The sequence below is a fragment of the Siphateles boraxobius genome, unplaced genomic scaffold (genome assembly GCF_051911475.1).
Source record: "Siphateles boraxobius isolate OS27281-9 unplaced genomic scaffold, OSU_SipBor_1 99, whole genome shotgun sequence".
Taxonomy (NCBI): domain Eukaryota; kingdom Metazoa; phylum Chordata; class Actinopteri; order Cypriniformes; family Leuciscidae; genus Siphateles; species Siphateles boraxobius.
Window position 1 is genome coordinate 3,283,479 of NW_027509229.1, and position 72,089 is coordinate 3,355,567.

The 72,089-nt window shown below is 41.4% G+C and overlaps 3 long non-coding RNA genes across 3 annotated transcripts; all 3 read left to right on the forward strand.

Moving 5' to 3' along the window:
• Nucleotides 1–5,426: 5,426 nt before the first annotated feature.
• Nucleotides 5,427–14,761, forward strand: LOC143733374 (uncharacterized). Its single transcript, XR_013201333.1, has 5 exons — nucleotides 5,427–5,481; nucleotides 7,105–7,273; nucleotides 13,039–13,146; nucleotides 14,402–14,609; nucleotides 14,727–14,761. It is a non-coding gene; the product is annotated as an uncharacterized LOC143733374 (long non-coding RNA).
• Nucleotides 14,762–30,345: 15,584 nt separating this feature from the next.
• Nucleotides 30,346–36,301, forward strand: LOC143733359 (uncharacterized). The gene is made up of 4 exons (XR_013201328.1): nucleotides 30,346–30,409; nucleotides 35,278–35,480; nucleotides 35,636–35,732; nucleotides 36,171–36,301. It is a non-coding gene; the product is annotated as an uncharacterized LOC143733359 (long non-coding RNA).
• A 1,001-nt stretch (nucleotides 36,302–37,302) lies between these two features.
• LOC143733399 (uncharacterized) lies at nucleotides 37,303–39,017 on the forward strand. The gene is made up of 3 exons (XR_013201344.1): nucleotides 37,303–37,526; nucleotides 38,242–38,394; nucleotides 38,916–39,017. It is a non-coding gene; the product is annotated as an uncharacterized LOC143733399 (long non-coding RNA).
• Nucleotides 39,018–72,089: the final 33,072 nt, after the last annotated feature.

The window sequence follows — 72,089 nt, forward strand, 5'->3', positions numbered from 1 at the left end:
TCTAAGCCGTTTCTTTTTAGAAGGGGCTGAATAACCGCATGCTTAAAACTAACCGGAACAACACCAGATGACAAACTTGTATTCATAATAGACAGAATACTTGGGGAAATTGAATCAAGTACCTTCTTAAACAGAGAAGAAGGGAGCACATCACCAGGAGACCTGGTGGGCTTCATATGAGCAGTTATATCATTAAGCTGCTGCAAAGAAACAGGCATAAAACAGGTTAATTGGTTCGTAGGGTGAACATGAGCAATACAATCATTGACAACAGATGAAATCTGAGATCTAATTCCATCAACTTTACCAATAAAAAAGTTTAAGAACTCTTCACACATCTTAGCAGAAGGAGTGAATGAAGGAGTAGCGGTAGGATGAAGAACAGCATTTATAGTCGAGAAAAGTACTCTAGAATTATTACAGTTTCTGGAGATGATATCAAAAAAATAATTTGACCTAGCCAATTTAACAGCTCTTTGATATTCGTTCAAATGGTTCTTCAAAATCTCATAAGAGACTTGTAATTTATCTTTGACCCATTTGCGTTCAGCCCTCCTACACTCCTGCCTAAGAGCGCGGGTAGTACTGTTCAACCAGGGCTGTGATTTGACTTTTTTTCCCCTGACTTTGACAGGAGCCACCACATCTAAAATCTCTAAACAAGAAGAATTAAACTGATCGACCAACTCTTCCAAACCCATACAGGGAGAGTGTGACTCGATCAAGGAAAAAAAAGAAGAGACATTAAAAGCAGCTGAAAAACTACTAGCTGTGCATGGATTGAGTATGCGAGATGAAACCGCGGCAGAAGCAATATTACTCGGCGCGCCACAAGGAAAGTTAGAACTTAAAATTACAGTCTTATGGTCCGAAAAAACAGTATCGACAATCTTCACGCTATCAACAGAGAATCCCTTAGATAATACAAGGTCAAGCGTATGACCACGTTCATGAGTTGGACCCAAAACGCATTGCAAAAAATCAAATGACTCTGTTAAATTTAAAAATTCTTTGACCAGGGGCTTTGAAGGGCAGCACACATGTATATTAAAATCCCCTAAAATTAGAATATTGTCAAAAGAAGGGACAATACCAGATAAAAGTTCAGAGAACTCTTGTATAAAATCCCCATGAAAATTTGGGGGTCTATAAATCAAAACACATAACAAAGATTTAAAAGAATTCAGTGTAATTAGCTGAGATTCAAAAGTGCAAAAGGATGCAGAAGGTGAAAGTCTACACTTAAACTTCTCTTTAAAAACAACTGCAAGACCCCCGCCCCGGCCAACAGACCTAGGGGTACTAAAAAAACTGCAACCAGGAGGAGAAAGTTCAGAGAGGGAAGTCATCTCACCAGCCTTCAGCCAAGTCTCAGTGACAAATAAAAAATCAATTTCGTGAGAAAGAAAAAGATCGTTCAAAATAAAGGTCTTATTTGCCAGAGATCTCGCGTTAATCAACGCCATTGTCACTGGAGTGGGAGTGGTATCGGAAGAGGATTGCAGAGAGGAATCATAAAATGTTACCGGACTCCCGTCATGTAGTAGAGAGCGAAGATTCCGATGATTAACTCCTCGATCTGCAGACTGTCGCCTTACGTACACCATCCGTGCGAGTGCAGATGCCAATCATCTCTGGGATCGCAAAATAAACAATCAGACACAGCCGATCGAATATTAAATAGCGTCATGCGATCATATAGCAGAGGGGAGCAAACAGAGCGCGTGATAAAACAAACAAGAAACATTACAAATAAAAGAGACAAGGACAGACTGTGGCAAGCTGGCAAACATCCTGGCGCCATCTTGAACTTGAACTCACTTGAACATGTTTTAAACCATAGAAGAAAGAAATTGCATTACAAATTATTGCATTACAAATTAATGTTGGAATGATAATATACATAGTAAATATGAAGTTGTGGCTACATAGCATCATAGACTTCATAAAAATAAACATTGCACGTCTATCCACCTTATTTTCGAACGCGTAAGTGATGTGACGTATATTTCCCTTGACGTCTGTTTCAATATTCATGGGAGCATGCATAAAACATGATTTAAACAGTTATGATAAAAATGTACTACACCTGCCATGTATTAACCTATGGGAGGATGAAATTAATAAGTGGCCTAATATATCATAAGAAGATTTATAAAACGGTTAGTTCCAATCCTTGATTCTGATTGGTCAATAGCTGTGCTTTATTCACGATAAAACACGGCTATAACCGCTTCACCCAACGGTTCTATGAATCACTACACAACATCCCTAGCAACCACTCTTAGCAACTTAAACACTTTTTTGATGTCATTGATATTGTTCATTGAAGCTAGAGTTGAGTATTGTGAGGGATTGAGTACCTGCATTTACAGTAGTCATAGCATTTTCCTTCAGGTCAGTCCTATATTCATAATGGTTGAGGAGAGAACCCCTGATATGAATGTAAAGCGCTTTGGGTGTACAGTAGTACATATGAAAGAGCTATATAATAAATGCCTCATTCATTAATTCATAATAAAATTTAGTTTGAATGTCTTTTGAAAATCTTGTCCTTTTAACAGTTAAGGGGTTTTCGTTCCTATAGTCATCCGTTAGTTGTGTCTTCCTTCTCCGTGATCACAAGTTTGAGTCCTTTCAATATAAGTCTTTTCTACTGACTGACTCACTCATAAAGACAGTCTTTGCCGCCATCTATTGGCGAAATAATGTAACTTCTGTTGCTGTTTACGGTCAGGGACAGGGACTATTTTTTCCAGCGGAAGGAAGGTTTTTAGTGATTTTACTTCATGAAAGTTGCATAGATACATATTATTCGGCTTTAATATTTGTATTGTGTGGTAACCGTTTTACAAAAGCAATAAAGTACTCGAGGCTAGTGCTGTATCGTGAATAAGTCACGGCTGAAGGGGTTGCAGGCACTCCGCCTAACGACCGTTTCACACATACTCCGTTTGCAGTGCGTATGCGGTGCGTATTTTTTTCCGTACCCATGTTAACAGGTGAGAGCTTTCACACTGCACGCGGGTGCGGTCCGGCGATCCGTTCCAGTTGCGGTGCGTATACAGCACAGCATCGTTTACGCACCGAGTTGCGCTGTATTAAAGTGACAGCGCATAGTTCGTGGTGAAAATGAACACAAATTGACATGAAAATGTAATTTCATCATAAATGCATTTAAATTAAAGATGACTGTAGAAAAGAACAGTAGGCTATTTAATTAAATCCATTTATGCTTAGATTACTACATTTTATTTAATTAAATAAAATGTAGTAGCTTAATCATCTCACCATGCATTTAAAAATAATAAGCTACTATTCTTTTCTACAGTCATCTTTTTACTGTAAGACCGGAGTAAAGCAAGGAAATTACAATTTACTTAAACAAGGCGACAAATAATGAACGACACTCGTCTCATTCGTGGAGGTGAAAAAGAAGTTATTTGTGACATGCAAGATTAAATGTGAAAAGGTTATGAGTCTGCTGGGTTTTTTTTTCAACGTTAAGTTTTAATTTAAAATATTTGCAATTTTAATAAGTATAGCCTACATTTAATTGTGTTACCACTTGCTTGAGCAACTTAATATATAATCTATATAGAAGTAATGCATTAAATATGATGTTTAAAGTGTGTTTTAACGTGAATACATATATTAAAGAGTGTATAGCCTATGTGTACAAAGAGAATCGCACTGGTGACACAACTTTATTTTAAATAAAAGTTGCTGATAACGTCTGAATTTGAAATACAAATAGTGAGTAAATGTGTTTGTGGTACAGCCGCGGATAAGTTGCGCACTGCAAACGCACGCAGCATATGTGAAAGCATGCACTATCGCGTGCTGCTCCTGTACCGCATACACAATGCAACACGCACTGCACACGGAGTCTTCACGATACAGCACAGCCTCTCGAACCTTATTGCTTAAATATTTAATCATTTTGTGTTGTTGCTCGGGGGTTACGGGTATTCAATGCGCAATTATAATAGCATACCAATATCTTTACTATTGGAAAGTCAGTCGAGTGTTTTTAAATTAAATATACCAAGACTTTTAATTAGTTTTCAGGCTTATTGTTAAAATATCACAAAAATATTCAGTATTTTTTTTTTTATGAAATCATTTGCTTATTAAAAAGATAAAACATATTTAAAAACATATGTTATATTTAAAACATAGCAAAAGTACACGTAAACACATTAAGAACTGTTGTAAAGATTAACTAATAAGCAGTTTATGTCGTATATATTCTGTAATGTAATCGCATTTTTTAAATAATATATAGTAGAAAAATAAACCAGCCAAATCAGCATAATTTTAGTTGTTTTTGAACAATTATTGTATTTATTGTTTACTAGCAGTGTCTATGAAAAGTTTTACTGGTTGGATGGGTGGGTAGGCTACAGATCATGGGTGCAAGTGCGCCACATACACATTTAGCTTGTGTGCGTGTATTATGGTTAAAACAAATGTTTTGTTGAGATTTAATGCATTGTACCAGCTATTATGGCAACCCCTAACTGCACAAATTATGCCTGTCTTCCTGGATTTCATTATAAACATTAAAAAGCCAGTCAAAACAGCACACACGTCCCTCGCAATACAACTACCATTAGCTTTAGTGGCTCACCGTAAGTCTATACACAAAGGAGCTCAAAGTTGGCAGTGTTATGGATCATGGGGACATGCGTGTGCACGCACGTACATTTACCTGACATGTTACTAGCAGGCAGCAGTTAAGACATTTACGTCAAAAAATAAGGTGGATAGTTTCACTAAAGAACTGAAGGAGATCTAAAAGTTAGCCATTGCAGGTAACTAGTTTAGAATATGTGCTGAACATATTCAATTTGGAAAGATTGTGATGCTGCAATTTTGTGAAAGGTAACGTTACTCCCCAATCTTACACTTAAATGCGTCGTCATGTTTTCCCGACACAGTGGTGGTCATGCTGCTCCCACACGCGACTTCAGTGGATGTGGCGTTTTCACCCCCCGTCCTGTACTTCGACGGTTTCATAATGTTTCTTTTGGGCCGCTTCATCTTTGATTAAAGAGGAAAAATGAACATCTGATATTACCTGAAGGGCGGACAATCACTATCTCTCTCTCTCTTGGTATTTGGCGGGTCGCAAGCAAGGTGCATACCGCCACCTACTGTACCGGAATATGCAACCTCATGGCTTCACGTACTTATAAAAGGTAAATAAATTAATTTAATTAAAAAACAAAAAAACAAAACGTTATTCTATTATATATCCTACCTGACTGTCTGCGAATCGAGTCCAAAAATAAACAGACCTTCTGCGTGTTTGCAAACAGAGGTGATGTATTTTGTGGGCGGAGCCCAACGAGTGGCAGTGTGAAGTGTTAGCGTTAAACTGTTATGGTCCCGGTTCCTGCGTTTTCATCACGTTACGTTTATTTTTTTTTAGATAGATTAAAAGTTTAAATGGATTGGCTACTGAGATGTGTGCATGTATGTAATATATGTACTGTTCTTTATTAGTAAATCAATTATTTTTGCAATAATGAATCTCTATAGTACATATAGTATTCTAACTAATACCATTTATTAAATATTTCATAATCTTCCTGTTTTATATTATTTCTTACTAATATTTATAGCCTACCTGTTTGTTCTAAAACTATTATAAAACTATTATGTTTACATACAAATTAATATGCAGAGAGAGGCCTGTTTATATATTAATAACAATTTACAACATGTGTGCGTGTGTGTGCGCGCTATTTTTCTATATTTATTAAGTATGTAAACATAATAATTTTAGAACAAAAAGTAGGGACAAAAAGGAAGACGACACATGCTATACGATATAAGGTAAAAATAGAAAGGAAATAATAGAAAACGGAAAAATTATGAAACAAGTTTAGGGAAACGTTATAGATTATTTCAAACTGACAATGGAAATGACTTGAAAGAAGCATGTGTGCACCATGGTGTGCACACAGAGGTGACATGAGGTGGACAGTTAGTGAAGTACACTTTTTGGGTATCTTTATTTATAAGAGTAAAATTGCTCGCTCTCTCTCTCTCTCTCTCTCTCTCTCTCTCTCTCTCTCACACACACACACACACTCACACACACGCGTGGAACAGATCGTGCAGTGTCGTAAATCAAAATCATAGTCGCAAAAGAAAATTATAATTTGCGCATGTGCGTTTTCTACTGCGTCTACTACGCATGCGTAGAACGGATCGAATACCGACAGGCGACAGGTTCCCTATGCCTTTGAATTGCTCTCGCGGTACTTACCACCTCAAGCCGATTCAGACATCCAAAAACCTATCTAAAGATCGAAGTCAAATTTAACTTTGGATTCATCCATCCCCATACTAAATCTGTGGGTAAGTGTTTTTTTTTGTTTATCTGTAAGAAATGCAGGCTACTGTAACGATTAAAAATGTAAACAATATAACATCTATTTGTTTATTTATTCGCTAACATGTTTTGATTTTTTTAACAAACTTCCTGTCTAATTCTATTACATCTTTTAATTGTATTAACTTACGTATCTTTCATCTTCGGATTTTAGGCCAAGTAACGTTAACGTTACAGCATGTAACTTACGAAATCTTCGTAATTTACTGTAGGCCTACTTTACACTCGTGGACACATTATCAGGTAAGTTTCGTTCGCCTTTTGATTGTTTGCCTTTCGATTCAGGTTTCACCACTAAATTAGTTTTTATGTATTTATAATTAATCCTAAAAAAATACATTTGAGTAAGAAATCAATCGTTTTTTTGGTAATGCTTTTAGTTGTGTGCTGTACTTCCCTGCTGGAAAAACCAGCAAGACCAGCATATGTTGTGTTATGGCGCTGGTTTGCTGGTGACCACCAGCTAAACCAGCACCAAACCAGCATGGGAATTATGCTAGTCTATTTATTTATTTATTTATTTAGCAGGGTAATGCTTCACAGACATTAATGTAAAGGTATATTAAATTTACAAGGAGGAAAATGTCATGTGAATTCGAAATAACTTGACCGCGTATCTGGTCTGAATGGGTTGTGGTGTTTAATTATAAAAATGAAGTTAACCATTATTTGCCTTTGTTTGTCTTCATCTTCCACAGTCATGGGCAAGTTCATGAGAGAACTACAATACATGACATGGAAAGGGGGAAGAAAGTTGATTAAGTGGTTGCAGAAACATAGGCTGCTTGCACCAAAGATGAAGTGCCCTGTTTGTAGGACCCATATGAAAATGTCAAAAACAGGCTCTACAAAAATTGGTTATAGGTGGTAAGTGTAAATGTATCTGTGTAAATATTTTACTTAGTTGTTACTTATTGTTAGTCCTTTTTCGTGTTTGTTTTTGAATGGTTCATTCTGTGGCAAGTCTGCATTAAGATGAAAGCCAAAATAAGCAACTCATTATAGAAACCCAGTGTTTTTGAAAAGTATACAGATCAGACATAACAAGGATGAATTGGTTACACTGGGTAAAGTATGAGCAGTGTGAAGCATAAAATAAGAGATAGCCCTGTAACGTAAGAACTACGGAAGCAATTGCAAGTAACAATATTTATTGGAAAGCTCAGAACACAGTCCACAGACAGGCAAGGTTGAAAACTCAGTACACGATTCACAGACAGGCAGGTAAGTGGCGCAGGGACTCGATGGTCAGATGGATACAGTGCAGGTGAAGTGAGGTGACGATCAACAAGACGAATCCAGAACATCCACAGGGAACAGACAGGAACAACGAAGGATACTGGAACGTAGAGGGATAAAACACCGGACATCACAAACAACGATCTGACAATGGAGATGAGAAATGGGTGAGATTAAATAGACCGGGATGACAGACTGCAGCTGGTGATGAGTGATTACTGAATGAGCTCTGATGAGCAGCCACGCCCCTCTAATCAGCACACACACATATGTAAAACAGAAACATGAGACATGAATGAGACATAGGATTTACCCACCGTGACAGTACCCCCTTCCCTAGGAACGCCTCCTGGCGTTCCCAGACTCCCTTACCTGTCGATTGTAATCATCGATAAGGGAGTGATCCAGAATGTCTCTAGCTGGCACCCAACTTCTCTCCTCCGGACCGTAACCTTCCCAGTCCACCAAGTACTGTAATCCGCGTCCCCTCCGTCTCGAGTCCAGAATACGATTAACCGAATATGTGGATTCCCCATCTACGAGGCGCGGCGGGGGGGGGGGGGGGGGGGGGGGGAAACGGGACTGGCGGATTAATGCGAGCATAAAAGACGGGTTTAATTTTGGAAACATGAAAGACGGGATGGATTCTCCTGTACACTGGAGAAAGATTCAGGCGGACTGTCACCGGGCTAATGATTTTGGTGACAGCAAACGGGCCAATGAATTTAGGTGCAAGTTTATTCGAAACGGAACGGAGAGGAATATCCTTGGTAGAAAGCCACACTTTAGAACCGACGACGTATACGGGAGGCTTCCGCCGGTGGCGATCGGCTTTGGCCTTGGTGCGCGCCCCCACTTGGAGTAGAGTCTCACGGGCTCTTGTCCAAGTGCGATGACACCTCTGGACGAAGGCGTGGGCGGAGGGGACCGCGACTTCGGATTCCAGACTAGGAAAAATTGGTGGCTGGTAACCTACGCTACACTCAAATGGTGATAGGCCCGTGGATGACCACTGGCAACGTATTGTGGGCGTACTCCACCATAGAAAGTTGCTGACTCCACGAGGAAGGATTCTTGGACACTAAACATCGCAACGTTCGTTCCAAATCCTGGTTGGCTCGCTCAGTTTGACCATTGCTCTGGGGATGGAACCCAGAGGACAGACTCACAGTCGCCCCCAGAAGTTTACAAAACTCTCTCCAAAATTTGGATACAAATTGGGGTCCTCTGTCAGAAACCACGTCTGTCGGGAGGCCATGAATCCGAAAGACGTGGCCAACGACAATGACCGCTGTCTCCTTGGCTGAGGGTAATTTGGGCAAGGGAATGAAATGGGCCGCCTTCGAGAACCGGTCCACCACGGTCAAAACTACCGTGTGACCCTGGGAGGGTGGTAATAAAATCTAGTGCGATATGGGACCAGGGTCTCGAAGGCACTGGCAGCGGTTGGAGTAACCCGTCCGGAGATCGATTGGAAGTTTTACCTGTGGCACAAACTGAGCAAGCCAATACAAAACTGCGAACATCACAAGCCATGAGAGGCCACCAGAATCGTTGCTTGACTAAAAACATAGTACGATTGACTCCTGGGTGACAAGCCACATTGGAACAGTGACCCCACTGAATAACGCTGGACCGTAAACTCTCCGGCACAAACAACCGGTTCGGTGGGCAACGAGTCGGAGGCGTTACCCCTTCTAAGGCCTTCTTGACCTTCGATTCAACCTCCCATGTGAGTGTAGAGATGAATAGATTCTCAGGTAAAATGCACTCGGGAGTAGACGGGCGATCGGAACGGTCAAAAATGCGCAATAAAGAATCGGGTTTGATGTTTTTAGAACCCGGGCGGTACGAGAGAGTAAAGTCAAAACGTCCGAAAAAAAGACTCTCTGTTGCCAATGTCATAATTGCTTTCGGCAGGGGACAAACGATGGGAAAAAAACGCGCAAGGGTGCATCTTGTCGTCTGAACGAGAGCGCTGGGATAACACTGCACCTACCCCCACCTCTGACGCATCGACCTCCACCACGAACTGACGTGATGGATCAGGGGTTATCAGGATGGGAGCTGAAACGAAGCAGCTCTTCAGTTTGGCAAACGCAGCTTCTGCTGCGTCTGACCACCTGAACGTCGTTCTGGGGGAGGTCAAGGCAGTCAGAGGCGCGGCTAGTCGGCTGAAATTGCGAATAAAACGCCGGTAAAAATTGGCGAACCCCAGAAACCTCAGTAGGGCCTTACGGGAATCAGGACTTGGCCAATTTACCACAGCCTTAACCTTGTCAGGATCCATGCGCATTCCCTCAACCGAGATGATGTGACCTAGGAAAGGAACAGACTGTGCATGAAACACGCATTTCTCCGCCTTGACAAAAAGCCCATTCTCTAACAACCTCTGAAGCACCTGTCGTACGTGTTGCACGTGTTCCTGGAGAGACGATGAAAAAATCAATATATCATCCAGGTAGTGATATATGAATTGATCGATCATGTCTCGCAACACGTCATTGACAAGTGCTTGGAAGACCGCTGGGCTATTGGACAAGCCGAAAGGCATGACCAAATATTCAAAGTGCCCCCTAGGGGTGTTAAATGCGGTCTTCCATTCATCCCCCTCCCTAATGCGGACCAAATGATAAGCATTTCTTAAATCCAATTTCGTGAAGACGGATGCTCCTTGCAACCTCTCGAAAGCTGAAGACATCAATGGCAAAGGATATGTATTCTTTACCGTGATGTTGTTCAGCCCCCGGTAATCAATACAAGGTCGCAACGATCCATCCTTTTTCCCCACAAAAAAGAACCCCGCCCCCGCAGGAGAAGAGGAAGGGCGGATGAACCCTGTTGCTAGAGAATCAGAAATGTATTTCTCCATGACCTCTCTCTCTGGGACAGAGAGTGAATATAATTTGCCCTTAGGCGGAGACGTACCTGGCAATAATTCTATAGCACAGTCATAGGGACGATGTGGAGGGAGAGAATCAGCCCGAGACTTACTGAACACCTCCTTCAGATCCCGATACTCCGTGGGCACGTTAGATAAATCCACTGTCTCCTCCTGTAACACATGAACAGAAACAGACGGACAAGCAGAGACAAGACAGGACTTATGACAAAAACTGCTCCAAGCCGCTACGGATTTGAGTTGCCAGTCTATTTTGGGATTGTGACGAGTGAGCCATGGGTGACCAAGAACTATGGGTGCAAGCTGAGTGTCCAGGATGTAGAATGAGATGGTTTCTGAGTGATTGCCTGATGTGGTGAGGATGATATCTTCAGTAACCAGAGATATGGTGGGGAGTTTCTGACCGTTGAGGGCGTACACTGCAATCTGATTGGTGAGTGGTTTGAGGGGAACTTGGTGCTTGAGTGCAAAGTTGTGATCCATGAAGTTACCTTCGGCGCCCGAGTCCAGAAGTGCATGACAATCGTGACGGTGGTTGGACCATCGGAGTCTAACCGGAAGGAGAGTCGATGTCGATGAGGTCTTCTCGGCGGAGATCCCACCCGATAGTAGCCTCACACTTACTACCGGGCTGGGCCTTTTAACGGGCAGTTGTAGGCAAAGTGTCCCGCTCCTCCACAGTAAAGGCAAAGGCCCTGGGATCTCCGCCTCTCCCTCTCCTCCCGGGAAAGCCGGGCTCGACCTACCTGCATGGGCTCGGGATCGTAGACGGGGCTGACCGCGTCCCCACCTCCAGCACGGTGACCCTCCGATTCCGCCGAAGAACGGTAGTTGGGTCCTCTTCGCTCCACACGAGACAGTCTGGCGTCCACTCTCAGTGCTAGCGCGATTAAATCGTTGAGTTTCGGTGGTAAGTCCATGGCATAAATCTCCTTTTGGACGCGGTCAGCCAACCCATGCAGGAACATTTCCCACTGCGCCTCCTGTTCCATTGGCTCTCCGCCGCCAGGGTCCGAAACTCGATCGAGTAGTCCGACACGGATCGATGTCCTTGACGTAACTCGGCCAGCAATCTGGCCGCTTCTCTGCCTCCCAAGGCACGGTCGAAGACCCGTTTCATCTCGTCGGAGAGCGCTTGGAACGAGGTGCAGCAGTCTTCCTGGTTTTCTCACACCGCCGTTCCCCATAGTGCCGCTCTCCCAGTCAGCAGCGTTAGCACGAAAGCCACTTTAGTTCTTTCCTCCCGGAAGGTTCTGGGCTGGAGAGAGAAATGCATGGAGCATCTAGTTGGGAAAGTTCGACAAAAATTGGGTTCACCTGAGTATGTCTCTGGGGCTGGTAATCGTGGTTCCGACTGGGAGGGGTCCACTGGTGGTATTTGGGGAATCGGCGGTGGGACCGGCGCAGCGGGAATATGCAGCTGTTGGACTTGCTGGGTGAGCACCTGCGCCACTAACGCCTGAACAGCACGAGCGGTGTCGTTGATATTTCTCTCTTGATTCTCCATCCGCCGTCTGCTGTTATTTACGAAATCCTCCAACGTCTCAGGATTGTCACTCGCTGCTTCCATTTCTGGTCAGATCGTTCTGTAACGTAAGAACTACGGAAGCAATTGCAAGTAACAATATTTATTGGAAAGCTCAGAACACAGTCCACAGACAGGCAAGGTTGAAAACTCAGTACACGATTCACAGACAGGCAGGTAAGTGGCGCAGGGACTCGATGGTCAGATGGATACAGTGCAGGTGAAGTGAGGTGACGATCAACAAGACGAATCCAGAACATCCACAGGGAACAGACAGGAACAACGAAGGATACTGGAACGTAGAGGGATCAAACACCGGACATCACAAACAACGATCTGACAATGGAGATGAGAAATGGGTGAGATTAAATAGACCGGGATGATAGACTGCAGCTGGTGATGAGTGATTACTGAATGAGCTCTGATGAGCAGAGCTCATTAGTGAGCCTCTAATCAGCACACACACATATGTAACAACAGAAACACGAGACATGAATGAGACATAGGATTTACCCACCGTGACAAACCCAGGACCCCTGAGTTTAGAATTAACCAGGGTATCATACTATGTATGATAGCTAAGTTTGCCAAGAATATGAATTTAAAATCACATCGAGATATCTTTAATACTTCATTAGCTACAAACACACAAACTTGTGGAAATTTCTTTGTGACACTCATACAGGAATGTGCTGTGCAGTTATTTTTACATAAGGCAAAAAAGATGCATTTCTTTTTCAATATTTAAATATTTTTAGCAGACTTCACAGAGAAGATGTAGATTTTGGTTACATACTCGATAATTTACTGGATGACGTGCACATAATTTCAAACAAGGATTATTTGCATATGATATTTCAAATAAACATACTTTAATGCAATTAAGTGTGTCATTTCTATTGTTGTTCCTTTTAATCATTAAGAAATGTTATGTTTTAGTTGACATTTTGTTTAATCTTTCCACAGGAGATGTAGAAGAAGATGCCATAAGGAAATTTCCAAATCTATTAGGACAGGTTCCATCTTCGAGGGTTCACAGATGGAAATTTCAGAATGGCTCAAGATAATGCAAAAGTAAGTTTGTTTGTTTGTATAAATAATTATATATTGTGTGCAACAGTGAATATATTGAGTGTATTATTTATCATTTGTTTCATATTTTAATTTAAGTTCATTTCAGTTATTGTATCTCAGAAACATAAGACACACAACTAGGGGTGGCACAGTGGGTAGCACTGTTGCCTCACAGCAAGAAGATCCCTATAGGCCTATGTCACGAAAAAATTGAAGACCGGAAGTCCATCAGTAGGGATACGGCTCTTCCGGTTAGCTTTTTACAATGGCGGAGTCCGATAGATACCGCTGGACCAAATCTCTCCGCAGCCTGCATGAAATCACATATGACGATGTGGTTCGGATGGTAAATGAAAACGTTGTGGGTAGTGTAGTTTTTTTTCATAAGATCGCGGATAAAACATGTTTTTCTTAAAGCAAGGTTGATTTCATACGAACTTATAGCTTCTACAGGAGCAAAAACCTTCGGTTCACTACCTCATAGCTGGTGGTCAGTCTACCTTGGATGGTTTAGACATTATGGCTGATAATCTAAATCCTTATCGAGAAATACTGTTGACCAGAAGTTCTGAATCCCTACTCCGCGTTCCGGAAGCAAGAAGTGTGACATAGGTCAGGTTGCCTTTCTGTGTGAAGTTTGCATGTTCTCCCTGTGTCAGGGTTTACTCCGGGTACTCCGGTTTTCTCACACAGGAAAAAAAAAATGCAGGTTAGGTAAATTAGAGATACCAAATTGCCCCTCCCGCAATGTTTGTATCAGTCAATTTGTGTGGATTACTTGTGTATGGATTAACCGGTTCTCGCCATGCATATAAGCCATAGATGCTGGAATAACGTTAAAAATGAACAAAAACGCAACTACAATCACTGGATATATTGTGTAATGTAGCATCATATTATTTGTTTCATTTTTTTTATGGAGTCAAAGGTAAATTACACCCCAAAAAAAAAATTCTGTCATTATTTACTCACCTTGTTTCAAACCTAAATAAATTTATTTATTCTGCTGAACACAAAGAAGATATTTGGAGTAATTTCAGTAACCAAACAGATCCAATCCCACATTTACAGAAATAGTAGGGAAAATAAATACTATGGGAATCAACACGAAATGAGATATGTTTTGTTACTGACCTTCTTCCAAATATCTTCCTTTGTATTCAGCAGAATTAAGAAACTCAAGACCGGTTTAGAACCACATCAGGGTGCTGCTAATATATCTCGTATATGGTTTAACACTATTTTGAATTGTCAGTTTTGCTCAAGGTCTCAGGAAAAGACATATCGACTTGATTGAGGAAGGGGCTGCTAGAAGTAGTACATCAATCACAAGAGTGTATAATACTCTTCGCCAATGCTGTGTCACTGCAATTAAAAGACTTCAGAGAAGAAAGAAGATGAGGATTGGTGGAACACATGCTTTTGTTGTCATTGACGAAAGTAAATTCCGCCACAAAAGAAAGGTACAACATTGAATGGCAGATGCTGTTGAGATTACTATCAAGATTAAACATATTTAAGATATTCAAGTAGCTAAACATAATATCATGGCTGTATCATTTTTATTTTATTATGTGTAGTACAATCGTGGACGCTTCGGAAGAACATGGCGAAGGAAACATTGCAAGGAACATCTAGAAAACCGATATTGAAGTTGGTCAAACATCGCAGACGAAATAATCTGCTACCCATCATACGAAAGTATGTAGTACCTGGGAGTGAAATTCTAAGTGATTGCTGGAGGGCATACAACACCTTGCCACAGCATGGATACATTCACTATCAGGTTAACCACCGACGATTAGGGATGAGAAAAGAAAACCGGTTCCACTCGAGAACCGGTTCTAAATTTTACGATCCATCGATATTGTATGCCCTCGACGTTAACGAGTCCTCTTATCGATGCTCCTGCTCTGAGTCAGCCATAGTATGTACAGACCGTGAACTCACAACTGTCCCTTTTGTCCTTTATCAAGCACCATAGCACCGCGTCCAAAGATAATCTTTGTCCTGCAAAGTCTTATTTGATCAGTGAGTAAAATTGTCTCTCTCTGGTAATGTAGATGAACCGCTGCGCTTGTGACAGGGCGCATGTTAAACTGATCGAGCAGAGAGAGAGAGAGAGAGAGAGAGAGCCCCGGTCGCGCGCACGCACTCTCTCTCTTCGGAGCAAGGCGAAAGTAGGCTTCACCGTCTCAAAACTAAGCGCTGTCTTCCTCTCTCCCTCGCACATATTAATCAAAATAAACGACACGATGGTAAGGTAGGGAGACTAAAGTTTTATGTGGAGCATTCGGAGATTTGTTTTTCCTGAATTGCCGCTGGGTGTGAATTGTGCTAAAATACGTTGCCTTATCTTCTCTGAAAAGTCTTCCGCACATTCAGCTGACATAATCACACTTCAAATAAACGAAAAAAAACGATCCAGTGATGAAATGTTTTCTGTGATGACACACATCTTGTGGGATGTCCCAACTGGCGGGATAATCACACAACGCGCACACGTCCGATAATGACATGTCCAATTCGCGAACTAATGACTCATTTGAACCGATTCGTTTTAATGAATGGTTAAAACAACTGATCTTTCCAACACTGAACTCACGGGACATTTAATCGGTGTATAACTAATCGGTAACACTTTACAATAAGGTTCCATTTATTACAGAAATTACATAAAAAGTACAGTTTGCTTAGTCAAGTGTAAGCATTAAAACGACTTGTTTTCCCCCCCGAAAAAGACTACTTTTTCCCACACAGTGCTATCAGGAATCGATAAGAGAATCGTTAAAGAATCGGATCGATAAGCAGAATCGTTAGTGGCATTGATATTGATAAAATCTTATCAATTCCCATCCCTACCGACGATACTTCATCCATCCACAATCAGGTGCCCACACCCAGCACATGGAACGTGCATGGCGCTCATATAAAGAGAACATATATAGATGCAGGGGAAACCTCACCAAACAGTCACTGAAAACAAATCTTTGTTTAGTTGAGTGGAACTACTGGCTTGGTCAGAACCACAGACATGGACCCATTGGTCGCTTAATTCATGATATTAAAAAAATATATAGATTTTAAAGAAAATTAAAAGAGAGAGAGTGGTCATAACAGTTCTTTTTGTAATGTTGGATGTTATTACACATTTATATAATTTAAAAATTTGATTCTGTTACAAGTGTGAACAAGTTTTAAAATTTAATTTTTGAAATAATTTTGTCCTTGAAAACAATACTGATTTTTTGGTTGTAATTAACTATTATTAAACACACTGTTCAATTGTTATCATTGTGGTTGTGCTTTTTTAATTATTTTTTTTATATTTTAATAGTGTTTTTTAAAATTATAGTTCTTAATTTCAATAACAGAAATGAAGGTAACATTTTCTCATATTTGTTAACAATTAGTTAATTGATTGGATTACATGACGTATCAATAAATAATACTTCTACAGCATTTATTATTCTTAGTTCATGTTAAATTCTGATTAAAATCAAGCGGTATAAGTTATACATAAACGGTAACTTACAATAACAAAGATTAATAAATGTTGAAAAATTATATTGTTTATTCATGTTATTTAATGCATTTGCTAATGTTTACCAATACAACCCCATTGTAAGGTGTTTCCAAAATAACTAATTAATTATATAGTAACATTGAATAAAAGAACTGGAGAAAAGTTCATTTGAGAGTCGTTTGACACTTGAATCAAATCGTTTTCACTCGACAGAACTGAAACTCTTTGCCCCCTGCTGACATAGCATTTCTACCTGGGAAATGCAAAGAAACATAATTTCATTGCTGAGAGAGTCACAGATCCTTGGGGTAGGTTTACAAGTTGTGGGTGAGCGTGTGTGGGAAAACAACGAGGAAGGAAAAGACGTAAGTTTGAACTTAATAGTGAGTATTCAGGGAGGCGGTGGTAAGGCCGTGATCCCCGTTCTCAGTCAGAAAGACATCGAAGATTTAAAAACAGGTAAGAACTTTTTCTAAAATGTGTATTGCTTGTAACTCATAGTTGGAGCACTAAAATGTGTAAACCTAGTCGTAGAAAGTAAATTATAAAAGTTTGTAACGTTACTGTGCAATGTCCTTGCAGCAGAATCACGTGACACACTGCTCGAGGACGACGATCGGCAAGTAAAACTCGTGTTTACTTTTTTTATGTGTGTGTGTGTGTGTATGTATGTATGTATGTATGTATGTATATATGTATATATATATATATAATTAAATACTATTGTGTTCATATGATATTTTTTCTTGGACATCATGTTAATGTGTAAGCTAATGCAGGCCTACTAGCAAATTTTAACATACTTAATATAGTTACCCATATAGTTACCGTCATTAGATAAGGCTACGTGATTAGTGATTAAATTGACTTTCACTAATTTCTTTAGAGATAACGTCATGGAAGACAGTGGTTCGGAAGACATCCCCTTACCACCCCTACCCCAACCAGCTCTTGCATCTGATCATGGAGGAAACCTAGCTCCTACTGCCTCCATTACCCTCGAAAAACTGCGTGAAGAGAAGAGTGCCTTGGTGGAGCAGAGGGATCAGCTGAGAACAGAACTGGATTGGCTGTTGGACTCAGTTGCTGCCCCTGCACCTGCTCCATCGACTTTGCCTGTCACTCCTCATAGCTACAGTAAGTTACATTGCAGAGTTTTTTTAAATGGTCCTTTTTAATGCAGAGAGACTAAACCAATTTGATCCAAATTTTACCAGACATTAAAATATCCTAATGATGTGTCATTAGTAACCCTCTGCAATAATCAATATAATGATAAAAAAATATGGACATGTATGTGAAAAGTTGATTTTTAAGGTTGCTCACAATTGTGAGCGGTGGAATAATGTGATACTGAATTAATATGGAAGGCTATACCTTTTTGTTTAGTGCAATATTCACTGTAACTTTGTCATGGTGAAACTTTAATTATTCTTTTGCTAATAACTGCCATTTTAAAGTACAGTAAATTCTAAAAATGTTTTCCCAGTGGTCACAATTGTTGTCATCAACATGTTTACTTATTACATGACCACACTCGACAAAACGGAATAAATGTGAACTTATATATTGATACTAGACACTTTGAAGTCAAGACAAAAAAATCTTTGTCATATCTTTGTTAACGTAATTGTATTACCTTTTGTTTTGGGGCATTGATGCAGCTATAATCTTCTCATGGTACAAAAAAGGATGTAAATTGCTCTGGTCATTGTGACCAATTGTGCTATACTTGAGAAAATGCACATATTAAATTCATACCCTTTATTTGTTCCATATTTGCAGGAAATGGACTAAAACAACATTCAGTAACATTTTAAAGCTTTAAAAATATTTTTATGAATATTTTTATGGTCACAATTGTGATTGGTGGGATTAAATGGGTTAAACTAGATTTAAAGGTGAACCCTTAATAATAACTGCACACTATACGTCTTTTTTGAGAATTAGTAAATAATTTATTCATCATTTATAAAGCATTGTTTCTACATTAATAGATATTATTTATAAACAGTTTATTAATAAACAGGTTATGAATATGATAGTATAACATGACAAATTGATCATTTATAAAGTATACAGTTATTAAACACATTATAGACATGCTTATAAATGAAGAGTAAAGCATTTCTAGCTCTATTTATAAACTGCTTACTAATATCTATCAATGTAGAAACAATGCTTTATAAATAATTAATTATTTACAAATGCTTAACTGATCATTTATAGTGAGCAGTTGTTATAAATATTACTGGTTTATGTTCTTTAGAGAAACCTCAAAAGAAGAGGAGAAGAATGACATCATCCTCAACATCTTCAACCTCCACTTCATCTTCATCCTCCTCCTCATCTTCCTCATCTTCCACTGACAGAGAAAGGAAGAAGAAGAAGAAAAATAAAAAAACAAATCTAAGATCATTTGGGAGAAGAAGTAAGTTGTAAATATAAAATATGTAAACATTACACTTTCTGCAAGTTTTATTTGTCACTTTGAACAACTGTCATGTAATAATACTTTCTCACTGTATATTTTTCACTTGACCCTAAAGAGGACAAGAAATAAGGAAAAATAAATGTTGTGGCTATAAAGCATCAACATATTTCAACAATATGGTCAAAGTGTTTTGAGATTTCATATTGTGTGGTAGAACTTACACATAACAATAATAATCTCAACAGAGACATACTCTAAGACATACTCATACTCTAAGACATATGTTACACTGCAAAAAATGAATGTCTTACTTAGATATTTATACAAGAAAACATGACAAAAATACTAATGTTTCTTAAATTGGGATACATTTACTTGTTAAGTAAAATGGCTTAAGATTTTAAGTCTTGTTTACTGAAATAAATTCTGAAATTTTAAGACTTCAAACAAGTAAAAATATCTGTCTGTGGGGTAAAAAAAAAAGTTAAATTGAGTTTATTGAATTAAGTTTAAACTGGAATCAAGTTCCATTTTTCTTACCCCACTGACAGATATTTTTTACTTAATAATAATAAGTTTATTTTTTATAGCACCTTTCAAGAACCCAAGGTCGCTTCACAATGTAGGCCTAATACAAATAGTAAACAGACAGATACAGGCCAACTGCTTATTATAACAGACAAACAAGCAGAAAGCAAATGGAAAAAAGCAAACACTGATTAACATAAATCAAAGAAAACATATAGACCTATTTGTCAAAACATCCAAAACATACATTTTGACAAAGTATAAAAATTAAAATAAAGATGAGAAAATACTTGTTTTAAGCCTTTACCTATTACATTTCAGAATTTACCAAGTACATGCATCTCAATTTAAGAATTTTCAGATGTTTATACTAGAAAACAAGACAAAAATTGGTTTGTGCCCAATGCCTATGTATGGCTTCAGCTAATATTATATATTTATTTTATTGTGACCTCTACTCTGCCATAGTAAACAAACAAAACACTAACAATTTTGATAATAGTGCACTGCAAAAATGACTTTCTTAGTATTTTTGTCTTGTTTTCTGTATAAATATCTAAAAATTATCGAATCAAGATGAATTTCCTTAATGAGCAAAATGACCCAAGAAAAATCTAGGATGTTGACAAAAAATATCAAATGTAAGTGAATTTGTGCTTAAAACAAGCAAACAAATCTGCCTGTGGTCTTAGATTTTTTTTTTTTGGGAAGTGTGTAAGAATACAGAAAACTTATATTTTTATATATATATATATATATATATATATATATATATATATATATATATATGGATATGTTTTATGCCTAAAAATCCAAAGATTAATATATCAAGTGTTTACTTGAGGTTACCTTTGATGAAGTGGTCACTGTAAATACGAGTGTATGTTGATGGCTCCAATTGTTCCCCCTCACCGGGGACAGGGGCACATACGTTTATGACACAAAATTCACAAATACCTATTTTCTGGGTTTTCGTCCATGACTGCATTCTGTAGAAGCATAGCCCAGGATTGTCTGTTCATTAGTTAGTGCATTTTATTGAACAACAACTATTAAATATTTATGCTAAACTAAAGAAATCACTCACTCCTTAAATCACTTCTTAGCACTCTCTTTCCCGCCAGGGGGGTCTTCCCCTAAGTGCCTGATGACACATGACAAAACGTACCAAATGCAGTTTGATTGATATTAATTGGAATGCACAATCAAAATACAAGATTTTTGAAAAATGTATGAAATGAAACCAAATGTATGAAATGAAACTTGTTATGAAACCAAACTCTTCATATGATGTTAAGGTAATCTTGCTTTCTGGTATACCCCTCTTTTGTAACACTGACCCAAATTTTATTTTCAATTTTTTCTAGTGTGTACCCCGGATCAAGTTACCCATAGATACAAGCTCCTTCTGAAAACATTCCAAAAAATTCGGAGTGTTCCTGAGTGCTTGAAAAGGCACAACATAGACAAAGCCACCTTGGCATTGTCTAGTATCATCGCAGAGCTAGGTATGAGTACAGACTTATTTATAATTTCAGTGATGTTGTTAAACAGCTTGCAGTAAGTATTATTTATTCACCACTCCCTACTATTACACTATAATATTGATGTTAATTTCCTTAATAAAAATGCAGTCAAATCTGAAAGTCCTGCAATAAGTCATTCTTCATGAAGGTGATAATTCTAAGAATATTTAGTGATTTAAAAGTATAATCATTTTTGCAATGTGCACAAAGTTAATGGTGCTGTTATACTAAGAGGCTTTTCTATTATTTGTATCCATCCTCTATATCACTGAACCTAGGCTAAATAACAGAAACACACTTCTTTATTGCTGTACAGTCCAACAGCAGTATAAAATACAGCCTCTAGTAAATTAATACCTATTAAAGGGCAGGTTTAACGGTATTTGATGCATTTTGATGTACTAGCACAGTTGAAGAGTTGGATTACTCATGCTAAACATTGGCAAAGATCAAAAAGAAGTTAGAGTATTTCTAGGCCAAACTCACACCTCCTCTTTCCTTAATTTAAAAATCACTTTTAACAGAAAACATGATGTACCTTATAAAACAAGTTGATAGTCAAATGCAGGTGCATGTCTTGACTGAGCAGTGTTTACTGCTTTTGTTAATAAATTTGGAGTTTTTTCCTAGGGTTTTGTGTTTATATTTCAAGTAGTCTTATAGACCCTTGATGCAACACCTTTTATTATATTCATTAGAAGCTACTCTATTTAGACTGTAGCTTTCTAAACTGCATGTTTTCATGCACCTTAATATATGATCTGATCTGTACTGATCTGTTATAACATGTATATACCCGCTGATATATGTATAGTCTTAATTTGGGTGGTCAATCTGTACATACGACTAGCTAAATCAAGTAGAATTAATCTGAAAGTCATAAATACAAAAAACATATGCGATTATTAGTAAATGAGACTCAGGGCCTTATTTTAATGATCTAAGCGCATTGTCTAAAGCACATGTTCTAAACGGGCGTGTCCGATTCTACTTTTGCTAATTTAACGACGGGACATTTGTTTATGCGCCAAGCGCAAAGTGTTGTTCCTATTATCCTTATGAGTAATGTGTGTGTTTTGGGCATAATGTGCAATAAACCAATGAGAGTCTCATCTCTCATCCCCTTTAAAAGCCAGTTGCGCTGGCGCCATGCCTAATCCCTATTTAAATGGCGGAATTTGTAAACTGAAAAACTAAATGGAGGAACAAGACCACCAGTTAAAGATTGATGTTAAAAAATTTTGTTGTTTTCATTTGTATTTACATTTTTTATTTATTTATTAAAAGCCGTTTTCTTTCAGTCATGGAATTAAAAATAGCAGGCTTTTAATTTCTGTAAATGTATGGATAGCCTACATAATCCCTCATAAAATAATTTGCAAATATGCAAGAAAAGGTTTGTACTCTAAAAATACTTTATTTTTAACAACAGGAGATAAAGAATTTACAAACGTGTGGAGAGCCGAAACATTTCAGCACTCGGACAGCGCCGTGAGTGTTTTAAAAGCATAACCGGTTCTTAAAAATGTTTCTCATCTCATCATATCCAGAGGTACAAAGTCATCATATACAATAAGTCCGTGGGGTAGCATTTAAAAAAAAAACATTTAAAAATAGATGCAATATTTGTATTTGTTTAAAGCAAAACATTTAATTACTCACCAGGCTACAGGTGAAGCAGCTCTTTACGCATTCTAACGTCTCGTAATCGGTCCTCATTTATGTCCAAGAGACTCAATAATTATCTTTTACATTGTAATCCTTTAATTTTTCATATTATAAAAAGGGTTGTGTTCTGCTGCGCATCCATGTGTGATAAGCAAGCAAACGCGCATTGTCATCCCGTATTACTAATGCGCTCATTAAATAACAAAAACAATATTGCGCAATTGACTTTAGAGCAGGTTTTAGTTGGTCAATGGCGTAGTCTATTTCAGTTGCCTCAACATAGCAACGCGTCAACAATGTGCCTGAACACACCTCATTTTCAGACCAGAACACCCATGGGCGCAAATGCATTTGCTGTTTAAACAACATGGCGCTAAACGTGAAAATGATCATTGTGCCGGGTTGAAATTAGCAAAAGACACTTGCGTTCGGGTGTATGATAGGGCCATCACTGTTTATGTGATACCCAAAAAGTTATTGGTGTACTAGTGCAACCTTTTTTAATATTCTACTAATTACATTTCTGCACTTGTGATTACAGGTGGCAATAGCATCAGATGGGGAACAGTTTTCTGTCCCCACGTATTCCCCAGGGACAGCTCTGCAGTCCTATGCCAAGGACTTGCAGCAATTTGTGGCCTCCTGTCCCCAACTTAAGTTGAAAATTGAGGACATGAAAAAAAAAAAAAAAGCTGCTACCAATAAAAAATAAGTTTCGCCATTGATATTTTTGTTGTTGTACAGTTTGTTTAAACCAATTGTTTGTTTTCTCTGTTCAACAGTTGGTTATTTTTGTTAGTTATACACTGTACAGTGTGATTTCAATATTATTTTTGTTCTGTTTACAGTTTGTACAGTGTTGATTGTTTTTTGTTAAACTTGTTTTAATAAATGTTTTTGGTTTAATTGTGCTACTGCTCTTTTACAAGTACTAATTTAGAAATTTGTTGATAATGCTAATGGTGAAGCTAGGTTTGTCTGTTTCAGCATACTGGTTTAATGTTGTACTTACCCTGTAACTACACAGAACAAGGGGGTAACAAGCACCACTTTAATTTACAGCCCGCAGGAGTTACACTTACCCTGTAACTACACAGAACAAGGGGGTAACAAGTGCCACTTTAATTTACAGCCCGCAGGAGTTACACTTACCCTGTAACTACACAGAACAAGGGGGTAACAAGCGTCACTTTAATTTACAGCCCGCAGGAGTTACACTTACCCTGTAACTACACAGAACAAGGGGGTAACAAGCCACCACTTTAATTTACAGCCCGCAGGAGTTGCACTTACCCTGTAACTACACAGAACGAGGGGGTAACAAGCGCAGAAAACAAAACAAAAAATCGCTTAATTACACAGTATATTTGCCCTGACATTTAAGTGTCATTGCAATACAATGTGATAAGGTAAGTAGGCCTACTAAGTACTACATGGTACGGTCTAAATTAAAATCATAGCAGAAACTATTTTTTTTGTACTTATCATTAAGTAATTTAGCAAGAAAAGCCAATAAATTCAATAAAAAACTATGTAAATACAGCCATATATATATACACGTTAAGAACATATTTTGCCAGAAATGTGATGATAACTTTTATATATAACAGACGTACAATTTTTGTCTGGAATATATTAACAGAATAGGTACCTGTTTTTAAATAATTACATTATAAATAATTTGCTTGTATAATCTGCTTGTTACCCCTTTATTACCCAAAACTTAACATATTGTTCCCTTATACCTACACGGAAGTACACTATAATTACAGAAACGTACACCGTAATTTCGGTGTACTTACGCAGTTGTTTGCGGGTCGTAATATAAAGTGTTACCCCATTTTCTCTAGTACACTAGATATTGTTGCACCAATTAGATTAAAAAAGGTTAGAGAGAAAACTAAAGCACCATGGTACAACAGTGCTACGCATGTTATCAAGAGTGAAACTCGTAACTTAGAGCGTAAATGGAAACAAACTAATTAAGATGTCTTTAGAATCGCGTGGAAAGACAGTATCTCACGTTATAAAAAGGCTCTAAAAGCAGCCAGGGCTGAGCATCTCCGCAAACTAATAGAAAATAACCAAAATAATCAAAGGTTTTTATTCAACACTGTAGCTAGACTAACAAATAAACAGACATCACCAGAGCAAAATATTCCGTTACAGTATAGTAGTAATGATTTTATGAATTTCTTCAATGAGAAAATAGAAAGCATGAGAAACACAATTGTAAATGTACAATCTTTTATGGTGTCTTATGATTCAGCCTCAATTATCACCCCTCAAGAACAACTTACAACTATAGGACAGGAAGAGCTAAATAAACTTATCGCATCTAAACCAACAACATGTTTATTAGATTCAATACCCACTAAACTACTGAAAGAAGTGTTACCTGTAGTGGAAGAGCCTCTTCTCAATATTATTAACTCGTCTTTATCTTTAGGTCATGTTCCAAGAATATTCAAACTGGCAGTAATAAAACCTCTCATTAAGTAACCGCAATTAGATCCAAATAACCTAGCAAATTACAGACCCTTTTCAAATCTTCCATTTATGTCTAAAATACTAGAAAAAGTTGTGTCCGCTCAATTGTGCTCTTTCTTGCAAGAAAATGATATCCATGAAAAATTTCAGTCAGGATTCAGACCGCATCATAGCACAGAAACTGCGCTAGTTAAAATTACAAATGATTTACTTTTAGCTTCTGACCAAGGCTGTATCTCAATACTAATTCTACTCGATCTTAGTGCTGCGTTCGACACTATAGATCATAAAATACTCTTGGATCGACTACAAAACTACACTGGAGTTCAGGGACAGGCATTAAGCTGGTTTAGATCGTACTTATCAGACCGTTATCATTTGGTCTGTTTAAATGGGGAAAAATCGAAGATAACGTCAGTAGACTATGGAGTGCCGCAAGGATCTGTGTTAGGCCCTCTGCTATTCTCAATATATATGCTCCCACTTGGTAATATTATAAGAAAACATGGAATTAATTTCCACTGTTATGCTGATGACACTCAATTATATATTTCATCACGACCAGATGAAAACACTAACTTATCTAAATTGACAGAGTGTCTCAAAGATATAAAATGCTGGATGACGTGTAATTTCCTGCTATTAAATTCAGATAAAACGGAGGTATTACTTATTGGTCCAAAAAACTACCCACAAAACCTTGTACAATACAACTTTAATTTAGAAGGATGTCCTGTTACTTTATCCACTACAGTAAAAGACCTGGGTGTTATACTAGACCGCAACTTGTCTTTCGAAAATCATATTTCATATGTTACAAGAACAGTCTTTTTCCACCTTAGAAACATTGCTAAGCTACGTAACATGCTATCTGTTTCTGATGCAGAAAAGTTAGTTCATGCATTCATGACCTCGAGAATAGATTATTGTAATGCTATATTAGCTGGCTATCCTGCATCCTCAATAAACAAGCTACAGTTAGTGCAAAATGCAGCCGCTAGAGTTCTTACTAGATCAAGAAAATATGATCATATAACACCAATTTTATCATCTCTACACTGGTTACCTATTAAGTTCCGTATCAATTACAAAGTATTACTACTGACCTATAAAGCCCTAAATGGTCTAGCTCCTGTGTATTTAATGGACCTTCTATCGCCCTACAATCCATCACGTTCTGTAAGATCACTAAATTCGAGGCTTCTGGTCATTCCTAGGATATCTAAGTCCACTAAAGGAGGGAGGGCGTTCTCGCATTTAGCTCCTAAACTCTGGAATAGCCTTCCTGATATTGTTTGAGGCTCAGACTCGCTGTCCCAGTTTAAAACTAGATTAAAGACGCATTTCTTTAGCCAAGCATTCACATAATGCTTAGCTTTTATACTACCGTTGAATCAAATCGAATGCATTAATATTATGAACAGCAGCTATGCTAATTATTTCCCACCGGCTTTCTGCTGTTATCTCGGGACGCTAGTCCCGAGGTAAATAGCGTTTGTCAGCTCCAGTTTGTATCCAGCCTCTCACGGAGACCTCAGATGCCCCAACACCTGCGATAAGATGACTAAACGCCTGTGAAGAGACGACTCGACGCCTGTGAAGAGACTTCTCAACGCCGGCGATATGTTATGCCCTAAATTACTACATCATTAACTAACTGTATTTTTTCTATGTACATTTCTGAAATGCACTTTCTGTAAAGCTGCTTTGAAACAATATGTATTGTGAAAAGCGCTATACAAAATAAATTTGAATTGAATTGAATGTGGGGCCCACATGGGTTTTCTCAGGGTTATATGGGTGTCATGTGGGCATGGGCTCAGAGTGGGCACTTTGATGGGGTTATTATGGGCCCCAGTTTGGTTTAGGTTGTGGGCTGCAGTTAGGCTGCCCATTATTGTTTATTTGCGGGTTTTGTTTGGGCCCCAAGTGGGCTATATTAGACTACATTTTAATTACTAAATTTGGTTTGTATTTGTTTAAAAAGTAACTGCCATAATTGTGTATTAAAAACATTTTCAAATATTTGACTAAGTTTATTTAATTTGATATAATAATACAAAATGCACAGCATGTTTGTCAAATAATATTTTTTTTGTGTAAATTCCATTGCCTTATAAAACACTTATTTTTTAATGTATATGTGCGCAAAATAATATTTTCTAATAATATCTAAAAGAGTAAAAGCACTTGCATGTTGTCCCCTCCCCCACAAACTATTATTTTACACAGTGTCTGGTTGTGTTCCCTTGTCTATCACTAGAGGTCCTCGTTCTCACGGTGTCCTTCACATTTGACTTCAATTCCCAGCATTCTGTCTGTCACTGTCACTCATCAGTTCATTGCATTCAGCTGTTCCCTGTAATCATTGTTCCCAGCTGTTCTGTGTTAGATGTGTGTATATATTCCCTGTCTGTGTTCGTATGTGTACGGAGTCGTTGTATATTGTCACCACACTTCTGTCGTCTTTGAGCCTGTTTCTTGTGTTTGTATTTTATGTTTTGGATTACCTTTTTGGATTTTGACCTTTACCTGGACTGGATTGTGAGTACGGATTACCCTTTAATAAATTACCTGCTATTGGATCTCTCTCTCTTCTGTGTGTGATTCGTGACAGAACGACTCCGTCTGTTCCAGATCCAGCGGTATGTTTCCTTATATCTCTTCCCCAGCCACCGAGCGGGAGAGAAGGGAGTTTTTATGGGGACCCGGTTCGTCAAGTTTCCCAGTCAGAGACTGTTCATGTTCCGTCTGCCCAGTCAGAGATTGTTCACGTTCCGTCTGCCCAGTCAGAGACTGTTCACGTTCCGTCTGCCCAGTCAGAGACTGTTCACGTTCGGTCTGCCCAGTCAGAGACTGTTCACGTTCCGTCTGTCCAGTCAGAGACTGTTCATGTTCCGTCTGCCTTCCTGGACCTGGACTATCTGGAGCGTCTGGCTCGGATCCTGGACATGCCCGTGTCTGCTGTTCCTGAGCCACAGCCCGTGTCTACTGTTCCTGAGCCGGAGCCAGTGTCTGCTGTTCCAGAGCCGGAGGCAGAGCCAGTGCCTGTTCCAGAGCCGGAGGCAGAGCCAGTACCCGTTCCAGAGCCGGAGGCAGAGCCAGTACCCGTTCCAGAGCCGGAGGCAGAGCCAGTACCCGTTCCAGAGCCGGAGGCAGAGCCAGTACCCGTTCCAGAGCCGGAGGCAGAGCCAGTACCCGTTCCAGAGCCGGAGGCAGAGCCAGTACCTGTTCCAGAGCCGGAGGCAGAGCCAGTACCCGTTCCAGAGCCGGAGGCAGAGCCAGTGCCCGTTCCAGAGCCGGAGGCAGAGCCAGTACCCGTTCCAGAGCCGGAGGCAGAGCCAGTACCCGTTCCAGAGCCGGAGGCAGAGCCAGTACCCGTTCCAGAGCCGGAGGCAGAGCCAGTACCCGTTCCAGAGCCGGAGGCAGAGCCAGTACCCGTTCCAGAGCCGGAGGCAGAGCCAGTACCCGTTCTAGAGCCGGAGGCAGAGCCAGTACCCGTTCCAGAGCCGGAGGCAGAGCCAGTGCCGTCTGCCTTCTTGGATCTGGACTATCTGGAGCGTCTGGCTCGGATCCTGGACATGCCCGTGTGTGCTGTTCCTGAGCCAGAGCCCATGTCTGCTGTTCCTGAGGCGGAGCCCGTGTCTGCTGTTCCAGAGCCAGTGCCTGTTCCAGAGCCGGAACCAGAGCCAGTGCCTGTTCCAGAGCCGGAACCAGAGCCAGTGCCTGTTGTTCCAGAGCCGGAGCCAGTGTCTGCTGTTCCAGAGCCGGAGCCAGTGTCTGCTGTTCCAGAGCCGGAGCCAGTGTCTGCTGTTCCAGAGCCGGAGATAGTGTCTGCTGTACCTGAGCTGGAGCCAGCATCTGTTCCTGTGTTTGTGTCTGTTCCTGAGCCGGAGCCAGTGTCTGTTCCTGAGCCGGAGCCAGTGTCTGTTCCTGAGCCGGAGCCGGAGCCAGTTCCTTTTCCTGAGCCGTGGTCGCCTGAGTGGTCGTCGCCGCCATGGCCAGCCGAAGGATCCTCACCGCCCTGGCCGCCCGAGGGGTCTTCACCGCCCAGGCCGCCCGCTGGGTCGTCTGCTTCGCCCAGGCCGCCCGGTGGGTCGTCTGCTTCGCCCAGGCCGCCCGGTGGGTCGGCTGCTTCGCCCAGGCCGCCCGGTGGGTCGTCTGCTTCGCCCAGGCCACCCGGTGGGTCGTCTGCTTCGCCCAGGCCGCCCGGTGGGTCGTCTGCTTCGCCCAGGCCGCCCGGTGGGTCGTCTGCTTCGCCCAGGCCGCCCGGTGGGTCGTCTGCTTCCCCCAGGCCGCCCTGTGGGTCGTCTGCTTCGCCCTGGCCGCCCGTTGGACGCTGTGTTTCGTCCTGGATGCCCGATTTCGTCCTGGATGCCCGATAGACTTTCTTTTTTGCCCTGGTTCCCGTTAAGCCCTCACCCTTTGTTCCTGTCTCCCTTCACGGACCTGGCCCACCATCCCTCCCCTGATCCTCCACCGTTCCACCTCCCTCCTGAACTCTCTTGTGACGTGTTTTAGTGTTGTCGTGGAGTATCTGGTAGCCGCTCCGTAGAGGGGGGGTTATGTCACAGTGTCTGGTTGTGTTCCCTTGTCTATCACAAGAGGTCCTCGTTCTCACGGTGTCCTTCACATTTGACTTCAATTCCCAGCATTCTGTCTGTCACTGTCACTCATCAGTTAATTGCATTCAGCTGTTCCCTGTAATCATTTTGCCCAGCTGTTCTGTGTTAGTCTTGTTAGATGTGTCTGTATATATTCCCTGTCTGTGTTAGTATGTGTACGGAGTCGTTGTATATTGTCACCACACTTCTGTTGTCTTTGAGCCTGTTTCTTGTGTTTGTCTTTTATGTTTTGGATTACCTTTTTGGATTTTGACCTTTGCCTGGACTGGATTGTGAGTATGGATTACCCTTTAATAAATTACCTGCTATTGGATCTCTCTGTCTTCTGTGTGAGATTCGTGACAATTTGCCTCCTCCCGCCTTTTCATTTAAAAAAAAAAAAAAACCAAAACCAACTGTCTCCTCTCTCGTGGCAACAAGTTTCCAGAACATCACCGTCAAATATCTCCTGTTTAACTCTACCAAGGTAAGATATGTATACGTTTTATTTTGTATTAACTTAGTTTTACTTACGATTTTATAAAACTAGAGATTTCGGAATCAATAGAGCTAACATTTAACGAACTTTAACGAAGATTAGCCAGCTGAGATCTAACACCTAAAGAAACTAACTAAAATTAAGTTGGTTAAACATCAAATTGTATAAAATAAAGTATGCGCGCCGACTTTTCAACCTTTTACACCATTACCTTATTTTTCATTATCGTATGGTCTCATAATAATGACCGAGGCAGTAACTTTATGTCGTGGAAGAATGCTTCATTGCGCTTCTAGACGTTTCTGTGCTTCGCAGCCGGTGTGAACCTGGCTTAAAGTCAAATAAAATAATGCATACTACTGGTACACTCAGTTTGTATTCAGGAAAGTTATATTTGAGGGACAGATCGAAATTGATCGTCGTAGTTAAAGAAACATTAGTGATGTTTTCCCATGCATGTAGGATTTGTTTTTTGAATCGGTTCTTTTTAGTGAACCTGTTGAATAAATTCCCAAAACTGACAGAATGATTCATTTGTAGTCAATCAGTTGAATCGCTGATTAAGTGATCCGGTCAAGCGCTTTCTAATTCGATGTCTCCAGATACAGTATGGATTGATAGATGTATAATTATCTGTTATCTCAATGAATCAGTGGGCCTATGTCAGTATTGGTCTTTTAGAAATGATCCTAAACTTATGTCGTAGTTGTGCCTTTAGGTTAATTAAGTGAAAAGAGATGAGATGTAATTTATTTTAATCTTATCATTTTTGTACATTACTAACAATGTTCATGCATGAAGAAACATTACGCTGATGTACATTTTCACTAATCACAGGACTGTTTTTAATCATTTGTTAATTATTTTAAATTCTGCTTTTTAATCTTCTACTGCTGTTAAATTTCAGATAAATTTTTTTTGGTGAGAAAATGGAGAATGACTGCTCGCAGCGAACAAAAAGAAAATCCAAAGTGGCAGAGCACATAGAGCTTGTCAAAGATTATGTTTCGTCTTGTACTGACCGAGCTGTGTCTCCTACCCTAATAGACAGTTTAGACAGTGAAACATACTATGACTCTTTTTGAGACCCTTGATGGGCTTTTGCATCCTTCTGACAGAAGCTCTACTGCCACGGCTTTACTTCAGGACACTGACACTTCATTTGATTATGATGATGATGATAGCACCTCGGTTCAGATTTGTATCGCAAATCACAACGTGGATCGTTTTGAGTACCCATGCCCATCTCTGAATAATGACAGCAATGACAAACAAACCAGTGATTCACTGCAGAACCCTTTTGATGATATTAAATGTTTTGCAGAATGGGCAACACGGTTTAATATTTCTCATTCTGCATTGTCAGCTTTGCAGGAAATACTGAGGAGCAAAGGTCTAAACATTCCAATGGATCCAAGGCCTTTGCTTTCCACAGATCATGAATGCCAAGTAAAATACACTGCAGGTGGATGCTACTACCATTTTGGAGTTGCAAATGCACTAATGGCAGAGTTGAATTCTACATGTGACTTAAATGAACTGATTGATTCCCTTACACTTCATATAAATATAGATGGGTTGCCCCTGTTTAGAAGTTCTGCAGTGAATCTGTGGCCCATTCTTGGTCAGGTTAAGGAACTTCAGAATTCTAGTGTATTTTTAATCGGATTGTATTCAGGTTCTGGCAAACCATCTTCAGTGCATGATTATCTAAAAGATGTCATTCAAGTTCAAGTTTCAAGTTTCAAGTTTACTTTATTTATATAGCACATTTAAAACAGTCGCAGACTGACCAAAGTGCTTCACAACAAAAGAACATTAAATGAGCACAATCCACAATAAGGCATACAGTTTCTGGTCCAACAAGGTTTCCATATTAGGCAATACTACAATCCTAATATGCCAAAGAGAACAAATGAGTTTTTAAAAGAGACTTAAAAATGGTCAAACTCGGAGCCAGTCGAATTTCCACTGGTAAGTCGTTCCAGAGGCGCGGACCGATTACCGAAAAGGCACGGTCACCTCTGCGTTTAAGTCTCGAATGTGGAATTAAAATAAGATTCTGTTCTCCAGATCTTAAGCTTCTTGAGGGGATATACTGATGCAGCAGGTCAGATAGGTAACCAGGTGACTGAAAGTGCAATGATTTAAAAACAAATAGAAGAATTTTAAAATGTATTCTAAATTGCACTGGCAACCAATGAAGGGCCTTTAAAAGTGGAGTGGCGTGATCCCTTTTCTTCTTTTCCAACAGAAATCTTGAGGCAGCATTTTGAACTAACTGGAGATGGGCAATTTGGACCTTAGAAATGCCACAGTATAACGAATTGCAATAGTCAAGACGTGACGTAATAAATGCATGCACTGCCATCTCCAAAGTCTTATCAGTAAGGAAATGTTTAATTTTTGCAAGTAGATGGAGCTGGTGAAAACTGGACCCAACTACTGAAGAAATCTGTTTATCAAATTTTAAAGAGTCATCCAGGATAACACCCAGATTCCGTGCCTGCGAGGACCTAAAAGTCGATAGTGACCCCAAATCCATGTTAAGTGATTTCGTATTTTCAGAAGGGCCAAAAACAATTACTTCGGTTTTCTCCTTATTTAAGGATAAAAAATTTAGAGATAACCAGGATTTAACCTCATCTAGACAAGAGGAAAGAGCAGTCATGGCCAATCAATCATTTTTTCTGAAAGGCAAATAGATTTGGGTATCATCGGCGTAAAAATGATACGACACTCCATGTTTTCTAAAAATAGATCCTAGAGGCAGCATATATAATGAAAATAGAGAGGGGGCCAAAATCGAGCCTTGAGGAAGGCCACATGGGAGAGGAGCAGTAGAAGATAAAAATTCTCCTGCCCTAACCACAAATTTCCTGTCAGATAAAAATGACTGGAACCATTTTAGAACTGTACCAGAAAGACCCACCCAAGATTTCAGTCTATCAATTAAAACCGAATGGTTAACAGTGTCAAAAGCAGATGATAGATCTAAAAGAACGAGGACCACAGAGCTACCCGTATCAGTTGCCAAATAAATGTCATTTAACACTCTCAGAAGGGCTGTTTCAGTGCTGTGGGCAGTTTTAAAACCAGATTGAAAATGTTCAAACAAAGTATTTGCAGCAAGGAAGGATTGTAGTTGAAAAAACACAATCTTTTCCAAAACCTTGGAGATAAAAGGCAAAACAGAGATAGGGCGATAATTTTTTTAAATAGACAGATCAAGTGAAGGCTTCTTTAAAAGAGGTATGACAGTTGCCACTTTCAGAAAAGCAGGAACCACCCCAGTTAGAAGACATTTATTTAAAAACGACATTAGACCTGGCCCAATTGAGTCAATAATTTGCTTTAAATACCTAGGGTGAATAACATCATATGAAGAAAAGGAAGGTTTCAGCTTGGCAATGATGTCACTGAGTGTCAGAAGGGAGACAGGTTCAAAGACATCCCACGATATAGACAACTGTGGATGGAGAGGCAGCTCAATAGAGGGAGTATGAGTTACCGGTCCTAAATTAACTGCTTTATCCTTAAAAAAACCTCATTCAAGAAGGATTACATTTTAATGGCAAACATTACAAAATTGCACTGCCAGAACTTTTATATGTGATGCACCGGCAAGGGCTTTCCTAAAGTTTGTTAAAGGTCACTCGGGGTACAACGCCTGTGAACGTTGTAAACAGACAGGCGTATATGTGAAAGGTAGAATGACATATCCAGACAGGACTGCAGAGCTTAGAACTAACTCTGAGTTTGAAGAAATGATTGATGAGGATCACCACACGGGAGTCTCTCCACTAAAAGGTTTAGGTGTTGGTCTAGTTACAAGCTTTGTGTTAGACTACATGCATCTTGTGTGTTTAGGTGTTGTAAGAAAGCTTATTTATTTGTGGATTAAGGGCCCTTTAAAGTGTAGAGTGTCAGCACTTATTCTTTTTGTAAATTCACAACACATGACCTCAGTTAGGCTGCACATACCAGAGACCTTCTCCAGGAAACCCAGATCTTTGTTCGAAGTGGCCATGTGGAGAGCCACAGAATTCAGATTATTTCTATTATATACTGGACCTGTTGTGTTGCGTAAAAATTTACCACCGAATTTATACAAACATTTCATGCTGCTGTCTGTAGTAATGAGAATTCTTCTTAGTCAGGATTTATGTTCAGAATCTTCTGAATATGCAAATCAGTTACTTCAAGATTTTGTTGACATTTTTTCCAAAATATATGGTCCTGAGTTTATTGTGTATAATGTACATAACTTAATTCATCTAGCGGAGGATACAAGAAAACATGGACCTCTTAATCTAATTTCATGTTTTCCATTTGAGAACTTTTTAGGTAAAGTAAAAAAGATGGTACAGAGGCCACAGCATCCGGTGCAGCAAGTTGTAAATTTTTTCATGTACATGAAAAACAAAAAGTAAAGGCAAATAGACAGGAGAATAGTGTACTAAATCAACATAAAAAACTCTATCTCTCCAGACCATTACCTCAGGGATTTGAAGCGTGCAAGCAATTCAAACTTTAATATTTTTATTTCATGTGGAATAGGTGACAATTGTTTTGTTTTAAATGGACAAGTTTGCCTTGTAAGCAACATATTGTACAGTTTGTCTGGGGACACATTTGTAGTGTGTGATTGTTTTTCAAACGTGGACATTTTTTATGATTACCCTATTGACTCTTCAGCTCTGGGAATCAAACTTGTACATGGATTACGTGGACAACTGCAAGTTTTTCCTGTGACTGAGCGCACCGAAAGAAATGGCCCTTTTACCATATAATGGAGCTTTTTTAGCCTTGCCTCTGCTACATGACTGATAAAATTGTGGATTAAATTTGTTTAGTAAAATGCTGCCCTTTGTGGTTGTGGAATTTCGGGATTCACGGACTGTGGCTATTATACCAAGAAACTGGTTTACTGGGCCAGAGGAAGAGGAGTGTTACTGGCCATCTTCCTCCACTGTCAATGTTGATCGATGTGTTAGAGAGGGAAGAGACCCACAAGAAGATTGGATGAAATTCCAAGTGTGAGTTTTGGGAAAAGCTGGTAAAGTTATATTTAGATTATTCATTCTTATTAAATGGAAGCAAAGAGTTTGTATTAACCATGTTAATTATAGTAGCTTAAAATTTGTGTGGAAAATGTTTTAAGTGAATGGAAAAGCTTAAATGTTCAGTAAATCTTTTTCACATTTTACTTAGCTGACTATACAGCTGCCAGAACAAAGCTGCGTAAAGCTGAAGTGACTTCAGATCTTCAGACGGATCCAGAACCAGAAAGAGCCAAGCGTAAAAGAAAGTAAGACTAATTATGTTATACAATCATGATTATTCAGCTGTGTTGCTTTACACTAGGAATACAGATACTGAATGACTATGCAGACTTAAATGGAATGCTCACCCCAAAACTATGGGTGTGTCTCAAGCAGCTCTGTAGTTTAGTAGTCAGTATGATGCAGTAATCATAAATTAATGGTTTAGTTCTTAATGAGTCATACATTAACACATGATTATCTGTGCATTAGTTAAGCATGAATTAATGCATTAGTGCACCCGTATTGTAAAGTGTAAGGAGGCCATTTCAATTGCAAAATTGTTCTAATGAACTGAAATTACCTGTCCCAAAATTCACCTCAAAACCAGGTTGTGGTATGAAAATTACTCTTTTGATATTATGTCAACCCTTAATGCTTCTCAGTCCATATGTTGTGAGTAACATTTTTTCTCTGTGTTTTAGACTCAAAGTTGTTGACACCGACTCAGACAGTGAAGAATGTCCAGAAATGGCCGCTCCACCACCCCCAAGAAGGCTTCTAGTAAAAGGACTTGGGAACCAGCGAGCCGCTACAACACCTCCACCTCATCTTTTAAAAGTCAAGTCACCTTCATTTATATAGCACTTTTACAATACAGATTGTTTCAAAGCAGCTTTATGGTGATAATAGAACAGAGATTATTTTGGCTGTACAGTAGTTCTAGAAGAAAAAGTTATTATTTCAGCTTAAAGGGATAGTTCACTTCAAAATGCAAATTCTGTCATCATATACTGTTTCAAACCTCTATTAATTTCTTTCTTCTGCTGAACACAGAGGAAGATATTTTGAAGAATGTCAGTAACCAAACAGTTAACTGGTCCCATTGACTTCCATAGTATTTTTTTCCCTACTATGGAAGTCAATGGGACCAGTTAACTGTTTGGTTACTGACATTCTTCAAAATATCTCCTTTTGTGTTCAGCAGAAGAAAGAAATTAATACAGGTTTGTAACAACTTGAGGGTGAGTAAATGGTGACAGAATTTTCATTTTGAAGTGAACTATCCCTTTAAATAAGTTTTTGATTGATTAATTTCCATTAAAAAAAAATATTAATTTAGGAGCTTAAACAGCACCGTTTGACTGCAAAAAACTTTTAATGCGTTCTGGCTGTTCATTTAAATGATAATATAGGAAAACAAAACCGTTATCTCCGTGAAGCACGGCGTTCGCGGTTCGACTAGTCGAGACTGTTTTTCAAAGATGGCTCCTGCCTATATACGGGAAATGGATTGTCTTTATACAGTATCTCCTTATTAAACTGTCTGTACACTTACAAAGTTCTCAGTGCTTCGGTTTGCATGTAGGGACCCTCATTAAGCTAGCGTGTTAGTGTGGTGCTATTTTTGAGCCTTGTTAGTGGTATTAACTAGCGATTTATTTTTACTTATTCTATGCCCCATCTACTAGCGTTATAAGCTAATGAGTTATTAGAGATAAAACTGGGTACATTCGATTATGATGAAAACACATCCCAGAGAACGGTCAACTCAGTACCCATGTGTTATTAACCCCTAGGTTAATTTTGCGCCGGAATTGTTCTTTAATCAACTGTTACCTCTACAAATGTAATTTTGTTGTGAATATCATTTCTATATTTCTTTTCATCTCAACTTCAGTTCTCAGTCCTTGAGGACATTGGAGGGAGGAGCCTTGATGAGTGTGTCCGTAGAACTATGGCGTTTTTGATGACAAATGACCTTGCCCGTCAATTGAACCTCACAGGGCGCCATGGAAAACGCTCGTTCAGGAGCCTACGTCTCTTTGATACTTTGCATGGTATAGACATTTCAACATCTTTCATTTACATAGATTAGTAAACACACAAACGGTTTGGGGTCATTTTGTGTCAAATCAACCAGAAGTTCCCAGCTCAATGTTGATTTTGATCATTTTGTTTTCTGGTAAAAATTATTACTTAAAGGGAACCTGGAAGATTTTAATGGCTTTTTAGATTACATCTGCGAATGTAAATTCGATATACAGTAACCAGGGTTCCGGCGGGGTCTTGAAAAGTCTAAAATTCTGAAATTTAAATTTAAGGCCTTAAAACGTCTTAAAAACTGACAGATTTTCATCCGAGGTCTTCAATTTCATTTAGTCAGGTCTAAAAAAGGTTTTACCCTCGTTAATTTCTAGAAACGCTGGCCGCAGAAAGTTATTACAAAGTAGCAAAAAAGTATTGAGTCGAAGCCTAAAAAGCGGAGCTCTACAGGGGTCTCAAACACTTTGCTCGCGAGCTACCAGTAGCTCTTCGCCTGATTGGAGGTAGCCAAGGGGCCGTTCACATATCGCATCTTTTGCACACTCACTTTCATTTCGTTTTTCCGTTTGATGTTTGAATGCACAATATAAAAAAACATGTTTATGAACATCAATTTATCTGTCTTTGCAAATTAACTTTTCATATATTAGGTGTATTGCTCTCAATATAGTGGTGTATTGCTGCAGTAGCACCCTTTACTTAAAATGAATTCATTATTTTGTTTCACAGGTAGCCTGAAACAGAACACTCTCTTGAGAACTGTCAGTAAGAAAGAGGTGGAGACAGCCCTCAGTAAATGGTTCACAAATGTTAGGGATAGAGATGGCAACCGTGCCTTGAGAGCCCAGGGAAACCTGTGCGGAGAGCAGTACAGTCAGAGGTGTAAGTTACATTATTTATAACAAATAAGGGAAAGTTAAATTGTTTATTTTGATCCTATTAGTAGTCATTTTTAACATCTTTAAAAATTTTAATGTCATTGTCAAAATGTCATTTTTAACATGTTAAGTTAACCAATCAGAATGAAACCTTCAACAGCACTGTGATTTTTAGGGGTCAAACTGCAAAAGAAGACCATTTTTGTATTTGTTAGGGGCCAATCATCGAAGGCGCATAGGCACCTATTAATTAGTGTTCTTATTGTTATTAATGTTAGCGGTCAAGCCCCGAAGGGCCAAAATCTTTATTATATTCCGATTTTCTTATTAGGGGTTCAAGAACAAAATCTAGAATCTCTATTTTATTTGCTCAGATTATTTTGGGGGGTATGAGCTTAATGCTCATTGCATGATTATAATTTAAATTATACTCATGCATTTCTTTAATGAATGTTCATGTGAGTTTTCTGCAGTTCTGCTGGATTTTAAAAGTATTTATTTGTCTTTTCTTTCTTTACTCTTTAGGTTTGAAGCTGAGGAGTCTGTACAGGCATAGGACTGTTAACTTTTATTTGAGGTTTTAGCTTGAAGACATCAACTTCAATAAAAGAAACTTTGATTTACACATTCTGAATTGAAGTAATTTTTTTCCCCGCAATTCAAATATTTTGTAATTTCTTAGACATTAAAATATTAAAGCCTTTGATGCATTCTTGGTTTGGGCAGGTACTGGTTTACAAAACTGTTACAAAGTTGGAGTGACTTGATAGTTAATTTTGTAGAATAGGACGTTAACTTGATCCACAGGAATCAGGTTTACTTAATAAATGGGGCCCACAGTGGTCCCACAACCCATATAAGGGGTCATTGGGGGTCCAGTGAGATCACCCATAAGGGTGATGTGTGGGACCCACTTTGGGCCCATTCATTTTATATAATGTGGGACCCAAGTGGGCCCATAAAATGAACTTCTTCATGGGCCCAACTTGGAGCCCACTGTGTACCCATCATTAACCCATATGGCTTTAAACACATGGGGCCCATGTGGAACCGATGGACAAATTTATCTGGGCCCCATTTGGGTGGCCCATGCAGGGCCCAAGTTATAGCCCATCAAAAGCCCACATGGGGCCCACATGGACATGTTGGCTGGGGAGCGCCTAAAGTGGCACCTAACTGCCTATATGACCCAACCCCATATGGGACTTTGACCGGGTGTGTCTTGGAAAAAAAGAGCTCCATTCTCCAGGCATGCGGAGGTACCCATGGGCCCCCCATGACCCCAGAGTATGGAGCCCAAAGTCGGCTTGGTTCTCGAGATACATCTGGTCAAAACAACATCCCACCTGTAACCTATCTGACAGGGCTGTAGGCTGTCTGTGGACATTGGACCAAAAGGTCCGTTTGGCCCGAAATCGACACCCACGCCTCATCAGGGGCCCCCTTGGGCCGTGTCTGGAGCCTTGTGTCCCTTCAACCTGTTTTCGTGCTTAATTGGCCCAACTGTCAACGAACAGCCTACGTCAAATAGGTTGCAGGACGGACGTCTGGAAAGCAAGGGTCAAAAGATCGCAGGGGCTCCAAATTTGACACGGTGGTAGTCCAGGGGCCCCTGGGTCAGGATCCTGGATATCAGGGTCCTAGGTGGGCCCCGAGTCAGTTTCCTAACCCTAACCTATATTTTCACTGGGCCCTTTGGAGAGGGTCTTTCTGTCTATGAGCGCAAGAGGCCTTTGTGAAAGATTTTGACAAAGCAGGTCAAAAAGATTTCCCTGCACTCTAGGGACTCGTCCTCCTAGTATGTGGCAGTGGGGACCCTAGGCTACCAGGACGCGAAGTTTGGGGCCCCTCGCAACCCCCGGGGGCCGAACAGCAGCCGAGGACACGTGAAACCTATTGCATGCGTTTTCATAGGTGGTTCGTGGACATTGGACCGAAAGTTCCGATTGGCCCGAAATCGACACCTACGCCTCGTCAGGGGCCCCTGGGGCCGTGTCTGGAGCCTCGTATCCCTATGACTCATTTTCGTGCTTAATTAACCCAACTGTCAACGAACAGCCTACGTCAAATAGGTTGCAGGACGGATGTCTGAAAAGCAGGGGTCAAGAGGTCGCAGGGGCTCCAAATTTGTGATATTAAAGGCCTCATCAAGACCTTTCCAATGATACGTACTTTATGTCGCTGACAACTAGCTGTGCGGAGCTATATGTTCACAAAAAAACACAATTCCCACCCAAAAAAACAAGTCCCAACCAAAAAACACAAGTCCCACCCCCAAGATCTGGGTGAGTTTTCGGCAAGATCTGGGTGAGTTTTGGGAAAGATAAAAAAAAACAAAAAAAACAAGTACCTCCCACCCAAAAAACACAAGTCCCACCCAAAAAAAACTCAATTCCCACCCAAAAAAACACAAGTCCCACCCCCAAATAAGCACAAGTCCCACCCACCCAAAAAACACAAGTCCCACCCAAAAAACACAAGTCCCACCCAAAAAAAACAAGTCCCACCCAAAAAAAAGCACAAGTCCCACCCTCAAAAAAGCACAAGTTCCACCCACCCAAAAAAACACAAGTTCCACCCAAAAAAAACAAGTTCTACCCGAAAAAAAACACAAGTCCCGCCCCCAAAAAAGCACAAGTCCCACCTACCCAAAAAAACACAAGTTCCACCCAAAAAAAACACAAGTCCCACCCCCAAGATCTGGGTGAGTTTTGGGAAAGATCTGGGTGAGTTTTTGGAAAGAGCCAAAAAAAAACAAGTCCCTCCCACCCAAAAAACACAAGTCCCACCCCCAAAAAAGCACAAGTCCCACCCCAAAAAAAACAAGTCCCACCCAAAAAAAATCACAAGTCCCACCCACCCAAAAAAAACAAGTTCTACCCGAAAAAAACACAAGTCCCGCCCCCAAAAAAGCACAAGTCCCACCCACCCAAAAAAACACAAGTTCCACCAAAAAAAAACACAAGTCCCACCCCCAAGATCTGGGTGAGTTTCCAGAAAGATCTGGGTGAGTCTTTGGAAAGATCTGGGTGAGTTTTTGGAAAGATCTAAAAAAACAAGTCCCTCCAAAAAACACAAGTCCCACCCCCAAAAAAGCACAAGTCCCACCCAAAAAAACAACAAGTCCCAACCAAAGCAAGCACAAGTCCCACCCACCCAAAAAAAACAAGTTCTACCCAAAAAAAACACAAGTCCCGCCCCCAAAAAAGCACAAGTCCCACCCACCCAAAAAAACACAAGTTCCACCCAAAAAAAACACATGTCCCACCCCCAAGATCTGGGTGAGATTCCAGAAAGATCTGGGTGAGTTTTGGGAAAGATCTGGGTGAGTCTTTGGAAAGATCTGGGTGAGTTTTTGGAAAGATCTAAAAAAACAAGTCCCTCCCAAAAAAAAACAAGTCCCACCCCCAAAAATGCACAAGTCCCAACCACCCAAAAAACACAATTCCCACCCACCCAAAAAATTGGTAGTCCAGGGGCCCCCGGTTCTGGATCCCGGGTTTCAGGGTCCTAGGTGGGTGCAAAATTTTCCCCTGAACTCTAGAGACCTGTCCTCCCTGTATGTGGCAGTGGGGCCCCTAGGCCACCAGTACGCGAAGTTTGGGGCCCCTGGGACGAACCGGTGAATAAAAAGCTGTTAGGTGGACAAATAGGCTGCTCGTGGGACGAGAGGAAGACTACGATGAAGAGTAGTCAGTTTGGACGAGTTAATGAAGAATAGGTACTTAGGTGGAGGAATAGGCTGTTCCTGGGATGTGAGGAAGACTACAGTGACAAATAGTCACTTAGGTGGCACTTTAGGCACTTCGTGGACATGATGATGAAGAATAGGCACCTAGGTGGACGAATAGGCTGTCCGTGGGACGAGAGGAAGACTATGGTGAAGAGTAGTCACTTAGGTGGCACTTTAGGCACTTCGTGGACATAATGACGAATAGGCACCTAGGTGGACGAATAGGCTGTTCGTGGGACGTGAGAATGACTACGATGAAGAGTAGTCACTTAGGTGGCACTTTAGGCACTCTGTGGACTAATTCATGCAGAATAGGCGCCTATGTGGACGAATAGGCTGTTCGTGGGACGTGAGAATGACTACGATGAAGAGTAGTCACTTAGGTGGCACTTTAGGCACTCTGTGGACTAATTCATGCAGAATAGGCGCCTATGTGGACGAATAGGCTGTTCGTGGGATGTGAGGAAGACTATGGTGAAGAGTAGTCACTTAGGTGGCATTTTAGGCACTTCGTGGACATGATGATGAAGAATAGGCACATAGGTGGATGAATAGGCTGTCCGTGGGACGAGAGGAAGACTACGGTGAAGAGTAGTCACTTAGGTGGCACTTTAGGCACTCTGTGGACTAATTCATGCAGAATAGGCGCCTAAGTGGATGAATAGGCTGTCCGTGGGACGAGAGGAAGACTACGGTGAAGAGTAGTCACTTAGGTGGCACTTTAGGCGCTCCGTGGATGAATTAATGAAGAATAGGCGCCTAGGTTGACGAATAGGCTGTTCGTGGGACGAGAGGAAGACTACGATGAAGAATAGTCACTTAGGTGGCACTTTAGGCACTCTGTGGACTAATTCATGAAGAATAGGCGCCTAGGTGGACGAATAGGCAGTTTGTGGGACGTGAGGAAGACTACGGTGAAGATTAGTCACTTAGGTGGCCCTTTAGGCACGTCGTGGACATAATGATGAAGAATAGGCACCTAGGTGGACGAATAGGCTGTCTGTGGGACGAGAGGAAGACTAGGGTGAAGAGTAGTCACTTAGGTGGCACTTTAGGCACTCTGTGGACTAATTCATGAAGAATAGGCGCCTAGGTGGACAAATAAGCTGTTTGTGGGACGCGAGGAAGAGTACGGTGAAGAGTAGTCACTTAGGTGGCACTTTAGGCGCTTCGTTGGACGAGGTTCTGGTCATTTAGGCTGCTAAGTGGACAAATAGGCACTTCGTGGACGCCATCCCACAACCTATTCGACGCCCGTCGAATAGGTTGCGCATTGAACGGCGTCCTGCCACCTTGTGGCGAAACCCTGAACTGCAGCATTTTGGAAATTGAACCAGTACCCGCTTTGGGGGCCCCTGGGGGGGCTGGGAGTGGGGGAAAAGTCACAGGGCCCCAGGGGGTGGGGGCCGAGGGAACCAGGGCGGCCCCGGACCCCCCAAAAAGCATCTAGGGGGCAGCGTGCAGCGTCAACGAACCACCTAACCCCGAACCGCCTAGTAAGCTACACGCCGGATAGGTTGCGCATTGGACGGCGTCCTGCCACCTTGTGGCGAAACCCTGAACTGCAGAATTTTGCAAATTGAACCAGTACCCGCTTTGGGGGCCCCTGGGGGGGCTGGGAGTGGGGGAAAAGTCACAGGGCCCCAGGGGGTGGGGGCCGAGGGAACCAGGGTGGCCCCGGACCCCCCAAAAAGCATCTAGGGGGCAGCGTGCAGTGTCAACGAACCACCTAACCCCGAACCGCCTAGTAAGCTACACGCCGGACGCAGGTACCATAAGGCGAGTTCTGTCAGGACAACTATCGTCAAATACGATTGACAATTAGCATACAGTTTGGATTGGCGGTATGGTTCCGTTCTGGGTGAGAATTCCCTGCGCATCCATGCAGCCTAGCATGGATAAGAGCAGGAGAGCAGCAATAACCCTCTTTAGGGTAAACCGAACAGAACCAACATGGATGTATGCAGATATCACTAATTCAAGATTTTAAAGTACAACATAATTCGAGAATTTATTCTGATTCAAGGGGAATCAGAATGCCAAATCCTGAATGGGTGAGAGGAGGAGCTGGGGATGGAGGGGGGTAATTAGCTCCTGAGAAACGCGATAGCTGCTGATAATACTGAAGGAGCATATATATGTATACAGTGATAGGCGTTGTATTCCTATAGATAGACGTGGATCAGCTGATGTGAGCTTGACTAACGTGACCTGCCAGAATTGACGCTACGCTTGATATATAGAGTATGATTACGACAATGAGTAGGTCCTGAGCCAAATAATGAGAAAGAACCAAATCGCTTACCATAGCTATGCAGACGACACACAGCTCTACTTTTCCCTATCGCCTAACGATTACAGCCCCATTGACTCCCTTTGCCAATGCATTGATGAAGTAAACAATTGGATGTGCCAAAACTTTCTTCAGTTAAACAAAGACAAAACTGAAGTCATTGCGTTTGGAAACAAAGATGAAGTTCTCAAGGTGAACGCATACCTTCAGTCTAGGGGTCAAACAACTAAAAATCAAGTCAGGAATCTGGGTGTGTCTCTGGAGTCAGACCTTAGTTTCAGTAGTCATGTCAAAGCAATAACTAAATCAGCATATTATCACCTGAAAAATATTGCAAGAATTAGATGCTTTGTTTCCAGTCAAGACTTAGAAAAACTTGTGCATGCTTTCATCACCAGTAGGGTGGATTATTGTAATGGACTTCTCACTGGCCTTCCCAAAAAGACCATAATACAGTTGCAGCTCATACAGAACGCTGCTGCTAGGATTCTGAGCAGAACCAGAAAATATGAACACATCACACCAGTCCTCAGGTCTTTACACTGGCTGCCAGTTACATTTAGGATTGATTTTAAAGTATTATTACTGGTATATAAATCATTCAATGGCCTAGGACCTCAATACATTGCAGATATGCTCAGTGAATATAAACCCAACAGATCACTCAGATCATTAGGATCACATCGGCTAGAAATACCAAGGGTTCACTCTAAGCATGGCGAGTCTGCTTTTAGCTACTATGCCAGCCGCAGCTGGAACCAGCTTCCAGAAGAGATCAGATGTGCTCCTACAGTAGTCACATTCAAATCCAGACTCAAAACACATCTGTTTAACTGTGCATTTACTGAATGAGCACTGTGCCACTGTTCGTCCGACTGTTTGCACTGTATTTTATTTTCTGTATTTTATCTTTTATTCTAAACTGTTTTAATTATTCTGATTTCTTTTGATTATTTTAATTTCTTCTATGTAAAGCACTTTGAATTACCATTGTGTATGAAATGTGCTATATAAATAAACTTGCCTTGCCTTGCCTTGCCTTGCCTAGGTCCTGACACGTGTTGTCTAACTCCAATAGAGTTAAGAATGTCTCTAAATGCCAATCCCAATGCATCTTTTTCATTATCTACATGTGTATTAAAATCACCAACAATTAGGACTTTATCTGCAGCCAGTATTAACTCTGATAGAAAATCTGCAAATTATTTGATAAAGTCTGTATTGTGTCCTGGTGGCCTGTATACAGTAGCCAGCACAAATCTCAAATGTGATTTATTTACATTAGATAGTGTTACATTAAGCACCAACACTTCAAAATAATTATATTTAAAACTAGACTTCTCAGTAATTCTGAAGATATTACTATAAATTACAGCAACACCTCCCCATTTGCCTTTCAGATTAGGCTCATGTTTACGGGCTTGGGAGGTGCACTCATTTAAAGTAATGTAATCATCTGGTTTTAGCCAGGTTGCCGTCAAACACAGCACATCTAGGTTATAATCTGTAATCATATCATTAACAATAAGGGCTTTTGAAGTAAGGGACCGAATATTCAGCAACCCAAGCTTTATCATTTGTTCATCCATATTATATCTGCTTTTTATTTGTTGAAAAATTACATTTTTACCCTTAAATGGGTTTAGGAGTTTTTTGTACTTCCTAATTCGGGGAACAGGCACAATCTCTATATGATGATATGTAGGTGAAAGGGTTTCTAATTGATGGGATTTATCTGACCTCAGTGACGTGACACTGAGTCACTGAGCTGTTTTCCTCTGGAGCAATGAGAAGACACAAGTAATTATTGTGAGCAGCTGTGCTGCAGTAGAGAGAGAGTTTAAAAGCTCCAGTGTTGATCAGTGTGTGTGGATAAATCTGAAATACTCACAGCAAAGTAGCAGCTGGATATTCAGAGAATACAGCCTTCTCTTGGATTCTGTTTCTATCTACTCTTTCCTCAACTTTTTTTCTTCATTTTCCATCACAAATTCTTCCCTAATCATTTCCAACAAGGAAATGCATAATAAATCAAATAAATCAAGTATAAAATCAAAATAAACAGGACCACAAAAAAGCATTTTCTCTTGATTTATCGAATCTTGTGTTCTCTTGACAATGCGAATTAAAAACCTTAAGGGGTCTAAAATAACAAATGAATTGAGAAGAAATCCTCTTCTAAGGAGCTAAGTTTTTACATGCTCTCTACCGATGCCGAAACGAGAGAGAGGCAGATGTGGTAATTTTAACCACTCTCAGACATGAGCTTGAGTTTCAAATTTCTATAATATATTTGAAATATTGTAATTCATACAGTACTACTTAGTCTTTTAACATTTTGGGCTTCATATTGTCAAAAGCTAATATTTTGAGGCAGGCAACATAGTGGTTTCTCTTCATTACCCACCATTGTACTGGTGAATCTAAGGGTGTCATATTTTCTTGACTTTTCACCGCACCGGATGTGATGGCCATGCCACAACAGAGGCCATCTATTGGACGTGGATAAAGCAAACGTTGCAAACCCATTTCTCCTTTGTGTCAGAACGCTGGACTACGCTAAATCCAAAATAGAACGGGGCATCAGTTTAATGTCTGGGATTTTTCGTGTCGTACCGCATCCAGTAGATAGCATAACTCATTATAATTCGGTCCATTTGCTTTTGTAGCGTCGCACTGATAAGGCCTGGCGTAGAGACGTTGTTTTGTGAATTCATTTGTGAATTTTACATAGATTCATCGTCTGTTCTACTAGCAGTCCTTTCATAAACTTGTCCATGATTAACCCTCTGAGGTCGACTATCGTGCGGGCGCTTTTTTTCTTAGTGCAAGAGAAACTCAAAATACTGAATTGAATTGAATATTGAATTTGATCTTACATATTAAGTATTGTACATCATTAGATCCTGATAAGTGTATATTTTTTTGGTGGATACTCACAATAAAAACAAAGTGTTGTGCTTTTGGCCAAATAAAGAAAAACAAACTTGATGTGCGTTCTGCCTTCTCTGTCAGTTAAGTCCATTCTGAAACGTGTCCGAAAATTAACTGTAATTCCGCGAATAGTTGTCCTACAGGCACGAGTGTTTTTCCATAATGAAGCTTGAACTCTCTTCTTTTAAATGAATTAATTTATATAAAAAACAAATATTCTCAGTTTATGTAATCTGTATGAAAAGAGAGATGTCAGTCTTTTTCTTTCCAGCTCATTATACCTAATTACGCGTTAATGTGCCACGCCCACGGAGAGCGCGCGGTATTCAAATGCAAATGATCTAAGGCAAGCCATTCAAACATGCCAACGCCCACCAGCTGGATTATAAAACACATCGTGTTTAGTAAGTATCTTACTACAGCTGTGTACACAGCGTATCCTTTCGCTGTGAGGAATAATACTATCTAATAACCCTGGAAAATGTACCAGAAGTGCTGGTAGTTTCATTTGGTAGTTTTCGAGGAGCAACGGATCCAGCTGATGTAGTAAGTCATTTATTCTTAAGTGCTTTGTTCTAATCGCGATATTGAATAGTGTCTGACCGTAAACCGCAAAAAGACTTTTAAATATTATTTGCGTGTCTGTGTGTAGACTAAATGACGAATGAACGGCACAGGCGCGCGCGCTTTGTTTACTACAGTTAGACAGCGCGTGTCTGTGCCGTTCATTCACTCTCGCACCTACATTAGTAAAAGTTATTTTTACATGAACACATCCAAACTATATTGCTATAGCCTACTAAGATGAGTAAAAATAGACTGAAATAAGTTGAAATAAAATGTCTGTATAAGCAACAAACTGCAAAATAACATGTATATGCTAATATATCATACACAATAGGTTACAGACTAAATATGAATGTTTAGACAGTTTTGGATAGATTATAAAGTTTTGACTGTAAAAAAAGACTACTGTCACATTAAATAGGTACGCTTTTGTTCACCAATTTCTGCTCATAGTTAAATATACTATAGTATGATGTTTTGTCAAAAATAAAGTAGGTATATTGAATTATCAACTAAGATGTTATTATAGTGTTTGTTCCAATATTCAAACTAATGAATCCTTACCTTTTTTAATACGTATGATAAAATGTATACTTTTTACAAAGAAATACATTTGAAATATTGTTAAAATTGTAATTGTTGTTGTAATTGTAACCTATTTGTAATTGGTTACAATTTCTAATTGTAAAATATGTGTATATAGATCATTTCTTTTGTCCTTGCATTCTTTGGGATCCTGTGAGACACCTGTGTGAAAGGCTAATTAATATGCAGCTCATTATGTATGTGGCACATTATCTGGCCTTTGTCTTCTCAGGTGTGAACACGCCTCCACGCATATTGCCTTTCCAAACAAAAGGTGTCTTATAAAATTTAAATCAATGTATTGTTTTGTGTAAATTATTAGGCAGGATGATTTTCAGACCATTTTGAAGCAAAAATTCTAGGCAACAACACTCATTAGTCAAAAGTCTTGTGGACACATATTTAGTATGTGTTTTGTGGCCTTATTTCAGACACTTTAAGTTTTAGTTTTTTCAATAACCACGCATAGACATTATTCTCTAAAAAATACAAACATGTACATACATGTTGCTCACATATTACGGTAGCCCCGTTTGTGCTATATAGAGTGAATTTACACCTTTGCCATTAACAGGTTTATAAATAACTGAAAAAAGCACAAATGTCAGAGCATGTCAGAACACCTCAAGGACCCCCAAAACCCCTTAGACCTCAGAGGGTTAATACAGAACCATGCATCTTTCATCTATATTGTTACACTGCTCCCTGCAATACTCCATTCTGATTCTTCAATCATGCAATCTTGTGGTCTGGTATTGCATGACAGCTGAACAGACCGCTCAAGAGTTTACCGCGGGTCATTTGGAGGAAATCAAATGTGTCAGACGACACCACCGTGATCGGACTCATTAAGAACGATGAGTCAGCCTACAGGGAGGAGGTGGACCGCATAGCGCACTGATAACACCTTGTTGCTCAACAGTAAGAAAATCAAAGAACTCATAGTAGACTTTAGGAAGGAGAAAAGTGAGCACACACACCCATCTATATCAATGGTGAGGTAGTGGACCGTGTCACTAGTTTTAAATTCCTAGGGATTCACAAATTCAATGAACTTACATGGACAATCAACAGCTCCACACTGGTCAAGAAGGCTCACCAGCGCCTGTTTTTCCTGCGGATTCTGAAAAAGAACCATCTCTCCACAAAGAAATTAAATATAAGATAAAGAAGGCACAATTACAGTACAAAGGTAAAATCGAAAAAAATCAAAAAACCCCATATAAGCCATTTTTGTAAAAATAGGCTAACGATTGCGTCATAACCACGCGACTTTCTGGCGCACAATAGAGAAATTACCGTATAGACAGGAGGAGAAGCTTGCAGGCAAACTTTTACGGTCTATGAGGCAATCGGAGGGACATAGAGGCATGAAGTCGAGGGAGAAGCCCATAGATAGAGAGTCCATTAAAGCAACGGGACAAAATATTTAAACAGCGTTTTGTCAAGTTATTATAAAAGGAATAAAGATAAAGCAAGTCTCAAATTTTAAATATCTGGGTACAATCATTGATGACAAACTTTCATTTAAGGAGAATGTGGACCATACACATAAGAAAACGTCTCAGGTTACTACTGTAACCATAGTTCCCTGAGAAAGGGAACGAGACGATGCGTCACTTGACGCTTTGGGAACGCCCCCAGCGTGCATGCGTCTGAGCATCAATGTCAACTAGTCCAATGGAAAGAATGAGCGTCACGGGCGGGTGACGTCATGACCAGGAAGGGATAAAGGCTCACCCGGTGAAACGCGGCATTAGCTTCAAAAAGTCGAAGCAAGCCGATCACAGGGAAGCAGGAAGTATGGCAGGGTGACGCATCGTCTCGTTCCCTTTCTCAGGGAACTATGGTTACAGTAGTAACCTGAGACGTTCCCTTTCGAGGGAACTCGCGATGCGTCACTTGACGCTTTGGGAACGAGAATACCCAAAACGCCAGAATTCCAAGTACCTGAGTGTCAGTCTGTTGGAACTAAGCACTAAGCACCTGAGAACCTGGGGCAGCATCCAGGTCCAAACTGTAAAACCTGACGAATGTGAGCGGTGAGGACCAGCCTGCCGCATCACAAACGTCTTGGAGGGAAACCCCAAATAACAAGGCTTTAGAGGCCGCCATACCCCTCGTTGAGTGAGCTCTGACCACCAAGGGACACGGATGGTCAGAGTACTCGTATGCAAGTGAAATAGCCTCGACTATCCACTTGCTAACCGTCTGTTTAGAAGCAGGAAGACCCTTCTTAGGTGATCCAAAGCAAATAAATAACTGGTCGGACTTCCTCATAGAAGATGTCCGATGAACATAAGTATCCAGTGCTCGCACTGGACACAAGAGGTTCAGCCTTTCCTGGTCCGCAGATGTAAAAGGAGGAGGACAGAAAGCCTGCAGCACGATAGGCCTCGGAATCAAGGTCGGCACCTTAGGGACGTATCCCTGTTTTGGATATAAGAATGCCTTGACCATCCCCGGTGCAAACTCAAGGCAAGTGGGGGAAACCGAAAGGGCCTGAAGGTCTCCAACTCTCTTAAGGGACGAAATAGCTAGCAGAAAGATAGTCTTAAGGGTAAGAAATTTCTCTGAAACCGAATCTAAGGGCTCGAATGGAGCCCTAGACAGGCCTTCTAGTACTAATGCCAAATCCCAAGCTGGCACCCTAGTGCGAGTTGCAGGCCTCAGCCTCAATGTGCCACGAAGGAAACGTGTAATCAGGGGGTCTCGACCCAACGATGTACCCCCAACCAGGGCGTGGTAAGCCGCAATGGCCGCCACGTAAACCTTAAGTGTGGAAGGACATAAACCTGACGTAAAGCGCTCCTGCAAGAACTCGAGTACTGTGTTCACAGAACAGTTAACCGGATCCCACTGATGTCGGTGACACCATACAGAAAAAACTTTCCATTTCAGCGCATATAGTTTCCTAGTAGCTGGAGCTCTGGAGCTTAGGATGGTCTCAGCAGCCTCAGCTGAGAGACCACTCTCTATGAGTTGGGCCCCCTCAGAGGCCAAACCCACAGGTTCCAAATCTCTGGTCGAGGGTGAAATATTGTGTCCCCGGCCTGAGACAGAAGGTCTCTCCTGATCGGGATCTCCAAGGGAGGACCGTCTAAGAGATGGATCAGGTCCGCAAACCAGATCCGACTCGGCCAGCGTGGTGCTACAAGCAGTAGGCTTATTCCGTACTGGCGGACTTGTTCCAGAACTCCTGGGAGCAGAGCAACAGGGGGAAATGCGTACAGACGTAGCCTCGGCCACGTCTGCACCATAGCATCCAGCCCCAGGGGGGCTGGGTGAGTAAGGGAGAACCAAAGTGGACAGTGCGTCGTGTGCTGAGACGCAAACAGATCCACCTCTGCTTGACCGTAAAACTCCCAAATTTTCTCCACCGCCTCGGGGTGGAGTCTCCAGTCCCCTGGCCTCAGCTCCTGCCTCGACAGGATGTCTGCCCCCACATTCTGGTCCCCAGGAATATACACTGCCCTCAGGGAGAGTACCTTCCCCAGAGACCACAGGAGGATCTGGTGCGCCAGTTTGCAGAGCGGACGCGACCGCAGACCCCCCTGACGGTTCAGATAAGAGACCACTGATGTGTTGTCTGTTCGTACAAGCACATGATGGCCCCTCAGGTCTGGGAGAAACTGTCTCAACGCATTGAAGACAGCCATCATCTCCAGGCAATTGATGTGCCACGAAAGATGATGACTTTTCCACAGACCCTGAACCGAGCGGCCTTCCATTACCGCTCCCCAGCCGGTGAGGGAAGCATCTGTCGAGATCGTAACACGATGGCAAAGAGCTCCCAATACCGGACCCTGGGTTAAGAACCAATGTTTCCTCCATATAATTAAGGCACGAAGGCACCGCCGCGTGACCTTGATCATACGAAGTGGGTTTCCCCTCGGGGAGAACCCTCTGGTCCTTAGCCACCACTGTAAAGGTCTCATGTACAGCAGGCCAAAAGGAATCACGTTGGACGCTGCCGCCAAGAGACCCAACAGTCTCTCGAACTGTTTCACAGTGCGTGACTGGCCTAGCTTTAGCTCTTTGGTGGCTGTCAGGATAGCAGCTACACGAACGGGCGATAGAGTGGCCCGCATCGTCACTGAATCCCATACCACACCAAGGAAAGTGGTTCTCTGTACTGGAGAAAGAACACTCTTCTTGGCGTTGAGCCTCAACCCCAACATCTGCATATGAGCGAGAACGACACCTCGGTGCCGAACCGCCGACTGCTCTGATTCCGCCAGAATCAGCCAGTCGTCGATGTAGTTCAGAATACGTATGCCCTGAAGCCTGAGAGGGGCTAGAGCTGCATCCGCGCATTTCGTGAACGTGCGGGGTGATAAAGCTAGACCGAAAGGAAGAACCCGATATTGGTATTCTTTGCCCCCGAAAGAAAACCTTAGGAACTTCCTGTGCTGAGGGAGGATGGAGATATGGAAGTAGGCGTCCTTCAGATCTATCGTGACAAACCAGTCCTCGGATCTGATTTGAGTCGCGATCTGTTTGAGTGTCAGCATCTTGAACTTGAGTTTCTGTACTGAACGATTCAACAGACGAAGATCTAAAATGGGACGCAACCCCCCATCCTTTTTTGGAACAATGAAATAACGGCTGTAAAAACCCGACTCTCTGTCGGGTGAGTACACCTGTTCTATAGCTTCCTTTGCTAACAGGGCCTTTACCTATTGCTCCATTACCAGAGCCTGCTCGGGATGCACCACTGTGGGCCGCACCCCGTTGTAACGAGGAGGACGAGAACCAAACTGGATTCTGTATCCTTTCTCTACAATCTGCAGGACCCAATGAGAAATATTCGGCAGAAGCTTCCACGCTGCCAGAAAATTTACTAAGGGAACCAGCCTCTCGAGGCTGGTCTCTGGTGTTATCGAGACAGCCAATTCCGGAGCCTGAAACATAATGGCAGGAACTACCTGAACTGGCCGCTCTAAGGCCCCCCTCAGAGGGCGCGAAACCGATGCTGTGCCGCAGCATAGCATCAGCAACTCGCTGGAGACCGCTGCGCCCTGAAGCACCGAGGGTGGCAGGGTTGGCAGAACGGTCTCGTGAGGACCCCGAAATGGAACGGGCACCGTAAAATGAGGTGTACACCGCTCCACTTCGGTCGGGGCTGTCCTCACAGGCCTGATGCATGAACATCACAGGCCTGATGCATGAACATCAGGACCTCTTTTTTTTTTTTGAACCGAAGTCTTCTTCGCCTGAAGAACGGTCCTCAGATCCGGCTTCGACTTAGAAGACTTCGGTTGAGAGGGTTGCGTCTGTCTCCAGTCTCTACGTGGAGGTGCACGAGATGCAACACTCTCTTTCTGATGCACACGATATGATGAGCTCGACGGCTGGGGCTGCTCACGCCCAGCAGCCCCAGGGGGCTGGACCCGGCGAGGGATAAACTTTTTAAAAACGTCCGCTTGTTTTTTTGACTCCTGAAATCTCTCGACGACCGCGTGGACTGCGTCGCCGAAGAGACCAGAAGGTTCAAGCGGAGCATCTCATAAAAAAGCTCGATCTTTTTCTTTAATTTCAGACAGATTTAACCATAAATGTCTCTCAGTAGCTACCAAGGCTGCCATAGACCGCCCAATTGCTCTGGCGGTCTCCTTAGTAGCCCTGAGAGAAAGATCGGTAGCCCGACGAAGTTCACGAATATCGTCATGACTGACTCCCTCACTACTATCCAGATCCCCCAGCAGGTCAGCTTGATAAGCCTGGAGCACTGCCATAGTATGCAGACATGCTCCAGCTTGACCTGCTGCCGTATAAGCTTTGCCCACTAACACCGAAGTGGATTTAAGCGGTCTAGTGGGCAAAGCCGAGGCTTTCAGAGACGATGCGGGACCAGGGGAAAGATAACTGGCTAAATTCTCTTCCGCCTGGGGCATCGCCTCATAACCATACTCTTTCAGCCCTCTTATTCTCGAATAAGTGTTAACATGAGGGCTGAAAAGACTTGATGAGTATGGTTTATTCCACGATTTAGAAATCTCATTGTGCAAATCGGGAAAAAATGGAAGCCCTCGTGGTGGAGATAATGTGGTGGAAGATAAAAAGCGCTCATCTAATTTGCTTTTAGGACGAGCGCCCTTATTCTCAGATGGCCATTCAATATTTAATTTCTCTACAGCCCGCGACATAACATCCACCAGCTCATCATATGCTGGGGAAATAAATTGTGAATCCCTTTCCCCCATGTGTGTGCTTACACTCTCCACACTCATCACATCAACCTCCTCGGAGGAAGAGCAACAAAGTAATGGAGGGCTCTCTCCCCGGGCGAAAGAAACCACAGAGCGTGCTTCCGACACCGGGGAGAGAGCACTGGATCTCTCGGGTAAGGAAGGAGAAAGAGCCCTCGGACCCGTCTCCAACCCCTCCGAAAGATCCTTTTGCGATCCCCAGGAATGCATTCTCCGCGCCGCCTCAGCAGACGCGGGTCCTGATCCCTGTGGATCGCGAGCCTGCCCACTCACTTTATCAAAGAGTGACAGGCGAGAGCGGAGCATGCGAAGCGGTAACATCTCACAATGCTGGCACTCAGCCCCCTCGAAGGCTGAGACCGCATGCTCCACTCCCAAACAAACGACACAAAGCTCGTGTGTGTCCCCACCCGTTAAATAACGCGGGCAGGGAGAAACACACTGTTTGTACACTTGCTTAGTTTCCATCCTTTTCCGCAACAGACAACAGTAAATAGACAGAGACAAAATGACACAGATCGCTTGCTGAGACACAGAAGCTAATGCCGCGTTTCACTGGGTGAGCCTTTATCCCTTCCTGGTCATGACGTCACCCGCCCGTGACTCTCATTCTTTCCATTGGACTAGTTGACATTGATGCTCAGACGCATGCACGCTGGGGGAGTTCCCAAAGCGTCGAATGACACATCGCGAGTTCCCTCGAAAGGGAACTGGACAGCGTTTAAGTCTACTTAGGAAGCTTAGAAATGTTGGCATTGATAGGAGGATCTTAACTATTGTGTATAGATCTATGATCGAAAGGGTTTTAACTTATAATATTGTATCATGGTATGCAAACTTAACAATGAGACAGAAGCACAAATTAACAAGAGTAATCAATGAGGCGAATACAATTATCAGCCAAAAACAGAGTACACTGCAAGAGCTGTTTTCACATTTCATCAGAATCAGAATCAACTTTATTGCCAAGTAGGAAATACAAGGAATTTTCTTTGGTAAATAAGGTGTTACAGAGGCTGCTATAATCAGCGCCAACTTGAGAAAAATAAAGCATGATATGAGGAGAGGTGAGGTGAAAAAAAGGCAACCCCAGACTATGCTCCTGTAAGGAGTACAGTGTGGGAACAGGAAAAAAAACCTCAGCAACATTAGCACATAAACAGTACACTCTACGACATGAACAAGACATTGCAACACGTTTGGGAGTCGAGGATGGAGATAGTCCAGCACAGGTAAGCAGCCATCCGGTCCTGCAGCCATTACGGCGCTGGTCACAGACCCACCTGTCGGACTGGGGGACAAAGCAGCGAAGGCGGGTGTTACGTACGCCGTGCTACGTAGTTATGTTTTTGTATACGTTGCTGCGTATGTGTGTATGTTTGTGTACTCTGTTTCAGGTGTGGAATTTGATTGGAGGTTCCGCCTGTCAAATCTGCTGACGTCAGGAACTGCGCCACCAATCGCCTGTCGCCGTGCGGTTTATGAATGGCTCTGACTACAATGGCGACAGTCAACACAGACTCTGGGGTTTGAGAGAGAGCCTGCACGCTCGGTGAAGACGGAGCTCTCGTTTCAGAGACCAGTCTGAGAGACTGATCAGTGTCTGGGGTTCGCTGCTCTTACGATCTGGCAGTGAGATCAGTTCTCTGTTTGTTTTGTTTTATTTTGTGTTTTTGAGATGTGCGTTCTTGTTATGCGCTTGTGGTGCACGATGAAATGTTTGTTGCTCTTATGACATTCTCATCTCAGTCCCCGTCCAACTCTTTGTAGACTGGCGGGAGAGGTTGTGAGTCAGGTAAGCAGGTCGCGACCTACATTTTGCACACGCAGTTGTCATTGAGATGTATTAGACGCACTAGTTTAGGAGTGGTGCTATTTATGTATGTTTTGTTTGGTTAGTTAGGGTAGTTTTAGTTATGGCGACTCCTCGACGCTGAAGACGTTTCTTTCTACATCTTTTGTTGATAGTTAGTTTAGCTCTTTAAACTTTAGTTAGAGGATTGTTCTTTTTGGTTATATTTAGTTCTTTGAGTTAAGCACCACTCTCTTGCTCCTTCCTCTCCACCAGATTGACTGTTGATCTTGATGATTTTTGCTACATTGTATTGCCTCATTACTTCATTACTTTACTATTTAATTATTTCACTATTAATTCACTTAATTGCAGTTGAGGAATTAAACCTTTTTTTTCAACTGAAGTTTGGGTTGTCTGTTTTCTCTTCCCATTCGGTTACCCGCTGCTGTACTGACACACACGTAAATGCAAAATATGTGTTCTGTCCAATACTATTCCTAGACAAGTATAATCTCTAACGAGGGACATAACATATTTGGGGGCTCGTCCAAAAAAAAAAAAAAAAAAAAAAAAAAAAAAATTTGCTTGTGTGTGTTTTGTAGGGTGTGGGAAAGGAATTATTTGTGCATGTTGACGTGAGGATAATGAAATATTGATATGAGTACTTTTGATTTGCAAGGATTTATTGATAATCCAACTTTGGACATTTTTGAGCTCTGTAGAAAAGACGATTTGTTGCAGATAGCTGGACACTATCCCATTCCTGTGGTGAGGCAATCGCTAAAGCAAATTATTAAAAATGACATTTTGAAACGCTTGATTGAATTAAAAATACTTTCATTTCCAGATACGGATAGTGAGAGGGCTGACATGTCGGTTGTGGAAAGGCATCTGACTAGCGTGGGGAGTATGGAGGAGGCAAAAGGTGAGACTGCCGAGGTGGAGGTCGAGGCTGAGCCCAAGGCTGGTTTACCGCCCTTCTACCCACTTTCTCCGCCTTCTATTTAGTCTGGGGGTGATGCGCGACTGAGGGCTGCAATTCTTGCGGATGAGTACGTGTTAACGCACAAGAGTGTTTTTGTTTTACCCCGACCGGAGAAAATATGGAGTTCGTCTTCAACTCAAAATTCGAATACCCGTACTAAACTGAGTTCACCACAGAATAAAGAAACACGAGAATGTTTTTATTGCCACAAAATGGGACACCTCATTTCTGATTGCTTAGTGCTGAAACGTAAGACTCAGCAAGGACAGTTAAAGCCTGTTACCTTTGTGAAGACGGTGTCTAACACTGTTTTAGAGAAGGATGTGCTTGACTCGGGGTTTAAACCATTCTTGTTGAAGGGGTTAATCTCCGTAAATGGCAAACCTAGAGAGCAGAAAGAGGTACAAATTTTGAGGGATACAGGATCGATGCAATCATTTGTAGTCTCTGATGCACTTCCTTTGTCAGAACAGACGTTTTGTGGGTCAAGTGTGTTAGTTCAAGGGATTGAGATGGGGGTTGTAAAGGTACCGCTGCACCGGATACACTTACACTGTGATCTGGTCTCAGGTTTTGTTAAAGTGGGAATACGTTCTTCTTTTCCTGTGAAAGGGGTTGCATTTATTCTAGGAAATGATTTGGCAGGGGGTAAAGTGTCACCTATGCTCGAAGTCGTTGATCGACCTGATTGTTTTATTCCTGCTGATGACATTTCTGATAATTTTCCGGATGTTTTTGCTGCTAACGTAGTCACGCGTGCTCAAAAACGCAGAATTGGAGATGACATTGTTTTGGCCGTCTCTTTTATGTCACCTGTGTTTACAGAGGATAATTTTGGGACAGATCCAAAAGATGCTGAAGATGGTAGACATGATGGACATCCGGTTACGGCAGTGGCCGATTTTGAATTGTTGGTTGCACCTATATCTCATGAAGGGATTAAGGTTGCACAAAGGAAAGATGTGTCGCTAATTAAGTGTTTTTCGGCTGCCAAAAATCCTAAATCTGATAAAGTTGGCACAGCTGATTACGTGATCGAAGATGGGTTGTTGTTAAGGAAATGGCATTCGCGCAGAGATTGGGAGAACGAGTGAGATGTTGTGTGCCAGATTGTTCTGCCTACTGTCTATCGAGAACAAGTGTTGAGTTTGGCACATGATCATGAGTTAGCAGGTCATTTGGGAGTGACAAAGACTTACAACCGCATTCTCAGACATTTTTTCTGGCCTGGCTTGAAGAGCGACGTGTCTCATTATTGCCGCACATGTCATGAGTGTCAAGTGATGGGTAAACCGAATCAAAAAATTCCACCAGCCCCATTAATTCCGATTCCTGTCATTTGCGAACCGTTTGAACATATAATTTTAGATTGCGTTGGTCCCCTGCCGAAATCAAAGACAGGTAATCAATTTTTGTTAACTATAATGTGTTCTGCGACACGTTATCCGGAGGCTGTTCCCTTGAGGAAAATAACGGCACCTGTCATTATTAAAGCCTTGCTAAAGTTCTTCTCCACGTTCGGATTGCCAAAAATCGTGCAAACCGATCAGGGGACGAATTTTCTTTCCACTGTTTTCAGACAAGTGTTGAAAACTCTGGGTATTTCACATCGAATCTCAAGCGCTTATCATCCTGAGAGCCAGGGTGCTATCGAACGATTTCACCAGACCCTGAAGTCAATGTTGAAGAAGTACTGTCTCAGCTCTGGTAAAGAATGGGACGACGGAGTGCCGTTAGTGTTGTTTGCAATTCGTGAAGTGACTCAAGAATCTCTAGGGTTTAGTCCAACAGACTTAGTATTTGGGCACACTGTACGAGGTCCGCTGAAGGTGTTGAAAGACAGGATGTTGAATGAGACCAAGTCATCTGAACGAAATGTGCTTGATTATGTTAGTCAATTTCGAGAACGTCTCCATAAGGCAAGTTCATTTGCACGGAAATCGTTGTTTACTGCTCAGGAGGGTATGAAGAAATGGTATGATAAGAAAGCTGCTGTGCGTGAAATTAATCCTGGCGATGAAGTGTTGGTATTGTTACAAGTACCAGGTTCGGTTCTGACTGCTCGTTTCTCTGGTCCATATAAGGTATCAAAGAGATTGAGTGAGACTGATTTTGTAATACACACCCCTGACCGCAAGCGGAAATTTCGAACATGCCACATTAACATGTTGAAATTATATTGTTCTCGGAAAGTGTCTGAGAAATTTGCGGAAGAAAAACTTGTTGTTCCTACTGATGTTTTAGCTGCTGCTGCTGTTGCTGTGTCTGATTTTACTGAAGTGAATGTCGAGGTGATGTTGCCTTCTTCTGGTCAGTGTGATCCTGATGACGGTGTTACATTTCGTAATGATTTATCAACGTGTGGTAGACTTTCGAATTCTGAAGTTCTGAAAAACTTATCCGAAAACCTTGAAAATTTGCTTGAATCACAGAAACAGGACGTTATGCAATTAATTCAAGAATTTTCCATGCTGTTCAGTGATGTGCCAACTCAAACACATGTATTACAGCATGACATCCAAGTGACGTGTACTTCTTCCATTAAACAACACTTTTACCGAGTGAATAGCTTCAAACGTTCTGCGATGAAGGCTGAGGTTGATTATTTATTGAGGAATGACCTAGCTGAACCTAGCTATAGTCCATGGAGCTCTCCTTGCCTTCTTGTTCCGAAGTCTGACGGTACATTTCGGTTTTGCACAGATTACCGGAAAGTAAATTCTGTGACTGTACCGGATAGCTATCCTCTTCCTAGAATGGAAGATTGCATCGATAACGTGGGTTCTGCTAAGTTTGTAACGAAATTAGATTTGCTGAAAGGGTATTGGCAAGTGCCATTGACAGCTCGAGCTGCGGAAATTTCAGCTTTTGTTACTCCGGATAACTTCCTGCAGTACCGGGTTATGGCGTTCGGGCTGCGAAGCGCCCCAGCAACTTTCCAGCGTCTTGTAAACATTGCATTGTCAGGAGTTAAAAATTGTAATGCATACCTCGATGATCTAGTGATCTATTCTTTGGATTGGTCTGAGCATTTGGCTGTTCTTCGGGTAGTTTTTGAAAGGTTGGCTGACGCTTCTCTAACAATTAATCTGGCCAAGTGCGAATTCGGTAAAGCAACGATCACTTATTTGGGCAAAGAAGTAGGTCAAGGTCAAGTCCGCCCTGTTAGTGCCAAAGTATCTGCTATCGCTGACTTTCCTAGTCCAACGACAAGACGGGAGTTACGTCGGTTTTTAGGTATGGCTGGTTACTACAGAAGTTTCTGCCGAAATTTCTCCACTGTAGTACACCCTCTGACTTGTTTGTTAAGTCCGGCGAATGCTTTTATTTGGACTGACGCATGTCAACAAGCTTTTGATGGAGCAAAACTGTTGTTGACCAGTGCACCTGTTCTAGCTGCTCCGGACTTTACACGTAGTTTTAAATTGGAAGTTGATGCTAGTGCTTTAGGCATGGGAGCTGTCCTTGTTCAGGAAGATGATGATGGTCTTGAGCACCCAATTTGTTACTTTTCTCGACAATTTAACCGACATCAGAGAAATTATTCTACCATCGAGAAGGAAGCTTTGGGTCTAATCCTGGCGTTGCAATTCTTTGAGGTTTATGTGGGTTCTTCCGTTCTACCTGTTACTGTGTACACGGATCACAATCCGTTAGTTTTCTTGTCCAGAATGTACAACCACAATCAACGTCTTATGCGTTGGTCGTTGATTGTGCAAAGTTATAAATTAATCATAAAGCATAGAAAGGGATCAGAGAATGTCATTGCTGACACCTTATCTAGAGCTTAAAAAAAAAAAAAACTGGTTTGGGTTGAGTTTTAAGGGGGTGAGTGTTACGTACGCCGTGCTACGTAGTTATGTTTTTGTATACGTTGCTGCGTATGTGTGTATGTTTGTGTACTCTGTTTCAGGTGTGGAATTTGATTGGAGGTTCCGCCTGTCAAATCTGCTGACGTCAGGAACTGCGCCACCAATCGCCTGTCGCCATGCGGTTTATGAATGGCTCTGACTACAATGGCGACAGTCGACACAGACTCTGGGGTTTGAGAGAGAGCCTGCACGCTCGGTGAAGACGGAGCTCTCGTTTCAGAGACCAGTCTGAGAGACTGATCAGTGTCTGGGGTTCGCTGCTCTTACGATCTGGCAGTGAGATCAGTTCTCTGTTTGTTTTGTTTTATTTTGTGTTTTTGAGATGTGCGTTCTTGTTATGCGCTTGTGGTGCACGATGAAATGTTTGTTGCTCTTATGACATTCTCATCTCAGTCCCCGTCCAACTCTTTGGAGACTGGCGGGAGAGGTTGTGAGTCAGGTAAGCAGGTCGCGACCTACATTTTGCACACGCAGTTGTCATTGAGATGTATTAGACGCACTAGTTTAGGAGTGGTGCTATTTACGTATGTTTTGTTTGGTTAGTTAGGGGTAGTTTTAGTTATGGCGACTCCTCGACGCTGAAGACGTTTCTTTCTACATCTTTTGTTGATAGTTAGTTTAGCTCTTTAAACTTTAGTTAGAGGATTGTTCTTTTTGGTTATATTTAGTTCTTTGAGTTAAGCACCACTCTCTTGCTCCTTCCTCTCCACCAGATTGACTGTTGATCTTGATGATTTTTGCTACATTGTATTGCCTCATTACTTCATTACTTTACTATTTAATTATTTCACTATTAATTCACTTAATTGCAGTTGAGGAATTAAACCTTTTTTTTCAACTGAAGTTTGGGTTGTCTGTTTTCTCTTCCCATACGGTTACCCGCTGCTGTACTGACACACACGTAAATGCAAAATATGTGTTCTGTCCAATATTATTCCTAGACAAGTATAATCTCTAACGAGGGACATAACAGCGGGGGATGGGGGCATATCTGTGAATGTGTAAGTTCATGTGTGTGTAGGCCTGGAGAGAGTCGCTAAACCGGCACCATAATCTAGATGTCTCAGTCCGCAGGATTGTCATAGTGATATACAGCAAGTTGCCATGGAGACAACCTTGATCATGCCCCAGGCAGAGTCAACAATCACCAGGTGTCTGTGGAGTCGGGAAAGGAACGCAAAAGCGGCTCACTGAAGTCCTCTTCCTGGGGAGTTGTTGTTCCAACAGCGGCCTTGGCCAAGGCCAGTGCTGGTAGGGGGGTGCCGAAACAGATAAGCTTGGGATTGTTTGGTCTTGGGGCGAGTAGCCACATTCAATTTACACAGGCTATTCTCCAGGGCCATTTTGATCTCTGAAACTATCCATTTGCCTTTGCAAAGCTGTGAGCTTCTCCATGATGCTATCCATATTGTGGTTCATAGACCCAGTCTGAGTGCTGACAGCTCTGCCCACCGCTTCAATCATGACGGGCAGCCTTGCGGGGCTTTGGACAGCTGTCACCGTCTGTTTAATTCCTCGATAAACCAGGGCAATGCCTAATCCAATCAGCAGAAGACCTGTTATCATGGTGCCGAATAGGTAGATATCTTCAACGTCCTCCACGGAAAGAGCCGCCAGACACACGACCCGCCACCTCTCCCACGCGTCCATCGTGTAGCCAGCTGTGAACGTTCCGGCAGGGCAGGCAGGTTCCCCCGAACCCAAGTAGAGTTCATGGAGAAAAGGGCGATAGCAGTGTATTCAGATCAGACTCATCCCCTCTACTCCTGCTTTGAGGTCCTTCCTTCGGGGCGGACGCTACGTATACCATTGGCTAAAAGGAACATTTATAAAAGATTGTTTGTTCCATTGGCGGTGATTGTTTAAAATCAAATTCTCAATTGAGGGCGGTACTTTAGGTGTGTGAACATGTACATTTACATTTACATTTATTCATTTAGCAGACGCTTTTATCCAAAGCGACTTACAAATGAGAACAATAGAAGCAGTTAAACTAACAGTAGGACAACAATACGTAAGTGCTAACCCCCATCTAAGTTTAATTTTAGTGCAGTTTTTTTTAATAGAATAGAAGAGAAGAGAAAGTGTTAGTACTACTGAATCAGGTGCTGCCGAAAAAGATACGTCTTCAGCAGTTTCTTGAAAGTGGCTACTGACTCAGAAGCTCTGGTTGAGTTAGGCAACATGTTGTACATGTTGTATTTATTTTGTTTTTATTTATGTATGAGTGCTCAATCATTTGTTTTATGTCTTGATACCAGTGTCAAAGATGAATTTCTGTCCAGTAAATATGAACAGACAATAAAGTCCAATAACAAACAAATGTGGTGTTTGGCGTATTTTTTTTTTACCTTTTATACTGTAAAACCTCTACTGATGGCCCGATCTCTGTAAAAGTTTGCAGGCTTCTTTGAAATATGGCGCACATGCTCAGCTAATTTGGTGAAGTTTTGCGCAGAGCAGACAATTTTTCAGTCATTTAAATGTAATTTTGCATAGGATAATATAGATCATTTTTCACCTTTAACGCAGTTAAAGCGTCACCAATGGCCCGACGTCCATAAAAGTTTCCAATCCTCTTTAGGATCACCTGACGAATGCGCACGCCTAAGTTTGTGAGGTTGTGTGTAAATCAGGCAGGAAGAGGGCTTGTTTCAGCCGTTTCATGCGATTTGCCATATACTGAAAAAAAATGTAAATAAAATTTACTTTTTCTTTGGCAAGTTGCTAAGTGAAAGTAAAAAAGAAAATAATTTTAACTTGGCTTGTAAAAGTTTCCTTTGGAATACATTTCCCTCAAACAATATAACATTGAATTAAACCACACTTTTTTAAGTATATGCTTTCCTTAGAAACATCTAAGTAATTAATACAATCGATATTGTGTGAGACATCTTATCTACAAATCAGAAATTATATATTACGTTAACGCAGAGACCTCAAAATTTGGTAGGCATTGCACAATGACGGTAACATTTGATGGATCGTTTTTGTGTTTCAATGTGTCATTTTGAGTAGAAAACGAACTCCAAATGTCACAAAATGGCAAGTTACTAACCCTAACAACAAAAGCAATGATAAAACAGTGTAAATACAGCTGGAAAACAGTGAAAAATCAACCTCATTAATTATTCAAAGCCCAGTGCATGATGGGAACACCAGTATCAGAAAAGTTGAGTAATTTTACTTAATTTTATTACGTCGTTATTTACGCTTTCAATTCTACATGCTTGAATTGAGTACTAATGTAGAATTTACTTTTTTTTTATTCTTGCCTGAACTAACTTTTTCATGTAAATTACATTGTTTTTGTCTGTAGTATTTACTTCACCGCAAAATCATTTTTATCAGTATAGAAATACAGTTGGTACTCAACGAGAATAATACTTTTACCGCCGCCGTTCCCGTGGCGGAAAATTGCGGGTGTGTATTTGCTGTCGTTTACCGCTAAGAGGCGCTACAATCACAGACTTTGAAAAGTGTCAGTTTATTCTCACTATTACGTAATCTGCCGCTGCGCCATGGCTCATTCAGAGCGATTGAAAGCTGGTAGCAGATGGATTCAAGTGAAATATTGTAGTTAAACGAATTCAGAGTCATAATACTGACATTACTGAAATTAAATTGAATAAATTGAATAAATAATGAAAACATTTCAGCATAAAGCATTGCAATAGAAACATATTAGGCTATATCAATGAGGCTTTGCAAGAGCATAAAAGACATTATCTTGACAGCGTTCAGACGGTAGCTTTGTGGTCAACACAACAACATGAGCCTCGTGGAGCTTCAAGCGATCCGAGATCGAATCTCATTGAAGCCTACATACTGTTAACCGATGACAGCGTTTATGTTTTACCGTTCTTGATGCTTAAATAGATGCTTGATGCTTACCGTTTATTAGCGAGTTTATTAACTGTTTATTTATTTAAAGTCAAGTGTTTTTTTAATTATAAATGGCACATTACAACATAAATTTGCACATACAACAAAACAGATGAAGGAAGATTGTCAGCCGATCGCATTAGAAAATGAAAATGAAGAAGCTAGTCTTTAATCTGCATTAACACCTATTGTCCTGCACGTACGATAAAGCAACTGAACTGTCCCTCCAAACCCCCCACAGGCTATCTGAGTTTGAGACTTACTTAGGTCAAGGTCAAGGTCACTTTTATTTATATAGCACCTTAAAACAGCATTACTGCTGACCAAGGTGCTTCACAGAACACAATAATAAACAATAAAAACACAATAAAAAAAAACGTCGCACAAATTTTATAGTATGAAATTTTAACCCACTAAGGATACATATCCCCAGCTATGAACAGGCCTGAGAAAAAAAAGATGCGTCTTCAGAGCTGACTTGAATGCATATACAGAAGAAGCTAACCTAACAGACTGAGGTAATGAGTTCCACAGCTTCGGACCAAAGACGGAGAAGGCTCTATCACCTTTAGATTTCAAGCAAGAGTGTGGGATAGTTAATAATTTGTCAGAAGATGATCCAAGAGTTCTTGATGGAGAGTATGGACAAATAAGGTCTGAGATATAAGCTGGAACAAGACCGTGCAAGGCTTTAAATACAAAAGTCAAGGCCTTGTACTCAATTCTGTACTTGACCGGCAACCAATGCAAATGTGATTAAATAGGGGTGATATGCTCACATTTTTTCTTCCCCATTAAAAAACGAGCTGCAGCATTTTGTACCAGTTGCAAGTGCATTAGTGAAAACTGGTTGATACCAGCTTACAAAGCGTTGTAATAATCCAGCCTTGTTGAAATGAAGGCATGAATGACTGTCTCTAGGTCACCAAAGTATAAAATAGATTTCAATTTCCAAAGGCTTCTAAGCTGGAAAAAGCTGCCTCTGACAACAGAGTTTATTTGCTTGTCGAAATTTAACTCAGAGTCAACAATGACACCCAGGTTTTTTACATGAGTGCGGGTATTCGCTTTCAAAGGTCCTAGATCAGAGGTCAGGCACTCGACCAGAAGAGGAGGGCCAAATAAAATAACTTCAGTCTTGTTTTCATTTAACTGAACAAAATGATCACTTATCCCATTTTTCCGATTTTAAACTGTGTAAATGACATTAAAAGTTGGATAAGGACTTAGACCCAGATTTGATTTGCATATATAACTGGGTATAATCCGCATAAATATGATAAGGGACCTGATGAGATTCAAAAATTTAACGAAGAGGGAGCATATATAATGAAAATAAAATCGGTCCCAAAATGGAGCCTTGCGGTACTCCCCCCGTGACAGGAACAGGCGATGAATGAAACTGACCTATCTCCACAGAGAAACGCCTCTCAGAGAAATAGGATTCAAACCACTCTATAGCGGAATCACAGATACCAGCCTCAGTTTTTAACCTGTTTAAAAGAATGCAGTGATCCACTGTATCAAAACCTGGACTTAGATCCAACAACACCAGAACTGCACAATTTCCAGAATCCACAAATAACAAGAAGTCGTTTACCACTCTTAACAAGGCTGATTCATTGCTGTGCTTGGATCTAAATCCAGACTGAAACGGATCAAGTATATTATTCTCAGTTAAGTAAGGGGATAACTGATTTAAAACCGCTTTCTCCAATACTTTCGATAAGAAAGGCAGTTTCTTCGAAATAGGTCTGTAGTTATTTAGGTCAGATGTGTCCAGAAGCAGCGGGTGAACTACCGCGTGTTTGAAACAAGATGGAAGAGAACTCGTCTGAAAGGAACTGTTGATGACATAAATAATATTTGGTGCAACTGAGTCCAGGACTTCCTTTAGTAATGTAGTTGGAATAACATCAAGTGTACAAGTGGTCTATCTTAAACAGGACACTATGTTCATTAATTCAGAATGTGAGATCGGATGGAAGTGTGAAATTTTAGCTCTAATCAGAGGCAAACGCCAAACCTTCTGGGATGGTTCAGTACAATTTGTGATTTAATACAAAGGATTTTGTTTATGAAAAAGCTACAAAACTTCTCACACAACTCTGGGTTCTGGGCAACACCAATCTCAGTGGAAGATTTTAATACTGAATTTATAGTAGTAAACAAAAACTTAGGACAGTGGGAATTTTGAGCAATCAAATTAGAGAAATATTTAGACCTTTGAAAGGAAGCCTCCTCTTTAAATTTGACTATGGAATTTTGCAATAACTGGTAGGAGATTTGTCCTTCCTCCACTTTCTTTCTGGCCTTCTACACTCTTTCCTTAAAATACGAACTTTGTTTATCCAAGGCAGTTTTTTTTTATCCTGACTTTGCGTGGGGCGATTACATTTAAGATCCCAGTGGATAATGTATTAAAACTAACCACCAAATCATCAACATCAGAATACTGTGTAGTGACACCACCAACTGAGAGTTCTGTAAAAGCCTCAATAAACTGTACAGCAGTAGAGGAGTTAATAACTCTAGACAGTGTTGTAAACCTTTTTTCTTCTTAAGTGTAGGAGATTTAAAAGCGAAAGACCAGGAGACTTGGTAGTATCTTCAGTCAGGATTCTTTATTGAGAATACGAGCTGTCGGTAGCTGCAGTCATCAAGTCTGACTCAATAGCTAAAACACAGTGTTTTATCCTTCCAAAAGGGGGATGGATTTACATAAAAAGGGGGGAGGCAATCTGAACAAAGCATGTAAATGTGAAGTAGAGGAATCAGCACTTTACCGGAAATTCCCCAACCCTGATATTCGTCAGCATAACAGTTTGACTCAAATGTAAATATCCTAATCCAAATCAGACAGATTCTTCACCGACTGGGACAGTGGCTCCGAGAGCCATTAGAACAAAAGGTGAGAGTTTCAATAATCTGACAATAGAGAGCTCTGGACAGACAGGAACAGGCAGGTTTGTAACATCAGATGCTAATCCAATCAGCATAACAGTGTCATGTATAGATGGCAAATCCAATCAGCCCGACTGTATCACTCATCTTAATGGCCAAGAAGTGCATACAGACAAAAGCTAATGTCCGACACTTGAATTGCTTGAGTTACAATAGAGAGATCGGGACTGGCAATGAATCTCTTTCTGATAATTCTGATATCATCATTTACACTTCAAATGCTAAATTCAGTCTACTAAACTTTCTCAGTTTATATAACCTAAATTAAAACATTTAATAAATTTGTAACAGTACAACAGGTTAGTGGAGGACCTGTTTTCAGGTTTTAAAGCATGGATAGAAAAATCAAATATTATCGGCAAATGGTCAGACAAACCAGCATTCCGAATGTCAATGTGTGTTATAGGAAAACCTGAAGTCATAACAAGGTCAAGTGTGTTGCCCTGCATAAGTGTAGGATCAGAAATATATTGTATTAACTTAAAAGAGTCTAAAAGTTGAGTAAACTCTCTTACAAGTGGCTTTTGTGGGCAACAGACATGTACATTGAAATCGCCTAGAAGCAAAATGTAATCCGCTTTTTTGGCCAAATTAGATCGAAAATCAGAGAACTCTGTTAAAAAAAATTTATTGGGTTTTGGTGCTCTGTAGATTAAGGCACAAAGCACAGGTTTCGGTAAATCAACTTTACAAACTAAAGTCTCAAAACTGGAATAAGAGTCTATAGAAAAAGGCTTACATGAAAACAAGTTCTTAAAAATCACAGCGACCCCCCCACCGCGACTAAGGGTGTACTCACACTAGGCACGGTTGCCATGAACCGGGCCCGAGTACGATTGTCCCCCCTCGCCACTCCCCCTCTGGCCTGCACTCACATAGGGTTTCAGCATTCGTGCCGGAGCGCGCTTACGTCATTATGGTGCGACGGTTTCGGGATAAACAAGAAGAGCGGCGCTCTCTGAACACAATGGAGTCCATCGCTCTGTTTTCTTTGTGGATAATTTTGTGTCGTTTGGTCCACGGTGGTCCACAGCCCTCTCACAGCCTGTTGTTAAACAGATGTGTCGCCTTAGTGGCGCGGAAATTTTCACGTAATCGTGCTGCTCGTATGAGGAGGTTTGCAAGGTAACAGCTGAAGTGCAGCAAGTACTTTGCAGCTTTGATTACGGACTACAGTTCCCGTCCATCACGCGTCCTGTTCCGTGCTCCGGCACGGTTAGCGCTCACACTGCATGCGCACCGCGCCCGAGTCCAACTGAACCGTGCTCTGGCCCACCTCTTCCAAGCGGGCCAGGGCCGGCTAATCGAGCCGCGCCCGGGCACGGTTCGGAGCACTCACACTAGTCAAACGAACCGCGCTTTGGTGGTCAAATGCACTCGGGCACGGTTCAAACTGGCTAGTGTGAGTACACCCTTAAAGTTCTGGGGCAACTGAGAAATTTACAGTTTGAAGGGCAAAGTTCAGATAACGAAATTCGATCGTCTGGAGCAGTGGTTCTCAACTCCAGTCCTCGGGACCCACTGCTCTGCACATTTTTTATATCTCCTTATTTAACACACCTGATTCAGATCACCAGCTCATTAGGAGAGACTCCTTGTCGATTCAAGATGGCGCCGCGGATGGCTGCCTCGGTGTGGAGCTCTCCAGCTATTGTGTTGTTTTTGTTCGTTTGTTCTGCGTTTAGTCATTCTTTTCCTATCAGTTTCACCAAAGACGAACTACTGGACATTAGGAAACACACACCAGAAACCTTTTCCACAGTTTTTGATTATTCGCACGTCTTGCAGGACATTCTCGTTGGAGGGGCAGCGGTGTTGTTCAAACGCTCGTTCAGACGCAAAGGCGAGAAGCATGCCGGCGTGCTGGTTAAACTCCGCGAGCGCGGCCTGCGCACTGCACTCCCCAGTATTTATCTCACAAATCTCCGATCCCTTCCTAACAAAACGGATGAACTTCTTCTCCTCACCCACACTAACAAGGATTTTTTTAAACTCTGCTGCTTTGTGCTTCACTGAAACCTGGCTGAGTGAAGCCATACCGGACAACGCAATACATCTGCCGGGCTTCCAGCTGTTCCGAGCGGATCCCATCGCGGAGCTAACGGGGAAAACGAGAGGTGATGGATTGTGTTTCTACATTAACGAAAGTTGGTGTTCAGATGTGACAACACTGAAGAAGATGTGCTCTCCTAATTTAGAGGCACATTTCATAAACTGTAAACCCTTCTACTCGCCTCGGGAATTTTCCTCTTTCATTCTCGTGAATGTTTACATCCCTCCAGACGCGTGCGTGAGCGCGGCTCTACAACAGCTGGCTGAACAAATAGCTGAAACGGAACAAAGGTACCCAGACTCTCTTTTAATCATTCTTGGGGATTTTAACAAAGCAAATCTTTCCCGTGAACTACCAAAATACGGACAGCACGTTACATGTCCCACTAGAGACAGTAATATACTGGACCACTGTTACACCACAATAAGAAATGCCTATCACTCGGTCCCACGGGCAGCTATGGGGCTCTCTGATCACTGTTTTGTTCATCTCATACCGACCTACAGGCAGAAACTGAAATCAGCTAAACCTGTAATAAGGACTGTAAAAAGATGGACTAATGAAGCAGAGCAGAATCTACAGGCCTGCTTTGATTGCACTGATTGGAATGTTTTTGAAGCTGCTACCAACGATCTGGATGAGCTCACAGATACTGTAATATCATACATAAGTTTCTGTGAGGATACATGCATTCCTACCAGGACATTCTTATCATTCACTAATGATAAACCATGGTTTACTGGGAAACTCAAACACCTTCGTCATGCCAAAGAGGATGCTTACAGAAGTGGGGATAAAATCGTGTATAACTAGGCCAGAAACAGATTGACAAAGGAGATCAGAGTTGCTAAAAGGAACTACTCTGATAAACTGAAAAACCAGTTCCCTCAAGGGAACTCGAGCTGCGTCAAGCTGTGGGAACGCCCCTGCGTGTGTGCGTCATGAAGCACGTATGGAATCAGTCCAATGGAGAGACAGAACGTCAAAGACGGGAGACGTCATCGACCAGGAAACTATAAATCACCCCCAAAACACAAGCGCGACAGCTTCTATGCCTTCAGTAAGCGCTATATGTGGATCTGTCTCAAGTGTTTTTGTCTGTCACTAAGCAGGAGTTTCACTATTTCAAAAAACTATATATATATATATATATATATATATATATATATATTATATTGAGAGACAATGGCGAGCGAACAACAGTTTAGGAAGTGTGTTCCTCCCTGCTCGCGCTATTTAACGGGCGGGGATACACAGCATATGTGTTGTTTGTTTGGGAGTGCAGCACGCCCAGTCAGCTCTCGAGGGGGCTGATTGTGAGCATTGCGAGCGTTTGATCCAGCCCTTACCTGTTAGATCCAGTGCCTCAGTCTCGGGTTCGGAACCATGCTCTGCGGTTTCTTCCCCCTGAATTGAGGCCCCAGTACAGCAACTATCCAGTTCCGAGGAGCTGGATGTTGTTAGTCTGGATGCGGGAGATATCGATGATTCGCCATCTCGTTCTCCCGAAAGTGAGGAGCTTATGGAGGTGCTCACTCGTGCTGTTTCTAAATTAAGCATTGAGTGGCCAGCTGTTAGGCAGGAGTCTGGAGAAAAATGTAAATTAGATGAAAGATTTTTGCCTTCCCGTTCTCAACCTCCACGCCGGTGCTTGCCCTTCTTCCCTGATCTTCACACAGAGGTTTCGAGATCTTGGAAAAATCCGGTCTCTTATCATGTTTTTAGCCCTCAAACTTCCACTTATTCAAATATTGTGGGGGCTAAATCTCATGGTTATGGGGCGATGCCCAAAGCGGAAGAGGTGCTTGCGAGTCATCTTTC